The 71,152-nt window shown below is 50.2% G+C and overlaps 3 protein-coding genes across 7 annotated transcripts; 1 reads left to right on the top strand and 2 right to left on the bottom strand.

Annotated features, from left to right (window-relative positions):
* The first annotated feature begins 13,235 nt into the window (after positions 1-13,235).
* On the top strand, positions 13,236-17,905 carry LOC144485927 (proteasome subunit beta type-5-like). Its single transcript, XM_078204000.1, has 3 exons — positions 13,236-13,488; positions 14,198-14,504; positions 16,957-17,905. The coding sequence occupies exons 1-3, from the start codon at positions 13,297-13,299 to the stop codon at positions 17,241-17,243; spliced, it is 786 nt and encodes a 261-aa protein (XP_078060126.1). The 5' UTR covers positions 13,236-13,296; the 3' UTR covers positions 17,244-17,905.
* A 16,299-nt stretch (positions 17,906-34,204) lies between these two features.
* Positions 34,205-42,059, bottom strand: LOC144485928 (uncharacterized). The gene is made up of 2 exons (XM_078204001.1): positions 41,969-42,059; positions 34,205-36,770 (listed from the first exon to the last, which is right to left on the bottom strand). Exon 2 carries the CDS (start codon positions 36,758-36,760, stop codon positions 35,396-35,398), a length of 1,365 nt encoding a protein of 454 aa, XP_078060127.1. The 5' UTR covers positions 36,761-36,770; positions 41,969-42,059; the 3' UTR covers positions 34,205-35,395.
* A 12,243-nt stretch (positions 42,060-54,302) lies between these two features.
* Positions 54,303-66,641, bottom strand: LOC144485923 (uncharacterized). Of its 5 annotated transcripts, none has more exons than XM_078203986.1 (2): positions 66,541-66,641; positions 54,303-57,154 (listed from the first exon to the last, which is right to left on the bottom strand). In XM_078203986.1, exon 2 carries the CDS (start codon positions 57,142-57,144, stop codon positions 55,603-55,605), a length of 1,542 nt encoding a protein of 513 aa, XP_078060112.1. In that variant the 5' UTR covers positions 57,145-57,154; positions 66,541-66,641; the 3' UTR covers positions 54,303-55,602. The 5 variants fall into 5 exon arrangements, with proteins under 5 accessions (XP_078060112.1, XP_078060113.1, XP_078060116.1 ...); XM_078203987.1 differs by having other exon boundaries at positions 66,532-66,637; XM_078203990.1 differs by having other exon boundaries at positions 54,303-57,195; positions 66,532-66,624.
* Positions 66,642-71,152: the final 4,511 nt, after the last annotated feature.

Raw genomic sequence — 71,152 nt, 5'->3', positions numbered from 1 at the left:
TTGTTCTCCTGCTGGACTCAGGTGTACCAAATCGCCAGAAACTCAGGCCAAAGCACTTCACTTGACTGGCACCCCACCCCATTCAGCTGCTTAAATGATCACTCTCTCCACCACTGATGCACAGTGGCAGCGGTGTACCATCTAGAAGTGGCATTGCAGCAGCTCATCAGGCTTCTGCTACAGCGCCTTCCTTATCTATCCTCTTCCACACAGAGCAAGAGCAGCAGGTGCATAAAAGCAAAATACTGCGGATGCTGGATTCTGAGACAAAAACAGAAAATGCTGCAAAATCTCAGCAGGTCTGACAGCATCTGTGGAGGGAGAATAGAGCCAATGTTTCGAGTCTAGGTGACCCTTCATGACAGCAGGTGCAGAGTGGGTGACACCACCACCTGCAAATTCCCCTCCAAGTCACACATTATTTTGACTGGGAACTGTGTCTTTGTTCCTTCACTGTTGCTGGATCGAATTTGTGGAACTTCCTTTCGAGCAGCGCTGTGGAGTACTGACTCCGTGTGGATATGAGAACATAAGAACTAGAAGCAGGAGTAGGCAATTCAGCCCCTGGAGCTGCTCCTCCATTCAGTACAACCATGGCTGAGTGGAGGGCAGCTTCTCAACAATTTGGCTAAGACCAAGTGTGGACTGAGTTCCTGGCTTTGAACCAATGGCCCAAGGACATTTGAATTATCCTTTGATTGTTGATCTTCACGCTCGCTCAGACATGATGCCATGTCAGTGAAGCCTCGACATTCCCGAGTGGCCGGAACCAACACCGGGGTCCAAGCTCAGGGCTTCACAACACTGTCAGGGTGACAGAGAAGAAGATGGGAGAAGCTATGCTGGTGAACCAAACCTTCTTTGTGAAGAGAGCTTTTTTTTGACTGCGATGGATTTCAATACGCAGACATCTTCCGCCGGCAAGATTCCCCCAACAGGTTGGAAAATGGTCTTCGAGATGAATAACCACCTTTTTAAAGTAAAGTTTATTTATTAGTGTCACAAGTAAGGCTTACATTAACACTGCAATGAAGTCACTGTGAAATTCCCCGAGTTGCCACACTCCGGCACCTTTTTGGGTAACACTGAGGGAGAATTTAGCACGGCCAATGCACCTAACCGGCACATCTTTTGGACTATAGGAGGAAACCGGTGCACCCGGAGGAAACCCACGCAGACACGGGGAGAATGTGCAGACTTCGCACAGACAGTGACCCAAGCCGGGAATCGAACCAGGCACCCTGGCGCCGTGAGGCGGCAGTGTTAACCTCTGTGCCACCAGCCTTCAGCTCTCTGAAAGAAAATTCTTTAGATGTTAAATTAACAAAAACACATTTTCTTTGGATTTAAGTAAAGAATGTACCAACACAAGACCCACTTACTTCCATCTCCGTTGCAGAGTTCAGAGCTGTTCACTCCTCAGCGATCTGGCTCCAACTGCTCTCAAATTAGCTAAACTAAATCTTAAAAGCTTTTTACCTCATGAGGAGCTCCATTTGATAAGCAATACCATAAACCTCTGCTGGCCGTTTCATTTACTCTTCACGCCGTCGCTCTCTCTAAGCACAATAGAAACTCAGTTAGAACTTAACCAACCCCCACACATACAAACACCTTTATCCAGCATGAATCTAACCACAGGTCCCTTCCAGCCACAGAAACAGTAAATTAATCACACCTAAAACTACACCTTATTTCTAATGTTTCCCAAAACAAATATAAATCCCTTAAAATTATCTTTATTCTGCTGACAGTGACTTTGACTGCATCATCGATGGGGCTGGACGGTCCGGGGGACCAATGGCAAACTAGACGCCGGGTCCAGAGTCCTGATGGAATCGGTAAAAGACACCAAGCGACACCAAGTCTTCAGCAACCCTGCAGCCGGGGCACCGTGTGGAGACACCGGGTCTTTTCCTCAGCAATTTGTTTTTGCTGCTGGTTTTTCACTGAGGGAATGAAAGGGGAATTCGCTCCATCAATACCCCCCTCCCCCCCGGGGTTTCTATTTTGCTGCTGGTTTTTCTGAAAGAGAATGAAGCTGGAATTGGTTTCATTAATCCCCCCTCCTCACTCTGGGTTTGCAGGCCTCCCCCTTTCCCCCTGAGGGTTATGAGTGATTTGGGAAGCGGCCTGGAGCAGCCCCTGAGGCCGCTCTGCAGACTGGCTGGAGGAGACTGAAGGAGCGGCCTCGCGAGCTCAGCCTTCAAACCCCAACGGCAAAAGCGCGAGCGGCCGCCAGAGGGAGCGCGGGAAAAAAGCTCCCGCTCTGATTGGAGGCTCAGGCAGCACGAGCGTGTGGGGGGAGGGGCTGGATGGAGCACGGGGGGAAGCGGCTCCCGCTCTGATTGGAGGCTCAGGCAGTCGGTCAGCGCGAGGGGAGGGGGCGGAGCTAGACTTTCAAATCTCCAACGGTCGAGGGCGCCGAGATTGGCTGCTCCGCCAGCGCGAGCTGGAGGGGGCGGGGCGATGAGCCGAGGATTTAAATCCCAACGGGCGGAGCGCGAGGGAGGGCGGGAAATTCGTGCAGATCTGTCCTTTCTCCCGGCTTCAACCATTGTAAACTTCACCAATCAGATCAGCACCGGTTCACAAAGAGAAAGAGATCAGAAATAACTGTGAAAAATTACAGCCCTGAAATGGACAATGTTTCCAACACACTGACTCCAGTCACTCTGGACCCACACAGCAGCGATCCTCTGTTGTTGACCATGTTGTCCTGGACATAACCGTCCCCATGGTTACAATTTAAGATGTAATGATCAGACCATTGTGAGAACTTGCTGCTTTTGAAAGATTACCTGGTTATTCAATAAAGAAATTTGACCTCAAAGCTCAATGTTGTAAAGACCATTGGAATATTTCCCTTGTGGAAGCTTCGATCACTGATTAATCTGACAGCATCTCCTGTTGTTAAAGGACCCTGTGTTTCACTGTATAATGACTTGGAATAAAGTGTTCAATTCTGGTCACCACACCACCAGAAGGATGTGGAGGCTTTGGAGAGGGTGCAGAAAAGATTTGATAGAATAGAAACCCTACAGTGCAGAAGGAGGCCATTCGGCCCATCGAGTCTGCACCGACCACAATCCCACCCAGGCCCTACCCCCACATATTTTACCTGCTAATCCCTCTTAACCTACACATCTCAGGGGCAATTTTTAACCTGGCCAATCAACCTAACCCGCACATCTTTGGACTGTGGGAGGAAACCGGAGCACCCGGAGGAAACCCACGCAGACACGAGGAGAATGTGCAAACTCCACACAGACAGTGACCCGAGCCGGGAATCGAACCCAGGACCCTGGAGCTGTGAAGCAGCAGTGCTAACCACTGTGCTACCGTGCCACCCGCAGGATGTTGCCTGGTATGGAGGGAATCAGCTATGAGGAGAGGTTGGAGAAACTTGGTTTGTTCTCACTGGAGCGACGGAGGTTGAGGGGAGACCTGATAGAAGTCTAAAAGATTATGAGGGGCATGAACAGAGTGGATAGTCAGAACCTTTTCCCACGGTGGAAGAGTCAATTACTGGGGGGCACAGGTTTAATGTGCGAGGGGTAAGGTTTGAGGAGATCATAGAAATCATGGAAACCCTACAGTACAGAAAGAGGGCATTCGGCCCATCGAGTCTGCACCAACCACAATCCCACCCAGGCCCTACCCCCACACCCCTACACATTTACCCACTAATCCCTCTAACTTATGCATCTCAGGACACTAAGGGGCAATTTTAGCGTGGCCAATCAACCTAACCCGCACATCTTTGGACTGTGGGAGGAAACCGGAGCACCCGGAGGAAACCCACGCAGACACGAGGAGAATGTGCAAACTCCACACAGACAGTGACCCAAGCCGGGAATCGAACCCAGGTCCCTGGAGCTGTGAAGCAGCAGTGCGAACCACTGTGCTACCGTGCCGCCTCAAAGATGTACGAGACAAGTTTTTTACACAGAGGGTGGTGGGTGCCTGGAACTCACTGCCAGGGGAGGGAGTGGAAGCGGATACGATAATGACTTTTAAGGGGCATCTGGACAAATACATGAATAGGATGTGAATAGAGGGATATGGTCCCTGGAAGGGGAGGGGGCTTTAGTTCCGTCAGGGCAGCATGGTCAGTGCAGACTTCGAGGGCCAAAGGGTCTGTTCCTGTGCTGTAATTTTCTTTGTTCTTTGACACTCAATATCACCAAGATTTTTATATGATTGGCAAAATCAAAATAAGTGAAGATTGGAGCTGCCCTGTGTGTCTGCATGATCTACATACCAAGATATTACTGTATCTGGTGTGTCAGAGAGTCAATTTCAGATTCAGTGATTTTCAGACCCGCTCCATCTACGATTCTGCCTCACTCCCACATTCTGACAGTGGCCAGGAGTTACGGCCATTAAAGCTCTGATATATTCTGAAGTTCCAGCCATTGGCCCGTGCTGCTTTCCTCCTGTGACTCTGCCCAGTAACCGGTTCATTGCACATCAGCATGATCCCACGGAGCTTAAACCCTTACACAGTCCAGCAGTCCCCACCAATCTCTGAAAACATCCAAGATAATTCCCTTGTTCAATGCAAGTGTCCTTCCTCCACGGACAACGCCAACATTTAGTCATAGAGCCATAGAGGTTTACAGCATAGAAACAGGCCCTTCGGCCCAACTTGTCCATGCCGCCCTTTTTTTTAAAACCCCAAAGCTAAACCCAATTGCCCGCGTTTGGCCCATATCCCTCTATACCCATCTTACCCATGTAACTATCTAAACGCTTTTAAAAAGACAAAATTGTACCCGCCTCTACTACTACCTCTGGCAGCTTGTTCCAGACACTCACCACCCTCTGTGTCAAAAAATTGCTCCTCTGGACACTTTTGTATCTCTCCCCTCTCACCTTAAACCTATGCCCTCTAGTTTTAGACTCCCCTCCCTTTGGGAAAAGATATTGACTATCTACCTTGTCTGTGCCCCTCATTATTTTATAGACCTCTATAAGATCACCCGACAGCTTTCCACGCTCCAGAGAAAAAAGTCCCAGCCTATTCAGCCTCTCCTTATAACTCAATCCGTCAAGTCCCGGTAGCATCCTAGTAAATCTTTTCTGCACTCTTTCTAGTTTAATAATATCCTTTCTATAACAGGGTGACCAGAATTGCACACAGTATTCCAAGTGTGGCCTTATCAATGTCTTGTACAACTTTAACAAGACGTCCCAACTCCTGTATTCAATGTTCTGACCGATGAAACCAAGCATGCCGAATGCCTTCTTCACCACTCTGTCCACCTGTGACTCCACTTTCAAGGAGCTATGAACATGTACCTCGAGGTCTCTTTGTTCTGTAACTCTCCCCATTGACCTACCATTAACTGAGTAAGTCCTGCCCTGGTTCAATCTACCAAAATGCATTACCTCGCATTTGTCTAAATTCAACTCCATCTGCCATTCGTCAGCCCACTGGCCCAATTGATCAAGATCCCACTGCAATTGGAGATAACCTTCCTCACTGTCCACCAAGCCACCAGTCTTGGTGTCATCTGCAACACAAAATGGTTGCCTGGCACACAAAATGGTAACCTGGGAAGAGACATTAAGCAGGCACTGGCTTGTGGCACAGACAGCAACTTAAAGTTAAAACATGCAGCACAGACAGTCACTTAAAGTTAAAACATGCAATAACCAAAATACTGCAGGAAGCTAGTCAGAGCTGGAGGCACTTTAAAGATAAGGACAGAGCCAGGACAATAAGGTCTGATAATAAGACCAGCCATAGATGGGAACATAAATACATCAATGCAGCAAAACCAATCACTGAGTGAATAGATCGAAACCAGTCATTGAAAGAGGAAATGTATCCATTCTATGAACAATGCGATGTTAAATGCCCATGTCTGTACCTGTCTGATTGTAACGATGTGTTAACTATCGACCACCATGATCTGTCTACTCAACTATAACGATGTGTTAAACGGCTAATGTCCGGACTATCTCTTGTCTGAAAGGTATAATAATGATCAATTGCTCTTGTATGATTGAGAAGGGAGCTGCCAAGTATTGCGGAGTTCCAGTCCTTTCTCCCCGAAGCTTCGTGTCCAAAATAAAACTGTGTTATTGAACCTCCAGTCTGACTCTGGTGGTAATTTCCCACAACAATAACCATGCCCACTATATTCTCATCCAAATCATTAATATAAATGATTATGACATTAATATAGATTTTCCCAGCTGTTTATCACTATTGTTTTACCTGTACCAGGAACATGTGGACAACTTTTTCATGATGAGAATAAAAACTTCTACGGTCAGGAAATTAAGGAGCAGAAATCCCTTCTTCCCAGAAGTAACTTTGACAATGCATTATTTTTCTTTCCTTTTCCTGTCAGTTGTCATCTCTTCGTCCAATGAAAATTCCAGCTGCTTCCAATGTCTGATTCCATGTATCCGTGTCTTTAAGAAGTTTCTCCAAAGTGACCATTTGTGGTTGAGCTGGGGTTGTGAGCGCTCTCAGACTAACTCACCTCCCTGAGACGGGAGGAATCATAGAATCCCTACAGTGCAGAAGGAGGCCATTCGACCCATTGAGCCCGCACCGACAACAATCCCACCCAGGCACTATTCACGTAACCTCACATATTTACCCTGCTAGTTCCCCTGACACTAAGGGGCAATTCAGCATGGCCAGTCCATCTAACCCGCAGATATTTGGACTGTGGGAGCAAATTGGAGCACCTGGAGGAAACCCATGCAGACACAAGGGGAATGTGCAAACTCCACACAGACAGTGACCCAAGGCTGGGTTTTGATTAAGTTGATTGGCAGAGTCATGTGCGTAAGGGTAGGAGGGAAAAGCAAGCAGTTACTGTCGGGTTCTGAAGGAAGCAAGATACATCTCACTCTCTCTCTCTGGAGGCTGCTGTTTGGGACCTACAAGGAGAAATAGTCTCTCTCTCTTTCTCTCCAGAGGCTCGAGGAATGGCAGCCCAAGTGCAAAGATACCAAGGATGGTAATGGCTAACACGAGGGGACATTGCTTTAAATTGAGGAGTGAGAGATATAGGACAGATGTTAGAGGTAGGTTCTTTACTCAGCGAGTGGTCAGGGCGTGGAATGCCCTGCCTGCAGCAGTAGTGGACTCATCAACATTAAGAGCATTCAAATGGTTATTGGATAAACATATGGATGATATTGGAATTGTGTCGGCACGGTAGCACAGTGGTTAGCACTGCTGCTTCACAGCTCCAGGGTCCCGGGGTTCGATTCCCGGCTCGGGTCACTGTCTGTGTGGAGTTTGCACATTCTTCTCATGTCTGCGTGGGTTTCCTCCGGGTGCTCCGGTTTCCTCCCACAGTCCAAAGATGTGCGGGTTAGGTTGATTGGCCAGGTTAAAAGTTGCCCCTTAGATGCGTAAGTGAGAGGGACTAGCGGGTAAATATGTGGGGGTAGGGCCTGGGTGGGATTGTGTTCGGTGCAGACTCGATGAGCCGAATGGCCTCCTTCTGCACTGTAGGATTTCTATGATTTCTATGTGTCGATCAGAGGGGCTTTAGATTGGTTTCACTGGTTGGCGCAACATCAAGGGCCGAAGGGCCTGTACTGCGCTGTAATGTTCTATGTTCTCTGTTAACAAGTACAAGCAAATAAGCCTGTGTATTGCTAATTGATTTTGAAGAGGGGCTTAAGTGTATAATAAGAATATTGCTTGAATTGGAACGAATAGACATAAGTTAACAGTTAAGAATTGTGTCTCGTCATGTTTAAGTATTTCAATTGGCAAAAGGTAAGCTAATTCATTTGTTATGTTAAACCTGCATTGTTAAATAAAGTTTGTTTTGATAAAAGCTACCTCATTTCAACAGAATCCCACCTGGAGTGAAACACCTCACCCTCACACTAAAGCTAAAATAGAAAGACTGTTGGGATCTAGTCAGGCTTCATAACAAACCCTGGGGTTTCTGATCCACACCTTAACACAGCTGATATCTCAAAATGAGAACTCACAAAGTTTGAGCCTGGAAAATGGACTCAGAGATGAATAACTGCTTTCAGTTCTCTGAAAGAAAATTCTGTTGTTGTAAAATTAACAAAAACATTTATTTTTGGCTTTAAGTAAAGAATTAAAGACCCATCTACTTCCATCTCCGTTGCAGAGTTCAGAGCTGTTCACTCCTCAGCGATCTGGCTCCAACTGCTCTCAAATTAGCTAAACTAAATCTTAAAAGCTTTTTACCTCATGAGGAGCTCCATTTAATAAGCAACACCATAAACCTCTGCTGGCCGCTTCATTTAATCTTCACGCCGTCGCTCTCTCTAAGCACAATAGAAACTCAGTTAGAACTGAACCAACCCCCACACATACAAACACTTTTGTCCAGCATGAATCTAACCACAGGTCCCTTCCAGACACAGAAACAGTAAATTAATCACACCTAAAACTACACCTTATTTCTCATGTTTCCCAATACAAATATAAATCCCTTAAAATTATCTTTATTCTGCTAACAGTGACTTTGACTGCATCATCGATGTGGCTGGATGGTCCGGCGGGACCGACGGCAAACTGGACGCCGGGTCCAGAGTCCTGATGGAATCGGTAAAAGACACCAAGCGACACCAAGTCTTCAGCAACCCTGCAGCCGGGGCACCGCGTGGAGACACCGGGTCTTTTCCTCAGCAATTTGTGTGTTTTTGCTGCTGGTTTTTCACTGAGGGAATGAAAGGGGAATTCGCTCCATCAATACCCCCCTCCCCCCGGGGTTTCTGGGAGGGTTTCTACTTTGCTGCTGGTTTTTTCTGAAAGAGAATGAAGCTGGAATTGGTTTCATTAATCCCCCCTCCTCACTCTGGGTTTGCAGGCCTCCCCCTGAGGGTTATGAGTGATTTGGGAAGCGGCCTGGAGCAGCCCCTGAGGCCGCTCTGCAGACTGACTGGAGGAGACTGAAGGAGCGGCCTCGCGAGCTCAGCCTTCAAACCCCAACGGCAAAAGCGCGAGCGGCCGCCAGAGGGAGCGCGGGAAAAAGCTCCCGCTCTGATTGGAGGCTCAGGCAGCACGAGCGTGTGGGGGGAGGGGCTGGATGGAGCACGGGGGGATGTAGCTCCCGCTCTGATTGGAGGCTCAGGCAGTCGGTCAGCGCGAGGGGAGGGGGCGGAGCGAGACTTTCAAATCCGCAACGGCCGAGGACGCGAGGGCGCCGAGACGCGATGTTCTGATTGGCTGCTCAGCCAGCGCGAGCTGGAGGGGGCGGGGCCATGAGCCGAGGATTTAAATCCCAACGGGCGGAGCGCGAGGGCGGGGATGTAAAAGCGCTGCTGCGATTGGCTGTCCCCGGGGGGCGGGGCGAGTATTTAAAGGGCAGGGGCGGCAGAGTGAGCGCGGTTGGTGCAGTGGATGTGGAAGTGGATTAGAAATCCAGAGGCTGCACTCAGCACACTGAACTCAGCAATCCCAGCAACTCTGACAATGTCCAGCTCAGCTCCCAAATCAGCACAACACCGCCCCCCCCCCCCCCCCCCCCACACACACACACAAACCTCAGCATCAGTAAAATGCAGGAAGGTCCCTTTGGGATGGGAAGTCAGTGGGAGCTCCAGCAGTTGGGAGTGAGAACAGCCAGAGTGACACACAGCCAGAGTGAGGGAGGACATTGGGCAATTTAGAGCAAAGTTGGCGATTCGGTGCAGAGCGGGAAGAGTTGCTCTTTTGCCCTTTGGCTTTCCAACTTTCTGGTCATCATTAAGACTCGCTGCCTGGTTTTTCTTTGGCACCGGGATTGTGGTCCTCTTCCTGAAGCAGATAGGGACCTCAGATCGGAGTAAGGAGAGGTTAAAGATGTCTGCGGATATCCCCGCCAGCTGGTTCACGCAGGATCTGAGTGCTCGTCCGGGTACCCCATCCGGGCCAGTCGCTTTCCATGGGTTGACTTTCGAGAAGGCTGATCTGATGTCTGCGATGGTGACCTCGATCACGGTTCAGCCGAGGCTTCAGGGGTGGAGGGCGCGCTCTCGCTGACATCTTGATCAAAACGGGCATCGAATACATTGAGCTCATTAGGGAGGGGTGCGTTAGTGCCGGCAATTCTATACGCCTTCACCTTGCAGCCTGTTCTGTCTTGCAGACATTGATGGGACTCAGTGTGGCTCGCCTGGGACTCTCGCTTGGTCTGGTACTGTCTATTGGCATCTTTGATGGTTCTCTGTAGATCGTATCTGGTTTTCTTGTATAGGTCAGGGTCGCCTGACTTGAACACTTCAGAACTGGACTTCAGCAAGCAGTGGACATCCCAGTTCATCCATGGATCCTGATTGGGAAACACACAGATTTGTTTCTTTGGCACACAGTCTTCTACGCATTCCCTATAACTGTTTGACCTCCCTAAACGCATGACCTTCTCTATGTTAAAACCCATCTGTCACTTTACCACCCATTCCACCAACCCATTGATATTGTTTTGTAGATTATAGCTATCCTCTTCACTATCTATTACTCGGCCAATCTTTGTGTCTTCTGCAAATTTGCCAACCGTGCCTCCCGTGTCTAAATCATTAATATATAACACAAACAGCAAGGGTCCCAACACCGAGCCCTGTGGAACTTACCCTGACTGAGTGAAGATCATTCATCTTCTTCCGCCACTGCTTCCTTGTCTTCTTCTGGAGTGCACTTGCACTCACCAGGGCTGCCACTGCATCCCAGGCAGTGATGGTGACTGTGCTGGAAGGTCGTTAGCTGGAGTGGGGGTAGAGTGTGTCCAACCTCTGCTCCACTCCACCCAGCATCCTGGTGAGGGCCCCCTCTGAACAGTGCGGTGCTGCCTTCTTGCCTGACATCCCCTGCAGTCGTTGTGTAACAAGTACTGGGGAGCTGTTTCAATGGGGTCTTTCATCTTCTGCATCTCTGTCTCTACCTCTCTCTGTCTGTGTCTGTCACTCTTTCTGTTTCCAGATGTCTATGTATGTCTTCTCTCGCTACTCCCTCTATGCCCTCTCCTTCTCACTCTCTTTCTGGCTATGTCTCTTTGGCCCATTTTCTCTGTTTATCTCTTTCCCACTCTCTGTCTCACTTGCCCTCTCACATTTCTCTCTGTCTGTCTCTTCCCCTCTCTGTTTCATTCTCCCTCTCTATTTTTCTCTGTTTCTCCAGCTGTCTGCCTCACCCACTCTCTCTCTTGCTGTGATTCTGACTCACACATGCACAGACTTAAACACATACACAGACTCTCTCACATGCGCACCCAGCAGAGAAACAAAGCGGGAGACCAGGAGGGGCAAAAGGAATGATAGATAGTCATAGAGTCGTTTTACAGCACAGAAAGACGGCCCATTGTGTCAGTGCCAACTCATTGAGCCCCTAACTATTCTAAACCCATTCTCCAGCACTCACTTTAGAGCCTTGTATCGCCACAGTGTTTCCAGTGTTCATCCAAACACTTCTCAATTGTTGTGAGAGATTCCTCCTGGCCTCTACCACCCTTTCAGGCACAGTAAGAAGTCTCACAACACTAGGTTAAAGTCCAACAGGTTTATTTGGTAGCACAAGCTTTCGAAGCACTGCTCCTTCATCAGGTGAGTGGGAGTTGGGTTCACAAACAGGGCATATAAAGACACAAACTCAATTACAAGATAATGGTTGGAATGCGAATCTTAACAGGTAATTAAGTCTTTACAGGTACAGACAATGTGAGTGGAGAGAGGGTTAAGCACAGGTTAAAGAGGTGTGTATTGTCGCAAGCCAGGACAGTTAGTGAGATTTTGCAAACCCAGGCAAATCGTGGGGGTTACAGATAGTGTGACATGAACCCAAGATCCTGGTTGAGGCCGTCCTCGTGCGTGCGAAGCTTGGCTATCAGTTTCTGCTCTGCGATTCTGCGCCGTCGTGTGCCTTGAAGGCTGCTTTGGAGAACGTTTACCCGAAGACTGGAGGCTGAAGTGTTCCCCGACAGGAAGCGAACACTCACTTTAGGCAGCGAGGGAGGAATGGAATGAGAGAGAAAAACAGACAGAGAGGGTTATTTTTTAAATTTAAATTCTCCCTCAGTGTAAATGAACAGGTGCCGGAGTGTGGCAACTAGGGGATTTTCACAGTAACTTCATTGCACTGTTAATGTACGCCTGCTTGTCACACTAATAAATAAACTTTAAACTGTAATTACAACGCTGTAAGAAAAATGGTGCAGAAGTTTTTATATCTTTGAATTGGAATTCAGTCGGCAGTTAGGAAGGCAAATGCAATGTTAGCATTCATGTCGAGAGGGCTAGAATACAAGAGCAGGGATGTACTTCTGAGGCTGTATAAGGCTCTGGTCAGACCCCATTTGCAGTATTGTGAGCAGTTTTGGGCCCCGGATCTAAGGAAGGAAGTGCTGCCTTGGAAAAGGTCCAGAGGAGGTCCACAAGAATGATCCCTGGAATGAAGAGCTTGTCGTATGAGGAACGATTGAGGACTCTGGGTCTGGACTCGTTGGAGTTTAGAAGGATGAGGGGGGATCTTATTGAAACTTACAGGATACTGCGAGGCCTGGATAGAGTGGACGTGGAGAGGATGTTTCCATGAGTAGGAAAAACTAGAATCAGAGGCACAACCTCAGGCTAAAGGGACGATCCTTTAAAACAGAGATGAGGAGGAATTTCTTCAGCCAGAGAGTGGTGAATCTGTGGGACTCTTTGCCGCAGAAGGCTGTGGAGGCCGGGTCATTGAGTGTCTTTAAGACAGAGGTAGAAAGGTTCTTGATTAATAAGGGGATCAGGGGTTATGGGGAGAAGGCAGGAGAATGGGGATGAGAAAAATATCAGCCGTGATTGAATGGCGGAGCAGACTCGATGGGCCGAGTGGCCTCATTCTGCTCCTATGTTTGATGGAATGACAGTAAGAAATCTGACACCAGGTTAAAGACCAACAGGTTTATTTGGTAACACGAGCTTTCAAATGTGTCAGTGTCAGGTGTATCCAATCCTGTTCTATTGCCGGTTTGATACAAGGTGACATTAATAAATAAACTTTAAGCTGCCCATTTCCAGCTCTCACTTTGCTCAATCCAGTCTCCCTGCACAGAGATGGCTGACAACAAAATGCGCCTGCGCACACCGCCATCTTGTGTTGGTAGGAGAGCTTCCGGTCCCTTCCGCCCGCCTGTGCCATTTCCGGTCTCTTCCTCCCGCCCGTGCCATTTCCGGTCTCTTCCGCCCGCCGGCGCTATTTCCGGTCCCTTAACCACTGGCGCAATTTCCGGTTCCGCCGCCAGTGACGTACCTTCCGGTCCGTTCACCGCCGGTGCAATTTCCGGCCCCTCCCCCACCCTCTGACGCTATTTCCGGTCTAAGATGGCGCTGGCCGATGTGCTGAGCTGTTCCTCGTTCTGCCGCCATCCCAAACCGAGCCCGGGGCTGGAGCCGGGACTGGGCCTCGGCCGGGCCCCGGGCCTGGATTTCCTCCTTGCCCCGGGGCAGCGGGACGCCGAGAGCGGCGGGGAGAGGATCGAGATTTTACACGGGACAACCACCCTGGGCTTCAAGGTGAGAGGCCAGAAAATCCCCGAGGGGAGAGGTAGGAGGGGGAGGGGAGGGGAGGGGAGAGGAGGGGAGAGGGGAGAGGTTGGGGAGGGGAGAGGTTGGGGAGGGGAGGTTGGGGAGGGGAGGGGAGGTTGGGGAGGGGAGGTTGGGGAGGGGAGGTTGGGGAGGGGAGGGGAGGTTGGGGAGGGGAGGTTGGGGAGGGGAGGTTGGGGAGGGGGCTGGTGTTACTCGGGGGGGCGGGGTTATGATGGGTTTGGAGCAAGGCAGGGTTTAGAGATGTTGGTTTGTGTCGAGCTGGGGGAGGGGGTGAAAGTTTATGTCACAAGGAGACGTCCCTTAACACTGCAATGAAGTTACTGTGAAAATCCCCCAGTCGCCACACTCCGGCGCCTGTTCGGGTTACACTGAGGGAGGATTTAGCACGGCCAATGCACCCTAAACAGCACGTCTTTGGACTGTGGGAGGAAACCGGAGGAAACCCATGCAGACACGGGGAGTGCGTGCAGACTCCACACAGACAGTGACCGAAGCTGGGAATCGAACCCTGGTGCCGTGATGCAGCATTGCCACCGTGAGGTGGTGAGGGTGATTGAGGGGAAGAGGGAGGATGGGTTTGAGGGAGAAGGAGAATGCGATGGTGGATGGGCTGAGGGAGGGGTTTTAGTCAACGTGCACACTGACACACCATCTCTCTTTTTCTCCCCCCACACAGTTTGACCATGGGGTGATCGTGGCAGTGGATTCCAGGGCTACCGCCGGCTCCTACGTGGCGTCCCAGACGGTGAAGAAAGTGATCGAGATCAACCCCTACCTCCTGGGCACTATGGCGGGCGGCGCAGCCGACTGCAGCTTCTGGGAGAGGCTCCTCGCTCGCCAGTGCCGTATCTATGAGCTGCGGAACAAGGAGAGGATCTCGGTGGCTGCCGCCTCCAAGCTGCTGGCCAACATGGTTTATCAGTACAAGGGCATGGGGCTTTCCATGGGCACCATGATCTGCGGCTGGGACAAGCGTGGGCCAGGTGAGCAAGTGAGAGAGGCCTGGGCTGGAGAGGGACCACTCCCCATCTCTGAGCTCGACTCAAGGGCTGGCTGTGAAAACCATGCTGCCTCCACACTCAAACAGCCAGCTGGGGTGACAACTGGCTCTGGGTGGTGGGCTTGGGATCCGCATGGAGATAATCGTGTTGTTCATTTGATTTCTGATTTTGATTTATTATTGTCACATAAGACTGTAAGGCATAGGAGCAGAATTAGTTTATTTATTAGTTATGTTGTAGGGAAAAATCCCTTGTACCAGTGCATTCAAGGAGGTCGAGTCGCAAGGCAAGGTTCAAAGCGTTTTTCTTTATTGTACAATTACTGGGATCCCAGGGAGAACCGCGTCGCCAGCCTAGAAACAGTGGCTTGGCCACGTTGATCTCAACAGTTACACATTCGCTCTGGATATTTATAGGATTCTAAATTCGAGCGGGAACATTTGCTCATACATTTTTACAATACCTAAAAAGTGGCCTATCTGGTCAGGAAGTTCCCTGAGAGACTTGTCAATTTGCATCTGTATGGTGTGTGTCCGTGTTAATGGGACTGCCTGTTCTTGCCCCGGTGTTTTAATGTGTTTCCCATTATCCTCTCGATGCCCCCCCTTATCTAAATCGACCTCTACTGTTTTGTGTCTGTATTCTATGTTTGCGAGATTAGGTGTTAATGTCATTTTGTCCTGTGTGTAGGGGGATTTAATCTAATCTTTTATTCTTTTTATCCTAGTTTATTAAGTTTCTTTGCCTGCCTTGGCCATTTTATTCCCATAATATTTTATTGACAGTCCGGTTATGCCATATAACCCACTCCAGGTCTTGACTCGCAGATATCCCGATCTTTTAGCCAAAGGCCGGTTTAAAATGCAGCTTCGTGCTGTTGCTGGGCAGAATAAGGATCTTTTGTCAGCTTTGAAATTAAAGGTCTCTCAGCTGTGCAGAGGGGGATTTAAACGAATGTCCATTCAGGTGTTCCCCTCTGCATTGTGGGCACGTTATGAATGGTGCCAATCAGTCCAATAAATGAATATGTTTAATGAGGTGAATATTGATGAGATAATAAAAATATGGCTTTTGGAAAATGGCCCACTTGTTACCAGTAGGGCTTACATTAACACTGCAATGAAGTTACTGTGGAATTCCCCTAGTCGCCACACTCTGGCGCCTGTTCAGGTCAGTGCACCCTAACCAGCATGTCTTTCAGACTGTGGGAGGAAACCGGAGCACCTGGAGGAAACCCACGCAGACACGGGGAGAACGCGTAAACTCCACACAGACAGTGACCCAGCCGGTAATCAAACCCGGGTCTCTGGTGCTATGAAGCAGCAGTGCTAACCACTGTGCCACCCCTAAGCCATTCAGCCCATCGAGTCTGCTCCGCCATTCAATCCTGGCTGATATTTTTCTCATCCCCATTTTCCTCTCTTTTCCCCGTAACCCCTGATCCCCTTATTAATCAAGAACCTATCTATCTCTGTCTTAAAGACACTCAATGACCCGGCCTCCACAGCCTTCTGCGGCAAAATGTTCCACAGATTCACCACTCTCTGGCTGAAGAAATTCCTCCTCATCTCTGTTTTAAAGGATCGTCCCTTTAGCCTGAGGTTGTGCCCCCTGGTTCTAGTTTTTCCTACTAGTGGATTCACATGGACTGGAATACAGTGAAACGTATTGTTTCTTGCATGCTATACAGACAAAGCATACCATTCATAGAGAAGGAAAGGAGAGGGTGCAGAATGTAGTGTTACAGTCATAGCTAGGGTTTAGAGAAAGATCAACTTAATGCAGGTTGGTCCATTCAAAAGTCTGACAGCAGCAGGGAAGAAGCTGTTCCTGAGTCGGTTGGTACATGACCTCAGACTTTTGTACCTTTTTCCCGACGGAAGAAAGTGGAAGAGAGAATGTCCGGGGTGCATGGGATCCTTAATTATGCTGGCTGCTTTTCCCCGAGGTAGCGGGAGGTGTAGACCGAGCCAATGGATGGGAGGCTGGTTTGCGTGATGGATTGGGCTACATTCATGACCGTTTGTAGTTTCTTGCAGTCTTGAGCAGAGCAGGAGCCCATACCGAGCTGTGATACAACCAGAAAGAATGCTTTCTATGGTGCATCTGTAAAAATTGGTGAGAGTCGTAGCTGACATGCCAAATTTCCTTAGTCCCCTGAGAAAGTAGAGGTGTTGGTGGGGCTTTCTTAACTATAGTGTCGGCATGGGGGGGACCAGGACAGGTTGTTGGTGATCTGGACACCTAAAAACCTGAAGCTCTCGACCCTTTCTACTTCGTCCCCGTTGATGTAGACAGGGCATGTTCTCCTTTACGCTTCCTGAAGTCGATGACTAACCCCTTCATTTTACTGAGATTGAGGGAGAGATTATTGTTGTGATTAGCGATGTGCTCTAACCTGTCTCTCCCCTCTCTCTCTCTACCTTCCCCTCAGGCCTCTATTACGTAGACAGCGAGGGTAACCGAGTCTCTGGGCAGGTTTTCTCGGTGGGTTCGGGTTCAGTCTACGCATACGGCGTGTTGGACCGGGGCTACCGAAGCGACATGAGCCCCAGCGATGCCTACGAGCTGGCCAAGCAGGCCATCTACCACGCCACCTACCGCGATGCCTACTCTGGAGGAATAGTCAGCCTGTACCACGTCAAGGAGAGCGGCTGGGTGCGCATTTGCCGCGATGATGTCATGGACCTCCATGAGAAGTACAAGAAGGGGTGTGCCTAGTCTGCGGGGGGGGTTGTGTGAGGAGTGGGTTTGGGGTGGGGGCGGGGTTGTATCAGCCCAGGGTGCAGCAGTAGCATCGAGGGGGGGGAATTGTGTATCTGGCAGTGATGGGTCTCTGGAATCGCTCTCCAATCTCCTGGGTTTGTATTTGGAAACATTGGACTGTGGGAGGGTGACTGATGATCCCCCCACTCCCTCAGCTGGAGCTGTTTGACGCAGGGAGTAATGCTCTCTCTCTCGGCTATTTCCGAAACACTCAAGCAGGACAGGGACCGAGAGCCTCTTGTGCCCTTCCCCCACCCTCCCCGAGCTCACAGCTATTCAGCTGGGGCAGGCGAGGTGGAAGGATGGAATGCCTTGGTCAGTTTGCTCAGAGTGGGAGTCAGGAATTGGTGTGGCGGGCGGGGGGAGAACACGGATTCTCGTGTCTCATTGTACCCGTGCTGTGACCCAACTTCTGCTGAAATGTGGGAACTGGAGTTTGGGTTGTGAAGATTGATGGGGGGGGTGTTTCGCGAATGTACCTTCTTGGAAAGAGGCATGAGATCCATTAAAACAAACCAAGACTTGGGTGTTTTACAGTCGCACCTCCGCAAGTTATATTTGACCCGCTGTAGTTGTATTTTCTTATTTGCAATGCCAATAAACTGTTAGATTTAAAACTGTGTGTGTGCAGGTTATATTGGACCGTGCAGTTGATATTGTCTACATGGACTTTAGCAAGGCCTTTGACAAGGTACCGCATGGTAGGTTGTTGCAGAAGGTTAAATCTCACGAGATCCAGGGTGAGGTAGCCAAATGGATACAAAACTGGCTTCTTGACAGAAGCCAGAGGGTGGTTGTAGAGAGTTGTTTTTCAAACTGGAGGCCTGTGACCAGCGGTGTGCCTCGGGGATCAGTGCTGGGTCCACTGTTATTTGTCATTTATATTAATGATTTGGATGAGAATATAGGAGGCATGGTTAGTAAGTTTGCAGATGTCACCAAGATAGGTGGCATAGTGAAGAAGGTTATCTAGGATTGCAACAGGATCTTGATCAATTGGGCCAGTGGGTTGATGAATGGCAGATGGAGTTTAATTTAGATAAATGTTAGGTGATGCATTTTGTAGATTGAACCAGGGCAGGACTTACTCAGTTAATGGCAGGGCGTTGGGGAGAGTTACAGAACAAAGAGATCTAGGGGTACAGGTTCATAGCTCCTTGAAAGTGGAGTCACAGGTGGACAGAGTGGTGAAGAAGGCATTTGGCATGCTTGGTTTCATCGGTCAGGACATTGAATACAGGAGTTGGGACGTCTTGTTGAAGTTGTACAAGACATTGGTAAGACCACACTTGGAATACTGTGTGCAGTTCTGGTCACCCTATTATAGAAAGGATATTATTAAACTGGAAAGAGTGTAGAAAAGATTGACTAGGATGCTACCGGGACTTGATGGTTTGAGTTATAAGGAGAGGCTGGATAGACTGGGACTTTTTTCTCTGGAGCGTAGGAGGCTGAGGGGTGATCTTATAGAGGTCCATAAAATAATGAGGGGCACAGATCAGCTAGATAGTCAATATCTAGGCGGGTACAATTTTGTCTGTTTAAAAAGCGTTTAGACAATTACATGGGTACGATGGATATAGAGGGATATGGGCCAAATGCGGGCAATTGGGACTAGCTTAGGGGTCAAAAGCTGGGCGGCATGGACAAGTTGGGCCGAAGGGCCTGTTTCCATGCTGTAAACCTCAATGACCTTTATGAAATCTGTACCTGCCCTTGCAGCCTCTTGTATTTATTTCAGAGCTTCCGCAATGCAATGCAAATCTCCCCCAGGTGCAGTAAGTCACAAATAATTTAGGCGCTGAGCTACAGAAAGAGATGTTGGCGACAGGCAACTAAGACTTCAGATGCAGTGGTGGGCTGAGCAAGGACGGGGGGAGAGAGAGACAGGTTCGGGGAGAGAAACCTACCCCTAAGGACCCAGGCAGCCGGACGCACAGACACCGATGGTGGAGTAAGGTTCAAATCGGCTAAAGGGCCGGATTTGAGGAGGAGCCGTGACCTTGGAAGTCTTGTGGGGCTGGAGGGGGTGAGGGAGACGGGGAGGGTTGGGCTGGACGGGGTGAGGGAGACGGGGAGGGTTGTTGAGCTGGGGGAGGTGAGGGAGAAGGGGAGGGTTGGGCTGGACGGGGTGAGGGAGACGGGGAGGGTTGGGCTGGACGGGGTGAGGGAGACGGGGAGGGTTGTTGGGCTGGGGGAGGTGAGGGAGACGAGGAGGGTTGTTGGGCTGGGGGAGGTGAGGGAGAAGGGGAGGGTTGTTGGGCTGGGGGAGGTGAGGGAGAAGGGGAGGGTTGGGCTGGACGGGGTGAGGGAGACGGGGAGGGTTGGGCTGGACGGGGTGAGGGAGACGGGGAGGGTTGTTGGGCTGGGGGAGGTGAGGGAGACGGGGAGGGTTGGGCTGGACGGGGTGAGGGAGACGGGGAGGGTTGTGGGGCTGGGGGAGGTGAGGGAGACGGGGAGGGTTGGGCTGGACGGGGTGAGGGAGACGGGGAGGGTTGGGCTGGATGGGGTGAGGGAGACGGGGAGGGTTGGGCTGAACGGGGTGAGGGAGACGGGGAGGGTTGGGCTGGACGGGGTGAGGGAGACGGGGAGGGTTCGGCTGGACGGGGTGAGGGTTGTTGGGCTGGGGGAGGTGAGGGAGACGGGGAGGGTTGTGGGGCTGGGGGAGGTGAGGGAGACGGGGAGGGTTGTGGGGCTGGGGGAGGTGAGGGAGACGGGGAGGGTTGGGCTGGAGGAGGTTTATGGGTCCTGTATTCCATATTCCACACAATACTATTCTCTACAAAATTACACAGGTACGGTAACACTCAGTAATATACACGGGCTACTTGCTTTAATATAACCAGGAACTGCTATTCTCTATAATATACACAGGGGCTGCTATTCTCTATAATATACACAGAGACTGCTATTCTCTATAATATACACGGGCTGCTATTCTCTATAATATACACAGGGACTGCTATTCTCTATAATATACACAGGGGCTGCTATTCTCTATAATATACACAGGGACTGCTATTCTCTATAATATACACAGGGACTGCTATTCTCTATAATATACACAGGGACTGCTATTCTCTATAATATACACAGGGACTGCTATTCTCTATAATATACACAGGGGCTGCTATTCTCTATAATATACACAGGGGCTGCTATTCTCTATAATATACACAGGGGCTGCTATTCTCTATAATATACACAGGGACTGCTATTCTCTATAATATACACAGGGACTGCTATTCTCTATAATATACACAGGGACTGCTATTCTCTATAATATACACAGGGACTGCTATTCTCTATAATATACACAGGGACTGCTATTCTCTATAATATACACAGGGACTGCTATTCTCTATAATATACACAGGGACTGCTATTCTCTATAATATACAGAGGGGCTGCTATTCTCTATAATATACACAGGGACTGCTATTCTCTATAATATACACAGGGGCTGCTATTCTCTATAATATACACAGGGGCTGCTATTCTCTATAATATACACAGGGGCTGCTATTCTCTATAATATACACAGGGGCTGCTATTCTCTATAATATACACAGGGGCTGCTATTCTCTATAATATACACAGGGGCTGCTATTCTCTATAATATACACAGGAACTGCTATTCTCTATAATATACACAGGGGCTGCTATTCTCTATAATATACACAGGGGCTGCTGCTATTCTCTATAATATACACAGGGACTGCTATTCTCTATAATATACACAGGGGCTGCTGCTATTCTCTATAATATACACAGGGACTGCTATTCTTTATAATATACACAGGGACTGCTATTCTCTATAATATACACAGGGACTGCTATTCTCTATAATATACACGGGGGCTGCTATTCTCTATAATATACACAGGGACAGCTATTCTCTATAATATACACAGGAACTGCTATTCTCTATAATATACACAGGGGCTGCTATTCTCTATAATATACACGGGCTGCTATTCTCTATAATATACACAGGGGCTGCTATTCTCTATAATATACACGGGCTGCTATTCTCTATAATATACACAGCGACTGCTATTCTCTATAATATACATGGGGGCTGCTGCTATTCTCTATAATATACACAGGGACTGCTATTCTCTATAATATACACGGGGGCTGCTGCTATTCTCTATAATATACACAGGGGCTGCTATTCTCTATAATATACACAGCGACTGCTATTCTCTATAATATACATGGGGGCTGCTGCTATTCTCTATAATATACACAGGGACTGCTATTCTCTATAATATACACGGGGGCTGCTGCTATTCTCTATAATATACACAGGGGCTGCTATTCTCTATAATATACACAGGGACTGCTATTCTCTATAATATACATGGGCTACTATTCTCTATAATATACACAGGGGCTGCTATTCTCTATAATATACACGGGCTGCTATTCTCTATAATATACACAGCGACTGCTATTCTCTATAATATACACGGGGGCTGCTGCTATTCTCTATAATATACACAGGGACTGCTATTCTCTATAATATACACAGGGGCTGCTATTCTCTATAATATACACAGGGACTGCTATTCTCTATATTATACATGGGCTGCTATTCTCTATAATATACACGGGCTGCTGCTATTCTCTATAATATACACAGGAACTGCTATTCTCTATAATATACACGGGCTGTTGCTATTCTCTATAATATACACAGGGACTGCTATTCTCTATAATATACACTGGGGCTGCTATTCTCTACAATATACACAGGGACTGCTATTCTCTATAATATACACGGGCTGCTATTCTCTATAATATACAAGGGCTGCTATTCTCTATAATATACACAGGGGCTGCTATTCTCTATAATATACACAGGGACTGCTATTCTCTATAATATACACAGGGACTGCTATTCTCTATAATATACACAGGGACTGCTATTCTCTATAATATACACAGGGACTGCTATTCACTATAATATACACAGGGACTGCTATTCTCTATAATATACATAGGGACTGCTATTCTCTATAATATACACAGGGACTGCTATTCTCTATAATATACACAGGGACTGCTATTCTCTATAATATACACAGGGGCTGCTATTCTCTATAATATACACAGGGACTGCTATTCTCTATAATATACACAGGGGCTGCTATTCTCTATAATATACACAGGGACTGCTATTCACTATAATATACACAGGGACTGCTATTCTCTATAATATACATAGGGACTGCTATTCTCTATAATATACACAGGGACTGCTATTCTCTATAATATACACAGGGACTGCTATTCTCTATAATATACACAGGGACTGCTATTCACTATAATATACACAGGGACTGCTATTCTCTATAATATACACAGGGACTGCTATTCTCTATAATATACACAGGGACTGCTATTCTCTATAATATACACAGGGGCTGCTATTCTCTCTAATATACACAGTGACTGCTGTCCTCTATAATATACACAGGGACTGCTATTCTCTATAATATACACAGGGGCTGCTATTCTCTATAATATACACAGGGTCTTCTATTCTCTATAATATACACAGGGGCTGCTATTCTCTCTAATATACACAGTGACTGCTGTCCTCTGTAATATTCACAGGGGCTGCTATTGTATATATCTTACAGGGGGCAGGTATTCTGTATAATTTACACAAAGACTGCACTGAAATCCTCTCGTTATGAAGGCCAACATCCCATTTGCCTTCTTTACTGCCTGCTGCACCTTCACGCTTACCTTCAGTAACTGGTGTCCGAGGACACTTGGGTCTTGTTGGACATTCCCCTCTCCTAATCTATAGCCAGTCAGATAGTCATCTGCCTTCCTGATTTTCGTACTGAAGTGGATGACCTCATTTTTTTCAAATTATACTGCATCTGCCATGCATTTGCCCACTCACTCAGCCTGTCCAAATCATGCTGAAACATCTCTGCATCCTCCTCACAGCTCACCCTCCCACTCAACTTTGTGTCATCTGCAAATTTGGAGATATTACATTTAATTCCCTCATCTAAATCGTTAATATATATTGTGTATAGTTGGGGTCCTCGCACCGATCCCACTGGTCACTGCTGCCATTCGGAAAGTGACCCGTTTATTCCTACTCTTTGTTTCCTGTCTGCCAACCAGTTTTCTATCCATCGCAATACCATCCCAATCCCTTCTGCTTTAATTTCACATGCTAATCCCTTCTGTGGAAATTTGCCGAATATCTTTCCGAAAGTACAAATACACCACATCCACTGGCTCCCCCTAACCCAGTCTACTAATTATATCCTCAAAGAATTCCATTGTAGCCTTTGTCCAAATATGGACAAATGGGCTGAAGTCCAGAGCTGAGAGTGACTGCCCCTTGACATCGAGGCAGCTTTTAACTGAGTGTGGCATCAAGGAGCCCGAGCAAAACTGGAGTCAATGGGAATCGGGCGGGGGGTGGGTGCTCTCTGTTGGTTGGAGTCATACCTGGCACATAGGAAGATGGTTGTGGTTGTTGGAAGTTAATCATCTCAGCTCCAGGACATCACTGCAGGAGTTAACCTCAGAGTTAGTGTCCTAGGGCCCAACAATCTTCAGCTGCTTCATCCATAAGAAGAAGTCTCACATCACCAGGTTAAAGTCCAACAGGTTTATTTGGTAGCACGAGCTTTCGGAGCACTGCTCCTTCATTGCATCATCCATAAGACATCGGAGCAGAATTAGGCCACTCGGCCCATTGAGTCTGCTCCGCCATTCAATCATGGCTGATATTTTTCTCATCCCCATTCTCCTGCCTTTTCCCCATAACCCCTGATCCCCTTATTAATCAAGAACCTATCTATCTCTGTCTTAAAGACACTCAATGACCCAGCCTCCACAGCCTTCTGCGGCAAAGACTTCCACAGATTCACCACTCTCTGGCTGAAGAAATTCCTCCTCATCTCTGTTTTAAAGGATCGTCCCTTTAGCCTGAGGTTGTGGCCTTCCCTCTGTCATAAGGTCAGAAGTGGGGATGTTTGCTGATGATTGCACAATGGTCAGCACTATTTGCAACTCCTCAGATACTGAAGCAGTCCCTGTTCAAATGCAGCAAGATCCGGACAATATCCGGGATCGGGCTAACAAGTGGCAAGTAACATTCACGCCACACAAATGCCAGGCAATGATCACCTACAATAAGAGTGAATCTTACCATCGTCCATTGACATTCAATGGCATTGCTGAATCTCCCACTATTGACATCCTGGGGGGTTAGTTACTATTGACCAGAAGCTGAATGGGAACCCAGCCATATAAATACCGGTTTGATCTGATTTGATTTGATTTATTATTGTCACATGTATAAGTATGCAGTGAAAAGTATTGTTTCTTTCACGCTATACAGACAAAGCATACTGTTCATAAGAACATAAGAAATAGGAGCAGGAATAGGCCATCTAGCCCCTCGAGCCTGCCCCGCCATTCAACAAGATCATGGCTGATCTGAAGCGAATCAGTTCCACTTACCCGCCCGCTCCCCATATCCCCTAATTCCCTTATCGATCAGAAAACTATCTACCCGTGATTTAAACATATTCAACGAGGAAGCCTCCACCACTTCCTTCATAGAGAAGGAAAGGAGAGAGTGCAGAATGTAGTGTTACTGTCATAGCTAGGGTGCAGAGAAAGGTCAACTTAGTGCGAGGTAGGTCCATTCAAAAGTCTGACAGCAGCAGGGAAGAAGCTGTTCTTGAGTCGGTCGGTACGTGACCTCAGACTTTTGTATCTTTTTCCCGACGGAAGAAGGTGGAAGAGAGAATGTCCGGGGTGTGGCTACCAGAGCAGGTCAGAGGCTGCGAATCCTGCGGAGAGTAACTCACCTCCTGATTCCCCTCACAAAGCCTGTCCACCATTTACAAGGACACAAGTCAGAAGTGTGATGGGAATACTCCCCGCTTGCCGGATCAGTGCAGAGTATTATTGAAACGGTGACAGATTGACATCCAGGTGTCTCAGAAGGGATTATACTTACCGTAGGCGGAGTGCAGCGAAGGTTTACCAGGATGACAAGATTTTCATATGAGGAGTTTGGCTTGACTGTGTTCTGTATTCACTGGAATTCAGAAGATTGAGAGAATTGAAAGATATAAAATTCTGACAGACTGGTTGCAGGGATGTCATTTCCCTCTGGCTGGGAGGGGGCGGGGTCTGAAACAAGGGCTCAGAGTCTCGGGATACCGGGTAAATCATTTAGGACTGAGGAGACATTTCTTTACTTTCTGTTGTAATACACACCTGGAATGGCTTGATGGGCAGCTTTTCTGCCTCTGAGCCACAAGGTCCTGGGTTCAAATCCCACGACAGGGTTTATTGGTCTCTGAAGAATCCTGCAGTGTTACACACAAACTGCCACATTAGAGGGAGAGAAACATTAGAGAGAGGATATAAGGAGCACAGAAACACACCTGGACTTCAGGGGTTAGGTTATGAGGAGAGGTTATAGAAATTAGACCTTTCTCCAGAGTATTTGTGTTATTATTGTCACATGTATTAACATAGTGAAAAGTATTGTTTCTTGTGCTATACAAAGCATACCGTTCATAGGAAAGGAAAGAGTGCAGAATGCAGTGTTACATTCATAGCTAGGGTGTAGAGAAAGATCAACTTAGTGCGAGGTAGGTCCATTCAAAAGTCTGACAGCAGCAGGGAAGAAGCTGTTCTTGAATTAGTTGTTATGTGCCCTCAGACTTTTGTATCTTTTTCCTGACAGAAGAAGGTGGAAGAGAGAATGTCTGGAGTGCGTGGGGTCCTTAATTATGCCGGCTGCTTTGTCGAGGCAGCGGGAAGTGTAGACAGTGTCAATGGATGGGAGGCTGGTTTGCGTGATGGATTGGGCTACATTCACGACCTTTTGTAGCTCCTTGCGGTCTTGGGCAGAGCAGGAGCCCCATACCAAGCTGTGATACAACCAGAAAGAATGCTTTCTATGGTGCATCTGTGAAGGTTGGTGAGAGTCGTAGCTGACGTGCCAAATTTCCTTCGTCTTCTGAGAAAGTAGAGGCTCACAAGTAGAGGCTAGTGTGGTAGATTTCAGGTCTGATTGAGTGGAGGACATGCATCCATTTCCCAGGTTACAGATACGTTACTATCGCTTCTGGGAGCTAATGATTTATCAAGATGTTCAGTGCCGTCTAGTCTTTTGGAACTAATTTATATTCTGGCCTTAGTCCCAAAGGGTATCTCCAAGGAAACATTGATTGTATAGACACATTAACAACAGCAAAGGAGGATTTATTTTTCTTTTATTCATTCGTGGGACATGCGTGCCAGCATTTATTGCCCATCCCTAGTTGCTCTTGTTCAGAGGGCAGTTGAGAGTCATCCACATTGCTGTGGCTCTGGAGTCACATGTGGACCAGACCAGGTAAGGACGGCAGATTTCCTTCCCTAAAGGACATTAGTGAACCAGATGGGGATTTTCCGACAATCGACAATGGTTTCATGGTCATCAGTCGATTCTCAATTCCAGATATTTTTTATTGAATTAAGATCTCACCACTTGCTGTGGTGGGATTTGAACCCGGGTCTCTAGAACATTAGCTGAGTTTCTGGATTAATAGTCTAGCGATAATACCACTAGGCCATCGCCACCCCCAATCTGTGATGTCTGATCAGCCTGGACCTACTGCGCACCAAGTTGGTCTTTCTCTACACTCTAGCTATGACTGTAACACTACATTCTGCATTCTCTCCTTCCTTTTTCTATGAGAGCAGGGATATATTGTTGCAACTATACAGGGCCTTGGTGAGGCCACACCTAGAGTATTGTGTGCAGTTTGGGTCTCCTTTTCTGAGGAAGGATGTTCTTGCTCTCGAGGGAGTTGCAGTGAAGGTTTCCCAGGCTGATTCCGGGGATGGCGGGACTGATGTACGAGGAGAGATTGACCAGGTTAGGATTGTTTTCCCTGGAGTTCAGACGAATGAGGGGGGGATCTCATAGAGATTTATCAAATTCTAACAGGACTAGACAGGGTAGATGCAGGGAGGATGTTCCCGATGGTGGGGGGAGTCCAGAACCAGGGGGTCACAGTCTGAGGATTCGGGGTAGACCATTTAGGACGGAGGTGAGGAGACATTTCTTCACCCAGAGAGCGGTGAGCCTGTGGAATTCATTACCACAGGAAGTAGTTGATGCCAAAACATTGAATGTATTCAAGAGGCGGCTGGATAGGGCACTGGGGGGTGAATGGGATCAAAGGTTATGGGGGGAAAGCAGGATTAGGCTATTGAGTTGGATGATCAGCCATGATGGTGATGAATGGCAGAGCAGGCTCGAAGGGCCGAATGGCCTCCTCCTGCTCCTATCTTCTATGTTTCTATAAACAGTATGCTTTGCCTGTATAGTGCGCAAGAAATAATACTTTTCACTATGCAAATACATGTGACAATAATAAATCAAATCAAAGTGTTCCCTGGGGACTTGTTGACCATCCCTAATTGCCCTTGAACTGGGTGGCTTGCTCGGCAGAGCACAGTTAGGGGTCAGCCAGATTGCTGTGGGTCTGAAGTCACATGCAGGCCAACTCGGGTAAGGACGGCAGATTTCCTCCCCGAAAGGGAACCAGATGGGTCTTTATGTTTCACAATAATTATTACAGATTTACATTCCAGACTTTTCTTTAATTTATTAAATTCAAATTCTATTAGCTGCAATGGTGGGATTTGAACCCGTGCCCTCCGAGCATTAACCTAGGATTACTAGTCCAGTGACATTACTATGCCATCATCTCCTCTCTACTCCATCAAGGTCTGTCATAATTTTGTGGACCCCAATCAAGTAGCACGGCGGCACAGTGGGTTAGCACTGCTGCCTCATAGCTCCAGGGACCCGGGTTCGATTCCCAGCTTGGGTCACTGTCTGTGTGGAGTCTGCACATTCTACCTGTGGGTTTCCTCCGGGTGCTCTGGTTCCCTCCCACAGTCCAAAGATGTGCAGGTTAGGTGGATTGGCTATGCTAAATTGCCCCTTAGTGTTTAAAGATGTGTAGGTTAAGGGGATTGGCCATGCTAAATTGCCTTAGTGTCCAAAGATGTGCGGGTTAGGTGGATTAGCCATGCTAAATTGCCCCATAGTGTCCAAAGATGTGCAGGTTAGGTGGACTGTCCATGTTAAATTGCCCCTTAGTGTCCAAAGATTTGTGGGTTAGATGGATTGGCCATGTTAAATTGCCCCTTAATGTTCAAAGATGTGCAGGTTAGGTGGACTGTCCATGTTAAATTGCCCCTTAGTGTCCAAAGATGTGCGGGTTCGGTGGATTGGCCATGCTAAATTGCCCCTTAATGTTCAAAGATGTGCAGGTTAGGTGGATTGGCCATGCTAAATTGCCCCTTAGTGTCCAAAGATGTACGGATTAGGTGGATTGGCCATGGTAAATTGCCCCTTAGTGTCCAAAGATTTGTGGGTTAGATGGATTGGCCATGTTAAATTGCCCCTTAGTGTCCAAAGATGTGCGGGTTCGGTGGATTGGCCATGCTAAATTGCCCCTTAATGTTCAAAGATGTGCAGGTTAGGTGGATTGGCCATGCTAAATTGCCCCTTAGTGTCCAAAGATGTGCGGGTTAGGTGCATTGGCCATGGTAAATTGCCCCTTAGTGTCCCGAGATGTGTAAGTTGGAGGGAATGAGGGGGTAAATATGGGTTACGGGAATAGAGCCGAGGTGGGATTGTTGCCAGTGCAGGCTCGGTGGGCCGAATGGCCGCCTCCTGCTCTATAGGGATTCTATATCTATATCTAAGTCACCTCTCGGCCTCCTCTGTTCGAAGCTGGACAATCCAAGCCTCTCCAATCTTTGCTGATGGATGTCAGTTAGAGGAAACAGCCCATCAACAGTTTCTTCAAATCCTGAAGGAAAGATCTTCAAGTCCAAGTGATGAAACCATACCAAACATATAACAAGGATACCAGCTTACATGATCTACTGAAACATGCACTGAAGGACTCTGCATTCGGCTGGGAGATTGACTTACATGACAACGGTATCTCCAGTTTGATCAGAACTGTGCGCAAGAATAAGCAATTTCTTTGTTTAACAACCACAAGAAAGAATGTAAACCCAAGTTCAAGTGTAAACTTGAATTATTAATCCTGAACTGGAATTATGTCACCATTATCGTCGCTGGGTCAAAATCCTGGACCTCCCTCCCAGACGGCACAGTGGACGAAGCTGCTCCACATTCAATGTCATGCTTCAAGATGTCCAAAGATGCGTGGGTTAGGTTGACTGGCCGTGCTAAATTGACCCTTAGTGTCAGGGGATTAGCAGGGTAAATGGGTGGGGTTACGGGAGTCGGGCCTGGGTGGGATTGTGGTTGGTACAGACTCAATGGGCTGAATGGCCTCCTTGTGTACTGCAGGGATTCTATGAAGAAGGCCACCAACTGTCCTTTATTCACTCAGGGGATGCAAGCATTGCTGGCCCAGCTTTATTTGCCCGTCCCTGACAGCCTCTGAACTGACTGACTTGTTAGAGCCATTTTAGGGGGCATTTAATAGTGAATTAGGAGTCGCATGTCGGTCAGACCAGGTAAGGACAGCAGATTTCCTTCCCTATAGGGCATTAGTGAACCAGATAGTTTTTTTTTTAAACACAGCAATTCGACAATGGTTTCATGGTCATAATTAAGACTTACTCATTTCAGAATTTTTTATTGAATTCAAATTTCGCCATCTGCTGTGGTGGGATTTGAACCCGTGTTCCCCAGAGCATTACCCCCAGTCACTAGATAGCTGGTCCACTGACAATACCACTACACTATCACCTCCCTAGGTTGCTCATGGGGGATGGGAAAGAAATGCAGGTCCTTCCAATGATAGTGAATCTCACGAACAAAGACAAAACATTTTGTGAGTCATTTGCAGTTTTACATTGAATTTTGTTTGCTGGATTATTTATACATTGTAAGAAAATTAGATCACTTACAAAGGAAGCCAAAGTACCCCATACATATAAATCTCTCCAGTTCTCTTCCTATTATGATTGTAAGGGGGGCAGGAACAGGCCATTAGGCCCCTCGAGTCTACTCCACTCTCCTGCCTGTCCAATCCTGTATCCCTGGATTCCTCTGATGATCAAGATCTGTCAATCCGGCCTTGAATTATATTCAAGGACCCAGTCTCCACTGCTCGCTGCGGGGAGGGGGAGATCTCCACAGACTTACTGCCCTCTGAAATGGGAAATTCCTCCTCATCTCCATCTACCCTGCCAACACTCTTCAAAAAGTTTATTTATTAGTCACAAGTAAAGCTTACATTAACACTGCAATGAAGTTACTGTGAAATTCCCCTCGTTGCTACAGTCCGGCGCCTGTTCGGGTCAATACACCTAACCAGCACGTCTTTCAGACTGTGGGAGGAAACAGGAGCACCCGGAGGAAACCCACGCAGACACGGAGACAATGTGCAAACTCCACACAGACAGTGACCCAAGCTGGGAATCGAACCCAGGTCCCTGGCGCTGTTAGGTAGCAGTGCTAACCCACTGTTCCACCGTGCCACCCCTATATATAGTATATATATATATATATATATAGAACCATATTTTTTCATTAGATCACCTCTCATTCTTTTAAACTCCAGTGGGTATGTACCCTCCAACTGCTCAATCTTTCCCCATTAGACAACTCCCATCATCCCATGAATCAGACCTCAGGGATCAGTGCTGGGTCCACTATTATTTGTCATTTATATTAATGATTTGGATGGGAATACAGGAGGCATGGTTAGTAAGTTTGCAGATGACACCAAGATTGGTGGCATAGTGGACAGTGAAGAAGGTTATCTCCAATTGCAGCGGGATCTTGATCAATTGGGCCAGTGGGCTGACGAATGGCAGATGGAGTTTAATTTAGATAAATACAAGGTGATGCATTTTGGTAGATTGAACCGGGGCAGGACTTACTCAGTTAATGGTAGGGCGTTGGGGAGAGATATAGAACAAAGAGATCTCTGGGTACAGGTTCATAGCTCCTTGAAAGTGGAGTCACAGGTGGACAGAGTGGTGAAGAAGGCATTCGGCATGCTTGGTTTCAGCAGTCAGAACATTGAATACAGGAGTTGGGACGTCTTGTTGAAGTTGGACAAGACATTGGTGAGGCCACACTTGGAATACTGTGTGCAATTCTGGTCACCCTATTATAGAAAGGATATTATTAAACTAGAAAATGTGCAGAAAAGATTTACTAGGATGCTACCGGGACTTGATGGTTTGAGTTATAAGGAAAGGCTGGATAGACTGGGACTATTTTCCTCTAGTGTAGAAGGCTTAGAGGTGATCTTATAGAGGTCTATAAAATAATGAGCATAGATCAGCTAGTGGGGTGGCACGGTAGCACAGTGGTTAGCACTGCTGCTTCACAGCTCCAGGGACCTGGGTTCGATTCCCGGCTTGGGTCACTGTCTGTGTGGAGTTTGCACATTCTCCTCGTGTCCACGTGGGTTTCCTCTGGGTGCTCTGGTTTCCTCCCACAGTCCAAAGGTGTGCGGGTTAGGTTGATTGGCCATGCTAAATTGCCCCTGTGTCCCGGGATGCGTAGATTAGAGGGATTAGTAGGTAAATATGAGGGTTAGCAGGTAAATATGTAGGGATACGGGGGTAGGGCCTGGGTGGGATTGTTGTCGGTGCAGACTCGATGGGCCGAATGGCTTCTTTCTGCACTGTAGGGTTTCTATGGTTCAAATGGTCAATATCTTTTCCCAAAGGTAAAGGAGTCTAAAACTAGAGGGCACAGGTTTAAGGTGAGAGGGGAGAGATACAAAAGTGTCCAGAGGGGCAATTTTTTCATACAGAGGGTGGTGAGTGTCTGGAACGAGCTGCCAGAGGTAGTAGTAGAGGCGGATACAATTTTGCCTTTTAAAAAGCATTTAGACAGTTACATGGATAAGATGGGTACATAAGGATTTGGGCCAAATGCAGGCAATTGGGACTAGCTTAGGAGTTAAAAAAAGGGGTGGCATGGACAAGTTGGGCCAAAGGGACTGTTTCCATGCTGTAAACCTCTGACTCTTTCTCTGAACAGCTTCCAATGTAATTACAACCTCCTTTCAGTAAGGAGATGACAACAGCACACAGGATTCCCAGGTGTGGGCTCACCAATGCCCCGTACAGTTGCAGTAATACCTCCATATATTTTCACTCCATTCCTCCCGCAACAAAGGCTAAGATTCCATTCTCTTCCCAAATAATTTGCCGAACTGCTGCAAAGAGACACAGTAACTTCATTGCGGTGTTCATGTAAGCCTTACTTGTGACGAATAAATAAACTTCCACTTTATTAGCCCAGTCCAGCTTGATCAAGGGTTGTGCAATCGTGGAATCATATCTAATCTCAGACACCCATGTCCTGAGTTTTGGAAGCAGGAGCTGGTTCAGTGTGTTGCGAACAGATGAAGTGCTGCATGATATGATCCCTCAGGCTGACATAGCTGATCACACCAGGACCAAACTTCAGATACCACCGTTATTCATTAGGTTAGAGGGCACAAGATCTTTTCAGCTTGATGGCAGCACCTTGTTAGTGGAGAACACCACAGTCCAAACATCATAGAATCAGACAGTGCAGAAGGAGGACATTCGGCCCATTAAACCTTGCGCCGATTACAATCCCACCCAGGCCCTATCCCCATGTATTTATCCTAGCTAGTCCCCCTGACACTAAGGGACAATTTAGCACGGCCAATCCACCTAACCCGCAGATCTTTGTACTGTGGGAGGAAACCGGAGCACCCGGAGGAAACCCACACAGATACAGGGAGAACGTGCAAACTCCACGTGAGGTAATGCATTTTGGAAGGTCTAATATAGAGAGGAAATATACAGTAAATGGCAGAACACTTAAGAGTATTGATAGGCAGAGTGATCTGGGTGTACAGGTATACAGGTCACTGACAGTGGCAACGCAGGTGGAGAAGGTAGTCAAGAAGGCATACGGCATGCTTGCCTTCATCGGCCGGGGCATTGAGTTTAAAAATTGGCAAGTCATGTTGCAGCTTTCTAGAACTTTAGTGAGGCCGCACTTGGAATATAGTGTTCAATTCTGGTCGCCACACTACCAGAAGGATGTGGAGGCTTTGGAGAGGGTACAGAAAAGATTTACCAGGATGTTGCCCGGTATGGAGGGCATTAGCTTTGAGGAGAGGTTGGAGAAACTTGGTTTGTTCTCACTGGAATGACGGAGGTTGAGGGGAGACCTGATAGAAGTCTACAAGATTATGAGGGGCATGGACAGAGTGGACAGTCAGAAGCTTTTTCAAACGGGTGGAAGAGTCAATTACTAGGGGGGCACAGGTTTAAGGTGCGAGGGGCAAGGTTTAAAGGAGATGTACGAGGCAAGTTTTTTACACAGAGAGTGGTGGGTGCCTGGAACTCGCTGCCGGGGGGAGGGAGTGGAAGCGGATACGATAGTGACTTTTAAGGGGGTGTCTTGACAAGTACATGAATAGGATGGGAATGGAGGGATATGGTCCCCGGAAGGGTAGGGGGTTTTAGTTCAGTCGGACAGCATGGTCGGTGCAGGCTTGGAGGGCCGAAGGGCCTGTTCCTGTGCTGTAATTTTCTTTGTTCTTTGTCCACACAGTCACCCGAGGCCGGAATTGAACCTGAGACCCTGGTGCTGTGAGGCAGCAGTGCTAACCCACTGTGCCCACCCTGCCGCCCTTTTTAAACTGAGCATCCTTAACCTTGCAGAACAAAGCGAATTAAATATTTGGCCAAAGCTGGAATTATAACTTCATTCCACACATCAAACAACATCAATCTCACCTGCTCAACTAATTAAAGCCTTGAACACTTACTAGTTCCTTCCTCTGCACCAAATTCCCAACTTATAGCACTTGTACACACTCTTGGGGCCCCGTCACAGTCCCACCTCCACACTCTGCCTCGTAAATAAAGATTTATTTATTTTCCCTAACCTTCAATAACCCGAAAATGTCATCGTTAAATCACAGGAACCCAGGCTTGAACTTTAGCAATCCAAACATTATGCCCCTCTGTTACGTCCATTCCGATAGGTCCCCAGTGCGTCTCACTCCCGGTTATTTCCAGAAGAATCTGGTCTTCTCCTTGGTTACTCAATTGAACTGTTTCTTCAAGCAGAAGTCAGAGAAAAAGAGCGTGAATGTGGAGCGGGCTGCCACAGGGAGTCAGTCGAGGCGTGGATATATTTAAAGGAACACTGGATAAACAAACGTGGGGGAAACTAATAGAAGGCGATGGTGATGGGATGAGATGGAAGAGGTGGTGGGAGGAGGCGCGTGTGGACCAGCACACACCAGGTGGGCCGAATGGCCCGGTCCTCTGCTCCAGACTTGACATAAAGCAGCAGGTCATTAAGAAGGCAAATGGGATTTTGTCCTTCATTGCTCGAGGGATGGAGTTTAAAAACAGCGAGGTTATGTTGCAGCTGTATAAGGTGCTGGTGAGGCCACACCTGGAGTACTGTGCACAGTTTTGGTCTCCTTACTTGAGAAAGGAGATACTGGCACTGGAGGGGGTGCAGAGGAGATTCACTAGGTTGATTCCGGAGTTGAGAGGGTTGGCTTATGAGGAGAGACTGAGTAGACTGGGGCTATACTCATTGGAATTCAGAAGAATGAGGGGAGATCTTATAGAAACATATAAGATTATGAAGGGAATAGATAAGATAGAAGCAGGGAGGTTGTTTCCACTGGCGGGTGAAACTAGAACTAGGGGGCATGGCCTCAAAATAAGGGGGAGCAGATTTAGGACTGAGTTGAGGAGGAACTTCTTCATACAAAGGGTTGTGAATCTGTGGAATTCCCTGCCCAGTTGAGGCTCCCTCATTGAATGTTTTTAAGGCAAGGATAGATAGATTTTTGAACAGTAAAGGAATTAAGGGTTATGGTGAGTGGGCGGGTAAGTGGAGCTGAGTCCATGAAAAGATCAGCCATGATCTTATTGAATGGCAGAGCAGGCTCGAGGGGCCAGATGGCCTATTCCTGCTCCTAGTTCTTATGTTCTTAAAGGCCGGGAGAAGTTGAACGAAGGGCACCAAGGGGATGAGACGTCACACACAGCGTCACAGAAATGTCTGACTCATCATCCCGGCGTTACGGGACGGGGTGAATCTGCCGGTGCCTCACCAGGTGGGAGGTGCGAATGAAGCCCTTGCCACACACGGAGCAGGTGTACGGCCGCTCGTCCGTGTGTACGCGCTGGTGCCTCAGGAGGTGGGAGGAGTCGGTGAATCCCTTCCCACACACGGTGCAGGCAAAGGGCCGGGTGGCGGAGTGATAGCGCTGGTGGACCATCAGGCTGCCGGCGCTCTTGAAGCATTTCCCGCAGGTGGAGCAGGGGAAGGGCCTCTCGTCGGTGTGGACCTGCTGATGGGTCAGCAGCTTGGAGGAGCGGATGAACCCCTTGCCGCACACCGCGCAGGTGAAGGGCCGCTCACCGGTGTGGATGCGCTGATGGGTCAGCAGGTTGGAGGACTGGGTGAACCCCTTGCCGCACACCGCGCAGGTGAAGGGTCTCTCCCCGGTGTGCACCCGCTGGTGTGTCAGCAGGGCGGAGGAGCGGGCGAACCCCTTCCCGCACACCGAACAGGAGAAGGGTCTCTCCCCGGTGTGAACCCGCTGGTGGGTTTCCAGGTTTGAAGCCTGGGCGAATTCCTTCCCGCACACCGAACAGGAGAAGGGTCTCTCCCCGGTGTGGACCCGCTGGTGGGTCAGCAGGTTGGAGGAGCGGGCGAACCCCTTCCCGCACACCGGGCAGCTGAAGGGCCTCCCTCCGCCTTCTTCCAGCTGGTGCCTCCTCAGCTCCTGCTCACACTTAAAGCTCCTGCCGCACTCGGGACATCTGAACGGTCTGACATCGGCGTGGAACCGCTGGTGCCTCAGGAGGGCGGACGATCGAGTAAAGCCCTTCCCGCAGTGGGGACAGGCCAGAAGCCGCCGAATGGCGTGTCCTCTCTGGTGCCGCCGCAGGTCGGATAACTGAGTGAAGCCCTTGGCACAGACGGAGCAGGCGAACGGCTTGTCGCCGGTGTGCAGCCGACGGTGTCGCTTCAGCTCCTGCCTGCTTTTAAAACTCTTCCGGCAGTCGGAGCACTCCCACGGCCGCTCGTCACAGTGAACCCGCTGGTGAGCGTGCAGGTGGGACGGGTACGCAAACCCCTTCCCACACACGGAGCAGACGAAGCGGCCCTCCAGGCCGGCAGCAGTGCGATGAGGCTCCAACACGTCCTGGGATCCAGGTCCCTCCCTGCCTTCACCCTGCTCCCCCTGGCCGTGACAGCGCACGAGTCTCTCCGGCTCGGGCGACGGGCCGAGGGCGAGTCCGCACACGGAACGAGCGTGCGGATTGTCCACGTGGCGATCGCTGCTTTCTCCCTCCATGTCCAAAGGCCGGTGAGATTCAGCTCCTGAAGAATTGGCTGACTGGCTCAGATCCGGTCTGACCTGCGATCCCTCCATTTCTAAAACCCTGTAAAAGGAGCGCAGGAGGTGTAAAAGGAAGCAGTATTCACTGGCTCTGCCCCAGAGAACAGTATATATTATTTATCCATGGGATCACTGGCTGGACCAGCATTTATTGCCCATTCCTAATTGCCCTTGAACTGAGTGGCTCACGAGACCATATCCGAGTCACCCATGTGGCTGTGGGAAAGCGGCGCTCCCTCGGCACTGACCCTCCCACAGTGCGGCGCTCCCTCAGCACTGACCCTCCCGCAGTGCAGCGCTCCCTTAGCACTGACCCTCCCACAGTGCGGCGCTCCCTCAGCACTGTCCCTCCCACAGTGCGGCACTCCCTCAGCACTGTTCCTCCCACAGTGCGGCACTCCCTCAGCACTGTCCCTCCCACAGTGCAGCGCTCCCTTAGCACTGACCCTCCCACAGTGCGGCGCTCCCTCAGCACTGTCCCTCCCACAGTGCGGCACTCCCTCAGCACTGTTCCTCCCACAGTGCGGCACTCCCTCAGCACTGTCCCTCCCACAGTGCGGCGCTCCCTCAGCACTGACCCTCCCACAGTGTGGCGCTCCCTCAGCACTGACCCTCCCACAGTGCGGCGCCCCCTCAGCACTGATCCTCCAACAGTGCGTCTCTGCCTCAGTAGTGACCCTCCCACAGTGCGGCGCTCCCTCAGCACTGACCCTCCCACAGTGCGGCGCTCCCTCAGCACTGACCCTCCCACAGTGCGGCGCCCCCTCAGCACTGATCCTCCAACAGTGCGTCTCTGCCTCAGTACTGACCCTCCCACAGTGCGGCGCTCCCTCAGCACTGACCCTCCCACAGTACGGCGCTCCCTCAGCACTGATCCTCCCACAGTGCGGTGCTCCCTCAGCACCGACCCTCCCACAGTGCGGCGCTCCCTCAGCACTGACCCTCCCACAGTGCGTCTCTGCCTCAGCACTGACCCTCCCACAGTGCGGGCTCCCTCAGCACTGATCCTCCCACAGTGCGGTGCTCCCTCAGCACCGACCCTCCCACAGTGCGGTGCTCCCTCAGCACTGACCCTCCCACAGTGCGGCGCTCCCTCAGCACTGACCCTCCCACAGTGCGGCGCTCCCTCAGCACTGACCCTCCCACAGTGCGGCGCTCCCTCAGCACTGACCCTCCCACAGTGCGGCGCTCCCTCAGCACTTACCCTCCCACAGTGCGGCGCTCCCTCAGCACTGACTGTCCCACAGTGCGGCGCTTCCTCAGCACCGACCCTCCCACAGTGCGGCGCTCCCTCAGCACTGACCCTCCCACAGTGCGGCGCTCCCTCAGCACTGACCCTCCCACAGTGCGGCGCTCCCTCAGCACTGACCCTCCCACAGTGCGGCGCTCCCTCAGCACTGTCCCTCCCACAGTGCGGCGCTCCCTCAGCACTTACCCTCCCACAGTGCGGCGCTCCCTCAGCACTGACTGTCCCACAGTGCGGCGCTCCCTCAGCACTGACCCTCCCACAGTGCGGCGCTCCCTCAGCACTGACCCTCCCACAGTGCGGCGCTCCCTCAGCACTGACCCTCCCACAGTGCGGCGCTCCCTCAGCACTGTCCCTCCCACAGTGCGGCGCTCCCTCAGCACTGACCCTCCCGCAGTGCAGCGCTCCCTTAGCACTGACCCTCCCACAGTACGGCGCTCCCTCAGCACTGACCCTCCCACAGTGCAGCGCTCCCTCAGCACTGACCCTCCCACAGTGCGGCGCTCCCTCAGCACTGACCCTCCCACAGTGCGGCGCTCCCTCAGCACTGTCCCTCCCACAGTGCGGCACTCCCTCAGCACTGTTCCTCCCACAGTGCGGCACTCCCTCAGCACTGTCCCTCCCACAGTGCGGCGCTCCCTCAGCACTGACCCTCCCACAGTGCGGCGCTCCCTCAGCACTGACCCTCCCACAGTGCGGCGCCCCCTCAGCACTGATCCTCCAACAGTGCGTCTCTGCCTCAGTACTGACCCTCCCACAGTGCGGCGCTCCCTCAGCACTGACCCTCCCACAGTGCGGCGCTCCCTCAGCACTGATCCTCCCACAGTGCGGCGCTCCCTCAGCACTGACCCTCCCACAGTGCGGTGCTCCCTCAGCACCGACCCTCCCACAGTGCGGTGCTCCCTCAGCACTGACCCTCCCACAGTGCGGTGCTCCCTCAGCACTGACCCTCCCACAGTGCGGTGCTCCCTCAGCACTGACCCTCCCACAGTGCGTCTCTGCCTCAGTACTGAGCCTCTGACAGCACCGTACTCCCTCAGTAATCACCCTCTGACAGCATGGGGCTCCCTCAGCACTGACCCTTTGATAGGGAAAATGGTAGTTGTGGTAACATCACTGGACTGGTATTCCAGGAACCAGGCAAATACTAATGGGGATATGGGTTCAAATCTCACCAAGGCAGCTGGCAGCAGTTCTAAAAATAAAAATGACAGGAATTGCAATCTAATCTATGTACTAGTTTGGCAGGGGTGTGGGATCCAAGGCAGAGGTAAACTAACTGAAGGGGAACCGGAGTAGGCTCAGGTAGACTCAGAGAAAGAGCAGGCAGGGTGAGGTTGCTGATTATTGAGGGTCTGGTGGAGTGAAGTGCATTCATTTCAATGCAAGAAGTGTAACAGGTAAAGCAGATAAACTTAGAGCTTGGATTAGTACTTGGAACTATGATGTTGTTGCTGTTACAGAGACTTGGTTAAGGGTAGGACAGAACTGGCAGCTTAACATTCCAGGATACAGGTGTTTCAAGCGGGATAGAGGGGGATGTAAAAGGGGAGTTGCACTACTGGAGAATATCACAGCTGTACTACAGGAGGAAACCTTGGAGGGCTCGTACAGCGAGGCAATATGTGTAGAGCTCAGGAATAGGAAGGGTGTAGGCACAATGTTGGGAGTTTACTATAGGCCGCCCCACAGCCAGCGAGAGATAGAGGAACAGATATGTAGGCAGATTTTGGCAAGGTGTAAAAGTAAAGGGTAATTGTGGTGGGAGATTTTAACTTCCCCTTTCTTGACTGGAACTCACTCAGTTCTAGGTCCGTGGATGGGGCAGAGTTTGAAAAGAGCATCCAGGAGGGCTTCTTGAAGCAGTATGTAGATAGTCCAACTACCAGAAGGATGTGGAGGCTTTGGAGAGGGTACAGAAAAGATTTACCAGGATGTTTGCCTGGTATGGAGGGCATTAGCTATGAGGAGAGGTTGGAGAAACTCGGTTTGTTCTCACTGGAACGACAGAGGTTGAGGGGCGACCTGATAGAAGTCTACAAGATTATGAGGGGCATGGACAGGGTGGATCATCAGAAGCCTTTCCCCAGGGTGGAAGAGTCAATTACTAGGGGGCACAGATTTAAGGTGTGAGGGGCAAGGTTTAAAGGAGATGTACGAGGCAAGTTTTTTTACACAGAGGGTGGTGGGTGCCTGGAACTCACTGCCGGGGGAGGGAGTGGAAGCGGATACGATAAGTGACTTTTAAGGGGCTTTAGCTCAGTCGGGCAGCATGGTCGGTGCAGGCTTGGAGGGCCGAAGGGCCTGTTCCTGTGGTGTAACTTTCTTTGTTCTTTGTAATGGTGACCATGACACATGTTGTAATAAACTCATTTGGTTCACTAATATCCCTTTAGGGAAAGACATCTGCTGTCCTTACCCGGTCTGGACTACATGTGACTCCAAGTCCACAGCAACATGGTTGACTTTTAAATGTCCTCTGAATGGCCTCGCAAACCATTCAGTTCTTGGCAATTAGGGATGGGCCATAACTGCTGGCCCAGCCAGTGATGCCCACAACCCCTGAAAAAAAAATCTGGTTGCCAGGAGTTGATTTTTCTGCATATTAAAGAGAACAGAGTAGCTAGTGTGGAGAAATTACCTCTGCTGGTTGGAGACTCAGGGCTAAGGAAGACAATACAAACATAAGAGCCAAACTTTGATATCAGGGATAGCAGATGGCAGTGTCTAGAATTGAACCCGGGACCCTGGCGCTGTGAGGCAGCAGTGCTAACCATGGCAGTGTCTAGAATTGAATCTGGGACCCTGGCGCTGTGAGGCAACAGTGCTAACCATGGCAATGGCTGGAATTGAATCTGGGACCCTGGCGCTGTGAGGCAGCAGTGCTAACCATGGCAATGGCTGGAATTGAATCTGGGACCCTGGCGCTGTGAGGCAGCAGTGCTAACCATGGCAGTGTCTAGAATTGAATCTGGGACCCTGGCGCTGTGAGGCAGCAGTGCTAACCATGGCAGTGTCTAGAATTGAATCTGGGACCCTGGCGCTGTGAGGCAGCAGTGCTAACCATGGCAATGGCTGGAATTGAATCTGGGACCCTGGCGCTGTGAGGCAGCAGTGCTAACCATGGCAATGGCTGGAATTGAATCTGGGACCCTGGCGCTGTGAGGCAACAGTGCTAACCATGGCAATGGCTGGAATTGAATCTGGGACCCTGGCGCTGTGAGGCAGCAGTGCTAACCATGGCAGTGGCTGGAATTGAACCCGGGACCCTGGCGCTGTGAGGCAGCAGTGCTAACGGGCGGCACGGTAGCACAGTGGTTAGCACTGCTGCTTTACAGCTCCAGGGACCAGGGTTCGATCCCCGGCTTGGGTCACTGTCTGTGTGGAGTTTGCACATTCTCCTCGTGTTTGCGTGGGTTTCCTCCGGGTGCTCCGGTTTCCTCCCACAGTCCGATAGACGTGCGGGTTAGGTTGATTGGCCAGGTTAAAAATTGCCCCTTAGAGTCCTGAGATGTGTAGGTTAGAGGGATTAGCGGGTAAATATGTGGGGGTAGGGCCTGGGTGGGATTGTGGTCGGTGCAGACTCGATGGGCCGAATGGCCTCCTTCTGTACTGTAGGGATTCTATGATTCTAACCTTGGCAGGGGCTGGAATTGAACCCGGGTCTCTGGCGCTGTGAGGCAGCAGTGCTAACCATAGCGATGTCTGGAATTGAACCCAGGCCACTGGCGCTGCGAGGCAGCAGTGCTAACCTTGGCAGTGTTAACCATGGCAGTGTTTGGGCCAATTGCAAGCAGCCCTACCCAGAATCCCCAGCGGGTGAGAAACCGCCCTATCTGCCGGACGGCGGCCACTGACGCGCCTGCGCAAGGCGGGGATCGGGCACCCAGGAAACCCCGTGGAGAGCCCTCCGGTACCTCCGGCGGAAAGGGAATTTCCGGAGGGTTTCATTTATCAGCGGGGTGGGGGGGGGATGAATCAAATAAAATACGAACCGGGAATGCTTCTCCCGCCTTTTCAGCAGCGGCACGGAACGGAGCGGCCGTCACTTCAACAACCGCACAGCGTCGTCCGTAATGGCCGCCGTCGCGGCGGTGATTGACAGGCGCCCCGACCAATGGGGAGAGAGAACCGAGCCTGGAGGACTCCTCGCGGCACCTGGTCCTCCAGCCAATGGGGAGCGCGGAGAGCAGTCGGAGGATTGACGCAGGCGCTGGGTCCTCCAGCCAATGGGGAGCGCGGAGAGCAGTCGGAGGACCGAGGCTCTGGGTCCTCCAGCCAATGGGGAGCGCGGAGAGCAGTCGGAGGACCGAGGCAGGGCGCTGGGTCCTCCAGAGGGGCGGAGCTTCGGCTGCCTCCTCTTTGCAGTTGCTCAGTCAGCGCTTCTGTGTTCAGAGTTCACAGGTTGTTCACTCCTGGGGGGAAGCAGGAGGGGCCATTCGGCCCATCGTGTCTGTACTGGCTCCCCAAATTAGCATCATGACTTAGTGCCCATTCCCCTGAACATTGTTTCCATTAGTCATAGAGAGATTTACAGCATGGAAACACGCCCTTCGGCCCAACTTGTCCATGCCGCCCCTTTTTTTTAAACCCCTAAGCTAATCCCAATTGCCCGCGTTTAGCCCATATCCCTCTATACCCATCTTACCCATGTAACTGTCTAAACGCTTTTTAAAAGACAAAATTGTACCCGCCTCTACTACTATTTCTGGCAGCTTATTCCAGACAGGCGCCCGACCAATGGGGAGAGAGAACCGAGCCTGGAGGACTCCACGCGGCACCTGGTCCTCCAGCCAATGTGGAGAGTGGAGAGCAGTCGGAGGACCGAGGCAGGGCGCTGGGTCCTCCAGCCAATGGGGAGAGCGGAGAGCAGTCGGAGGACCGAGGCAGGGCGCTGGGTCCTCCAGCCAATGGGGAGAGCGGAGAGCAGTCGGAGGACCGAGGCAGGGCGCTGGGTCCTCCAGCCAATGGGGAGCGCGGAGAGCAGTCGGAGGACCGAGGCAGGGCGCTGGGTCCTCCAGCCAATGGGGAGAGCGGAGAGCAGTCGGAGGACCGAGGCAGGGCGCTGGGTCCTCCAGCCAATGGGGAGAGCGGAGAGCAGTCGGAGGACCGAGGCAGGGCGCTGGGTCCTCCAGCCAATGGGGAGAGCGGAGAGCAGTCGGAGGACCGAGGCAGGGCGCTGGGTCCTCCGACTGCTCTCCGCGCTCCCCATTGGCTGGAGGACCCAGCGCCCTGTCTCGGTCATTACTGATAATGTGACATAAATCCAACATCCCGGTCGAAGCAGTCCTCATGTGTGCGGAACTTGGCTATCAGTTTCTGCTCAGCGACTCTGCGCTGTCGTGTGTCGTGAAGGCTGCCTTTTGATCAGTAACCCCCACAGCTTGCCTCCTGGACTTGCAGAATCTCACTGGCTGTCCTGTCTGGAGACAATACACATCTCTCTAACCTGTGCTTAATGCTCCCTCCACTCACATTGTCTGTATCTTTAAGACCTGGTTGAGTGTAGAGATTCGCATTCTAATCAGTATTCTGTAACTTGATTTTGTGTCTCTGTGCCCTGTTTGAGAGCACATTTCCACTCCATCTGACGAAGGAGCAGCGCTCTGAAAGCTAATTGTATTTGCTACCAAATAAACCTGTTGGACTTTAACCTGGTGTTGTTAAAACTCTTACTGTGTTCACCCCAGTCCAACGCCGGCATCTCCACATCACTTCTTTAGAGCACCATCGAAAGCATTCTTTCTGGTTGTATCACAGCTCGGTATGGGGCTCCTGCTCTGCCCAAGACCGCAAGGAACTACAAAAGGTCATGAATGTAGCCCAATCCATCACACAAACCAGCCTCCCATCCATTGACTCTGTCTACACTTCCCGCTGCCTCGGGGAAAAGCAGCCAGCATAATTAAGGACCTCACGCACCCCGGACATTCTCTCTTCCACCTTCTTCCGTCGTGAAAAAGATACAAAAGTCTGAGGTCACGTACCGACCGACTCAAGAACATTCTTCCCTGCTGCTGTCAGACTTTTGAATGGACCTACCTCGCATTAAGTTGATCTTTCTCTGCACCCGAGCTATGACTGTAACACTGCATTTTGCATCCTCTCCTTTCCTTCTCTATGAACGGTATGCTTTGTCTGTATAGCGTGCAAGAAACAATACTTTTCACTGTATCCCAATACATGTGACAATAATAAATCAAATCAAAATCTAGCTCTGACTGTAACACTACATTCTGCACACTTTTCCTTCTCTATGAACAGTATGCTTTGTCTGTATAGCGCGCAAGAAACAATACTTATCACTGTATCCCAATACATGTGACAATAATAAATCAAATCAAATCAAAAGAAGTGTCTCTTGCTTTCCGAGCTATAAAGAAATGGTTAACAGTGAGGACCAAGGCTTCAGATTGAAGGAAGATTACGCAATTTGTAAGGAGGACATGACCTGGAGACGTGTGAAAGGGCAGTTTCTTCCCATAACACAATGGCTGACACGTTGGTTGTTAATTCTGTGTTTGGTATCACCTGGCGAGGCTTGGTATCTCCACTCTCGTGTGGCAGCCTCTGTCGTACCCACTGCAGACGACACAAGTCTCCAATCCCTCTTAGATCGGGCCATGGTGCCGGAGGCTGGTTAATATTACACCAAAGATAAATAGATTAATCTTTGCTCAGTGTTTGTACAAGGCCTTTTGCTCTCGGAATACAACACAGACTGTTTCTAAATTCAGTTTATTGTTTGAATTTTAGGTTTCAGACATCCGAGGTATAGGTGACATTACTGTGTCCGAGAGTTCCATTCACTGACGATCGCACTGCAGGGAGCGACTGCGTAACTGAAAAGTCATCATAGAATCCCTACAGTGCAGGAGGAGGCCATTCAGCCCATCGAGTCTGCACCAACAACAATCCCACCCAGGCCCTATCCCCGTCATCCCACATATTTACCCCACTAATCCCTCTAACCTACGCATACCGGGACACTAAGGGGCAATTTAGCATGGCCAATGCACCTAACCTGCACATCTTTGGACTGTAGGAGGAAACCAGAGCACCCGGAGGAAACTGACACAGACACGAGGAGAATGTGCAAACTCCACAGAGAGTGACCCGAGCCGGGAATCGAACCCAGGTCCCTGGAGCTGTGAGGCAACAGCGCTGACCAGTGTGCCACCGTGCGCCCCCCCCCCGCCCCCCCCCCAGTCAGTTGATCAGGCCACTGCTTCCGTCTTATCTTTGCTTTTCTTGCCATCAAAGGCAAGGGCACGCACTGATCATTCTCGTCCTTTCTACCTTCAATTGGGGGTGGGGAGGTGCTGCTGGAAAGTTCCTTTCGAGCAAGATGAGTACTGGTAAATCAAATGTGAGGTGGTACACTTTGGAAGGAGTAATTTGACAAGGAAGTACTCAATGAATGGTCGGACACGAGGAAATTCTGTGGAACAAAGGGACCTTGGCGTGTTTGTCCACAGATCTCTGAAAGCGGAAGGGCATGTTAGTAGGGTGGTGAAAAAGGCATATGGGCCTTCATCAATCGAGGCATAGATTACAAAAACAGGAAAGTCATGTTGGGGTTGTATGAGGCCACAGCTGGAGTACTGTGTTCAGTTCTGATCGCCACATTATAGAAGGGATGGGATCGCACTGGAGAGGGTGCAGAGGAGATTCACCAGGATGCTGCCTGGGAATGGAACATTTAAGTTATGAAGAGGGGTCGGCTTGGGTTGTTTTCGCTGGAGCAGAGAAGACTGAGGGGGCGACCTGGATTGAGGTGTACAAGATTATGAGGGGCATGGACGTGGTGGTTAAGGAGCAGCTGTTCCCCTTAGTTGAAGAGTCATAGAAGTTTACAGCATGGAAACAGGCCCTTCGGCCCAACTTGTCCATGCCGCCCTTTTTTTTGTAAACCCCAAAGCTAGTCCCAATCGCCCACATTTGGCCCATATCCCTCTGTACACATCTGTCAGTCACGAAGGGACATGGGTCCAAGGTGAGGGGCAGGAGGTTGAGGGGCCTCTTCTGCGCTACATGATTCTATGCAATGCAAATTATCTACTTGTTTCGAAATACCAGCCACGTCTGTTTTCACAGTAACTTCATTGCAGCTTACTTGTGACATTAATAAAGAAACGTCCTTTTCTGGTTTGCAGTCCTGTTGATTTGGCATGCTGAGTATTCACCCCCACCCTCCCCAAGTCTCACTGATGTATTACAAGGCAGACATAAAGGGTGGGATTCTTCGGCCGCGCTTGCCTCTGTGTCGGTGTACCTTTAAGAAAGGTTTTTATTTAAAATCCTGTTGTAAGCAGACCCTTTTTCAGTTCGGTTTTATTGCTGCCGTAGATTTCAGACACTGGAGGGATATTTATATTCATTCATGGGACACGGGCGTCGCTGGCTGGGCCAGCATTTATTGCCCATCCCTAGTTGCCCCTTGAGAAGGTGGTGGTGAGCTGCCTTCTTGAATCGCTGCAGTCCACGTGCTGTGGGTTGACCCACAATGCCTCTCGGGAGGGAATTCCAGGATTTTGACCCAGTGACTGTGAAGGAACAGCCGATATATTTCCAAGTCGGGACGGTGAGTGGTTTGGAGGGGAACTTGCAGGTGGTGGTGTCCCCATGTATCTGCTGCCTTTGTCCTTCTAGATGGAAGTGGTGGTGGTTTGGAAGGTGCTGTCCAAGGATCTTTGGTGAATTGCTGCAGTGCATCTTGTAGATGGTACACACTGCTGCTACTGAGCATCGGTGGTGGAGGGAGTGGGTGTTTGTAGATGTGGTGCCAACCAAGCGGGGCTGCTTTGTCCTGGATGGTGTCGAGCTTCTTGAGTGTTGTTGAAGCTGCACCCATCCAGGCAAGTGGGGAGTATTCCATCTCACTCCTGACTTGTGCCTGGTAGATGGTGGACAGGCTCTGGGGAGTCAGGAGGTGAGTTACTCGCCACAGGATTCCTAGCTGACATTACTGTGTCCAAGAGTTCCATTCACTGACGATCGCACTGCAGGGAGCTACTGCGTAACTGAAAAGTCATCATAGAATCCCTACAGTGCAGAAGGAGGCCATTCAGCCTATCGAGTCTGCACCAACAACAATCCCACCTCGGCCCCATCCCCGTCACCCCACATATTTACCCCGCTAATCCCTCAAATCTACGTGTCCTGGGACACAAAGGAGCAATTTAGCACGGCCAATGTACCTAACCCGCACATCTTTGGACTGTGGGAGGAAACCGGAGCATCTGGAGGAAACCCATGCAGACACGGGGATAACGTGCAAGTCTCCTACGAGGGCTCCTTTTATTGCTACTTCAATAGCTTAAATGGGGTCTGGCTATTTTTACTCTGGGTGTTTTACGCTCCTGCATTGTTCGGAGGACGGTCATGTGTGTTTTTGGAGTTTCTTTGTTTCCTTTCCCATGAGTTTAAGGTTTCATTTTCTGTTTAGCTGCAGTTAAGAGTGGAGTTTTAGAAGGGACAGCAGGCTGAAAAGAAGTCTCCCTCTCTCTCCCTAGTTTTGGAAATTCTGCAGGTTAGCCGAAAGCCTTCCTGAAGTAGAAAATCTGCTGTTGGTGGCTTGACCTGAGTCTGCCTGGGGTTCTGGGAAGATGTTCTGACTTCAAACTGTTCTGGGTGCATCCCGAGAACTTCAACCGAAGGACTCAATTCCAGTATCACGAGAGCATTAGTCTTTGCTGTGTTGAACTTGTTGAAAGGGTTTTGTCCATGGCAAGGGTTTTGTTTGATTGGAACATCTTAGATATATTTGTTAAGGGTTATACGTTATTGTAACTGATAAAAGTTATTGCTAAATTTTCTTTCCATACATGTTAACTATATTCTGAAATAAACTGTTTGATAAAAGCTCCCTAGTGGGTCATTTGAATCATACATGAAGTGAAGCCTATCATGCTTATCCAAGCCAAATTCAAAGCGCAAAACTTATGATCCAGGTGGGCTCCATAAAACACTTTGGAGTTTCCAACCTGAACCATAACACCTCAAAAGCGGACAGTCCCACCTGAGGTTAATGGACCTTTACATGGTCCGTCTGCCACCCACCACGATTCCTGGGGCAGGCAGGATGGGAGAAATCCGGCCAACAATTTTGCTTCTCAGCAGTTTAATCTTGTGGGTGAACACACATTGCTGATCACCAGCCTGACTGACTTCACTTCCGTATGTTACATCCTCGCTTTGGGGGCGAACGGGATCAAAGGTTATGGGGAGAAAGCAGGATGAGGCTCTTGAGTTGGACAATCAGCCATGATGGCGATGAATGGTGGAGCAGGCTCGAAGGGCCGAATGGCCTCCTCCTGCTCCTATCTCCTATGATTCTGATGGCAGACCTGCTCGCTGGGTCTGCTGGGTCTGCTGGATCTACTGGTCAAAGCCTGCCCGGATTCGATTGGTCAGAGAGTAATCGCAAGTCTTGGCGAGCCGGATCTCACCGCAGCTGCATCTTTATAAATGTTTAAACAAAGCAGCCTGCTTCACGAGTCGAGTGCTAAGTCGGGAATTCCACATGCAAGTGTTGCTCCAGCTGTAATTTAGCCCAACAGCCAGACTTTGACTTAGAATTTTAAAATTGCAAGTGAGTTAACAGAAACTGCCTGGCAGTGGCAGCCGTCAGCCAGCTGAAAGCCTGTGTAGTTACTGTGGTAAGAACAAAGAAAATTACAGCACAGGAACAGGCCCTTCGGCCCTCCAAGCCTGCACCGACCGTGCTGCCCCGACTGAACTAAAACCCCCGACCCTTCCGGGGACCATATCCCTCTATTCCCATCCTATTCATGTATTTGTCCAGACGCCCCTTAAAACTCACTATCGTATCTGCTTCCACTCCCTCCCCCGGCAGCGAGTTCCAGGCACCCACCACCCTCTGTGTAAAAAATTTGTCTCGTACATCTCCTTTAAACCTTGCCCCTCGCACCTTAAACCTGTGCCCCCCTAGTAATTGACTCTTCCACCCTGGGGAAAAAGCTTCTGACTATCCACTCTGTCCATGCCCCTCATAATCTTGTAGACTTCTATCAGGTCTCCCCTCAACCTCCGTCGCTCCAGTGAGAACAAACCAAGTTTCTCCAACCTCTCCTCATAGTTAATGCCCTCCATACCAGGCAACATCCTGGTAAATCTTTTCTGCACCCTCTCCAAAGCCTCCACATCCTTCTGGTAGTGGGGCGACCAGAATTGAACACTATATTCCAAGTGCGGCCTAACTAAGGTTCTATAAAGCTGCAACATGACTTGCCAAGGAAGCCGGCTTAACGGTTGTAACTTGGGTGCGAGTCACCAGCTCTCTATAAAAGTCGACAGGTTTTGCTACTGCAGGGACGCATAGGGTAAAGAGTGCTTGGTGAACTGAGGGCAAAAATCAGGAATTTGGTTAAGTGGGAACTCAGTGAGGGGGGGGGGAAGGGGTGTGGTTTTTTATTCTATTCTATTTCCAGTAGTTATACATTTTTCTTTACAAGTTTGGCAACTGTAACTTGCTATTATGTTAAGCTAACTAAATTAGTAACTATTTGACTCATTAACTCAATACAATCAGACAGACAATGCAGGATGTGCCCAGGCTGTGTAGTATGTACGAATCTGTGGACTGCACTGCAGTCCTGGTCAACCATATCAGCGGTAGCACCTGTGGCTTGAGCAACTTTGCTTCAGAATTGCTGAGTGAGCGTCTGAACTGCAAACATTGAGGGGCATCAGGGATGGAGAGGAGCTAGCGCTGCTGCCTCACAGCGCCAGGGACCCGGGTTCGATTCCCGGCTTGGGTCACTGTCTGTGCAGAGTGTGCACGTTCTCCCCGTGTCTGCGTGGGTTTCCTCCGGGCGCTCCGGTTTCCTCCCACAGTCCGAAAAACGTGCTGGTTAGGGTGCATTGGGCAGTGCTAAGTTCTCCCTCAGTGTAACCCGAACAGGCACCAGAGTGTGGCGACTCAGGGGATTTTCACAGTAACTTCATTGCAGTGTTAATGTCAGCCTAATTGTGACACTAGTAAATAAATTTTAAACTAGGAAGCAACCAGTCCCGAGGTTAGGTAGAAGTTTATAATTAATCAGCAGACATGAGAAGTGACTGGGTGGCACGGTGGTTAGCACTGCTACCTCACAGCGCCAGGGACCCGGGTTCAATTCCAGCCTTGAGCGACTGTCTGTGTGGCTTTGCACATTCACCCGTCTGCGTGGGTTTCCTCCGGGTGCTCTGGTTTCCTCCCACAGTCCAAAGATGTGCAGGTTAGGTGGATTGGCCATGATAAATTGCCCCTTAGTGTCCAAAGATGCATGGGTTAGGTGGATTGGCCATGCTAAATTGCCCCTTAGTGCTCCAAGATGTGTAGATTAGGGGGATTAGTGGGGTGAATATGTGGGGTTATGGGGATAGGGCCCCGATTAAGATGCTCTGTCGGAGAGGTGGTGCAGACACAATGTGCCAAATGGTTTCCTTCTGCACTGTAGTGATTCTATGAAAACCTAGGGTTCCATCACATAGTGATGGAGGAGCCTCAGGCCTTGACTTTAACTAACAGGTACATGTTGCTTGTGTGGATGAGAACCAGGACTGCAGTGTTAATGATCAAACTCACCTTTGTGACATGGTGCAGTGTGGGAGGAGTGAAAAGGAATCTGGTTACGATAGAGGACGTGAAAGCCAGGGGGATACAGACTGTTCTCTGCAGCTGCAACTGGGAACTCCAAAGGTTGTGTTGCCGGCTGGGTGTCAGGTTCAAGGACATCTCCTCGTGGCTGGAGACGGATGGGAAGCGGGATCCAGTTGCCAAGGTCCAAGTGGGAACCAACGGCATTGGCCGGACTAGGAATGATGTTCTGCTGAGTTTGAGGAATTAGGGTTCAAATTAAAACGCAAGACGTCTAGTTTAGAGGGCGGCACGGTGGCACAGTGGGTTAGCACTGCTCCCTCACAGTGCCAGGGACCCGGGGCGGCACGGTGGCACAGTGGGTTCGCACTGCTGTCTCACAGCGCCAGGGACCCGGGGCAGCATGGTGGCACAGTGGGTTAGCGCTGCTGCCTCACAGCGCCAGGGACCCGGGGCGGCACGGTGGCACAGTGGGTTCGCACTGCTGTCTCACAGCGCCAGGGACCCGGGGCAGCATGGTGGCACAGTGGGTTAGCGCTGCTGCCTCACAGCGCCAGGGACCCGGGGCAGCACGGTGGCACAGTGGGTTAGCACTGCTGCCTCACAGCGCCAGGGACCCGGGGCAGCACGGTGACACAGTGGGTTAGCACTGCTGTCTCACAGTGACAGGGACCCGGGTTTGATTCCCGGCTTGGGTCACTGTCTGTGCGGAGTCTGCACATTCTCCCCGTGTCTGCGTGGGTTTCCTCCGGGTGCTCCGGTTTCCTCCCACATTCTGAAAGACGTGCTGGTTAGGGTGCATTGGCCCGAACAGGCACCGGACTGTGGCGACTAGGGGAATTTCACAGTAACTTCATTGCAGTGTTAATGTAAGCCTTACTTGTGACTGATAAATAAACTTTTACTTTAATTTATTTATTAGCACGTCTTTCGGACTGTGGGAGGAAACCGGAGCACCCAGAGGAAACCCACGCAGACACGGGGAGAATGTGCAGACTCCGCACAGACAGTGACCCAAGCCGGGAATCGAACCCGGGTCCCTGGCGTTGTGAGGCAGCAGTGCTAATCCACTGTGCTACCGTGCTGCCCTCCGCTTCCTCCTAACCCTGAGCAAAGGTGGACTATCCGATTTAATTTACCACATGTCTGCGATTTCATTCCACTTTGGGTCAACATTATATTTTCCCTTTAAAACAGAGGAGTTGAAAACTTTAAAAAGAGGGATTGACCCCCCCCCCGCGATTGGGGGACGATGCTGAGAGATCGGAAATGAAACCCTGGGCGGACGGAGTTAGATTTTGTGAATTGTAGAATGGACTGGAGGGACTGAATGGCCTCCTCTTCCCATTTCAACCTCCCAATGGAATCAAATCACGGCTGCCACGATGTGGCCACTCCGGTGCGTGGGAGGCGCGTGGAAAATCCCTTCCCCCTCCCAGAGGCCGACTGACCTCGAGTCTTGGGGGAGGGTTGTGGATAGCAACTAATTGAGCTCACAAGAACACGGTGGTTGGTGGGGTTGTGGATAGTCTGGAGGGATGTCAGAAGTTACAGAGGGACATAGATAGGATGCAAGACTGGGCGGAGAAGTGGTAGATGGACTTCAACCCAGATAAATGCGTAGTGGTCCATTTTGGCAGGTCAAATGGGATGAAGGAGTACAATATAAAGGGAAAGACTCTTAGTACTGTAGAGGATCAGAAGGACCTTGGGGTCCGGGTCCACAGGACTCTAAAATCGGCCCCGCAGGTGGAGGAGGTGGTTAAGAAGGCGTATGGTGTGCTGGCCTTTATCAATCGAGGGATTGAGTTTAGGAGTCCGGGGATAATGATGCAGCTATATAAGACCCTCGTCAGACCCCACTTGGAGTACTGTGCTCAGTTCTGGTCACCTCAATATAGGAAGGATGTGGAAAAGATTGAAAGGGTGCAGAGGAGATTTACAAGGATCTTGCCTGGATTGAGTGGCATGCCTTATGAGGATAGGCTGAGGGAGCTCGGTCTTTTCTCCTTGGAGAGACGAAGGATGAGGGGAGACCTAAGAGAGGTGTATAAGATGTTGAGAGGCATAGATCGGGTGGACACTCAGAGGCTTTTTCCCAGGGTGGAAATGGCTGCTACGAGAGGACACAGGTTTAAGGTGCTGGGGGGTAGGTACAGCGGAAATGTTAGGGGGAAGTTTTTCACACAGAGGGTGGTGGGCGAGTGGAATCGGCTGCCGTCAGTGGTCGTGAAGGCAAACTCAATAGGGTCTTTTAAGAGACTCCTGGATGAGTACATGGGACTTAATAGGATGGAGGGTTATAGGTAGGTCTAGAAGGTAGGGATATGTTCGGCACAACTTGTGGGCCGAAGGGCCTGTTTGTGCTGTAGTTTTCTATGTTTCTAAAGTGTCTCCTCAGGGTTTATCAGCAGCATCGCACAGCACAGATTGGATCATCATTTCCTCAACCTCGGGGATAGCAGCAGGGAGGATTTGCAAGCGGTCTCCCCGAGTCTGTTCCAGCTGGACTGGGGTTTTAATGTCCTTTTTCTGCTCCACAAGCTTGGTTCGCCCCTCAGCAAGTGGACGCTGTTTTGACAACCTGTCTGTTGACTAACCTCCTAAACTCCTATAGAGAGAATCTCATCCCTCTGTGCCAGATTGGAACCATAGGCCTGTCTAGTTATCGCCAGCTCCCCCTTGACAGTCTGTGAGGGTTATTATTAGACTCTCACATCAATGTCACTGGTCTAGTAATCCAGAGATCCAGGGGAATCTCTGGAGATCCGGGCTCGAGTACCACCACGATAGATGGTGAAATTTGAATGTGACAGAAACCTGTAAATCTGTTCTTCGATAGTCAATATCTTTTCCCAAAGGTAGAGGAGTCTAAAACTAGAGGGCATTGGTTTAAGGTGAGAGGGGAGAGATACAAAAGTGTCCAGAGGGGCAATTTTTTCACACAGAGGGTGGTGAGTGTCTGGAACGAGCTGCCAGAGACAGGAGTAGAGGCGGGTACAATTTTGTCTTTTAAAAAGCATTTAGACAGTTACATGGGTAAGATGGGTATCGAGGGATATGGGCCAAATGCGGACAATTGGGACTAGCTTAGGGGTTTACAAAAAGGGGCGGCATGGACAAGTTGGGCCGAAGGGCCTGTTTCCATGCTGTAAACCTCTATGACTCTATGTAAAGTTAAAATTTATTTATTAGTCATAAGTAGGTTCACATTAACACTGCAATGAAGTTACTGTGAAAATCCCCTCGTTGCCACATTCCGGCGCCTGTTCGGGTACACAGAGGGAGAATTTAATCATGGCCAATCCATCTAACCTGCGCATCTTTGGACTGTGGGAGGAAACCGGAGCACCCGGAGGAAACCCACGCAGACATGGGGAGAATGTGCAGACTCCGCACAGACAGTGACCCAAGCCGGGAATCGAATCCGGGTCCCTGGCGCTGTGAGTCAGCAGTGCTAACCATTGTGCTACCGTGCTTGCTGGAATTAATCTGGAATTAAGAGTCTAATGACGGCCATGAAATCATTGTACATTGCTATCATCTGGTTCACTAATGTCCATTAGGGAAGGAAATCTGCCGTCCTTACCTGGTCTGGCCTACATGTGACTCTCGATCCAAATGGGCAAGACTCTCTGAAATGGCCGAGCAGCCACTCCATTCAATAAGCTCTGGACCAGCCAGCGACTCCCACATCCCCTCAACAAATAAAAAAAGGGGTCTGATTCTGTGTTGCACATTGTATTTTTTCAAAAATTAATTTACGGTTTGTGCAATTGCCCCTTGAACTGCTGCAGTCCCGTGTGCTGTAGGCACACCCACGGCGCTGTTAGGGAGGGACTTCCAGGATTTTGACCCCAGCGACAGTGAATGGCCGATATATTCCCAAGTCGGGAATGGCGAGCGACTCAGTGGGGACCTCCAGGTGGAGGTGTTCCCCAAGTATCTGCTACCCTTGTCCTCCGAGATGGTAGAGGTGATGGGTTTGGAAGGTGCTTTTGAAGGAGCCTCGGCGGGTCGCTGCGGTGCATCTTGTAGAGGGTACACACGGCTGCCGCTGTGCGTCGGTGGTGGAGGGAATGAATGTTTGTGGATGGGCTGCCAAACAAGCTTAGTCCTGGAAGTATTGAGTTTCTCGAGTTGGAGCCGCACCCATCCAGGCAAGTGGAGGATATTCCATCACACTCCTGACTTGTGTCCTTGTAGATGGTGGACAGGCTTTGGGGGAGAGTCAGGAGGTGAGTTACTCGCCACAGGATTCGCAGCCTCTAGGCTGCTCTGGTAGCCACAGTATTTATATGGCTGGGTCCCCGCTCAGTTTCTGGTCAATGGTAACCCCCAGGATGTTGACAGTGAGGGGAGTCAGTGATGGTTACACCATTGAATGCCAATGGACGATGGTAAGATTCGCTCTTTTCAGAGGTGATCATTGTCTGGACACTTGTGTGGTGGGTACATTAGTTGCCACTTGTCAGTCGGAACCTGGATATTGTCCAGATCTTGCTGCATTTGAACACGAACTGCCTCAGTATCTGACGAGTTCTGACCTCATGATGGAGGGAAGGTTATTGATGAAGCAGCTGAAGATTGTTGGGCCGAGGACACTAACCCTGAGGGACTCCTGCAGAGATGTCCTGGAGCTGAGATGACTGACTCTCCACAACCACAACCATCTTCCTGTGTGCCAGGTCTGGCTTCAACCAGGGGAGAGTTTTCCCCCTCATTCCCATTGATTCCAGTTTCTCTCGGGCTCCTTGAAGCCACACCCGGTCGAATGCGGCCTTGATGTCAAGAGGCAGTCACTCTCACCCTGACCTCTGGAATCCAGCTCTTTTGTCCATGTTACAGTGTTTATATGGCTGGGTCCCAGTTCAGATTCTGGTCAGCGGTAATTCGCAGGATGCTGATAAGTGGCCGATTCGGCCCCAAAATAGTCAAATCGCGGGGGCTCACTTTGAAAGGTGAAATCACAGTTTGAAAATGGATGCTCCCGTTCTCACCCCACCGCAGGGCCGCGCGCGCGCGCTACGGCGCACTGTGAACTCGCTGGTGTTTCAACAGATGGGACGAGCGAGTGAATCCCTTCCCGCAGAGGGAGCAGGAGTACGGCCGCTCCCCGGTGTGGATTTGCTGGTGGGTCAGCAGGTTGAAGGAGCGCGTGAATCGCTTCCCGCACGCCGTGCAGATGAAGGGCCGCGGCCCGGTGTGGAGGCGCTGGTGCTTGCGCAGGGCGAGCGACTCGCTGAATCCCTTCCCGCAGCGGGAGCAGGCGTAGGGGCTGTTGGAGGCGTGGACCCGCTGGTGCGCCACCAGGCCGGACCAGCGGGTGAAGCGCTTGTCGCAGCGGGAGCAGGCCGAGAGCCTCTCGCCCGTGTGCAGGCGCTGGTGTCGGGTCAGGTCCCTCTGGGTCTTGAAGCTTTTGCCGCAGTCGGGGCAGGGAAAGGGCCTGTCGTCTGTGTGCACCAGCTGGTGGGCCAGCAGGTTGGAGGAGCGAGTGAATCGCTTCCCGCACTCCGAGCAGGCGAAGGGCCGCCTCGAGGTCCCCTCCGGACACCGGCCCTGCGGCTCCTGGCTGCTCTTGTCGCTGTCGGCAATCCCCTGGGCGTGGACGGGCTGGTGTCGGAGCAGATGGGAAACCTGAGCAAAGCCCTTGCCGCAGACGGGACAGCTGAACGGCCTCACGCCGGTGTGGACCTGCTGGTGCCGGAGCAGGTGGGAGGAGCGGGTGAACTGTATCCCGCACTCGGGGCAGGTGAAGAGGTTCTCCCCGGTGTGCAGCCTCTGGTGCCGCCTCAGCTCCTGGTAGAGTTTGTAGCACTTGCCGCAGGCGGAGCAGATGAAGGGCCTCTCGTCGCTGTGGACCTGCTGGTGGCTCAGCAGGTTGGAGGAGCGGGCAAATCCTTTGCCGCACACCGGGCAGGCGAAGGGCCGCTCGCCCGAGTGGAGGAGCCGGTGGGCCAGGAGGTTGGAGGAGCGGCTGAAGGTCTTGCCGCAGACGGCGCAGACGAACGGCCTCACCCCGGTGTGCACCCGCAGGTGCTCCCGCAGGTTCTGCGACCGCTTGAAGCTCTTGCCGCAGTCGGAGCAGCCGAAGGGTCGCTCCTCGGTGTGGACCAGCCGGTGCGCACTCAGGTCCCGGGGGCTTTTGAACCTCTTGCCGCAGTCGGGGCACCGACAGGGCCTTTCCTCGGTGTGGACCAGTCGGTGCGTCTGCAGGTGGGAAACGCACACAAACCCCTTCCCGCACGCGGCGCAGGTGAAGCGGCTCTCCCCGGCGTGAGGGTGGCGGTACACGTCTGGTACAGTCGGAGAGGTGAAACCCATCTCGCAATCCCCACCTGGAGCCCGGCTCTCCTCCCCCTGGCAGCGTGTGTGCCTCTCCAGCTCCGGCAAGCAGCCGAATGGGAGACCGCGCACGGGGCAGCTGTACAGTCTGTCCGTGTGCCGGACGCTGCCTTCCCCTTCGATTGGTAAAGGCCAGAAATAGTCGGGTCCAAACGAACTGAGCGACTCTGATAGGCCCGGATGCGATGTCTGCTCGGAGCTCCCTGTCTGGAACGGATCCATTCCCACAGCCCTGGAAAATGACCACAGGAAAGGGAGACGATATTGAAAGATCTATGAGGGGCACCAATTTGTTAGACAAGTTAAAAAAGTTAACGTTTATTTATCAGTCACAAGTAAAGCTTACATTAACACTGCAATGAAGTTACTGTGAAATTCCCCTAGTCGCTGCAGCCCGGCACCTGTTCGGGTCAATGCACCCTAACCAGCACGGCTATCGGCCTGTGGGAGGAAACCGGAGCACCCGGAGGAAACCCACGCAGACACGGGGAGAATGTGCAGACTCCACACAGACAGTGACCCAAGCCGGGAATCGAACCCGGGTCCCTGGCGCTGTGAGGCAGCAGTGCTAACCACTGTACCAGCATGCCACCCTCACATTGTCTACACTCATTTCAGAGCAAGGGTATCCTTCCTCAGAGAAGGAGACCCAAACTGCACACAATACTCTTGGTGTGGCCTCACCAAGGCTCTGTATAATTGCATCACGACATCCCTGTTTCTCTACTCAAAACCTCTCACAATGAAGGCCAACATACCATTTGCCTTCTTTACCCCCTGCTGCACCTGCATGCTTACCTTCAGCGACTGGTACACAAGGACACCCAGGTCCCTCTGCACACTCCCCTCTCCCAATTTACAGCCACTTAATAATCTACTTTCCTATTTTTCTGCTCATCTCATAATAAGAAAAAGTACTGCCACACTATGTGCGGTTGGCATGGTGGCACAGTGGTTAGCAATGCTGCCTCACAGCGCCAGGTTTCGATTCCCAGCTTGGGTCACTGTCTGTGCGGAGTCTGCACATTCTCCCCGTGTCTGCGTGGGTTTCCTCCGGGTGCTCCGGTTTCCTCCCACAGTCTGAAAGATGTGCTGGTTAGGGTGCATTGGGCCGTGCTAAATTCTCCCTCACTGTAACCCGAACAGACGCCGGAGTGTGGCGACTAGGGGATTCTCACAGTAACTTCATTGCAGTGTTAATGTAAGCCGACTTGTGACACTAATAAATAAACTTTCAAACGTTAACTGGAGAGCAGTAGGAACAAGGGGTTACTGAATATTCACAGACAGAGGGACAGAGATTCTTGATGAACAAGGTTATCGGGAGAGGTGGGATGCGGAATTGTGTCCACAGTCAGATCTGTCGTGATCTTATTTAATGGCAGAACAGAAGGAGGGGCTGAATGGCCTCATCCTGCTCCTAATTTGTATGTTCGCGATGTCTACGCAGTGACGGTCAGTCAGAATCAACCCTTCCGTGTTCCTCGACACAATCTCTTCATCAAACTGAGGGCCTCCTTTGGCAGATTATCACACAGAAGGAGGGGTCCCAGTGGCAGCCACCTCGATACAAATCCACGAGCATGCCAGCGATAGCCCTGCGCCAGTGCCGTGCAAACCCCCCCTCTGCCACCCCCTGCCCCTCACTGCTCCGACCACAGAGGCCACTGTCTGCTCTCAAACACAGTAACAACTCGAACAACAACAGGTGAAAGTCCAACAGCTTTATTTATAAATGAACCTGTTGGACTTTAACCTGGTGTTGTGAGACTTCTTACTGTGTTCACCCCAGTCCAACGCCGGCATCTCCACATCACGCTCTGAAATAGCCAAGGTTTGCCTTGCACCAGACGCCAAACGTGGCTTTGGGGAAGAACGGACACATCTATCAGTGTCACTGACTGTATCTGTACTGGTGTTAATCCAGCTCCCTCACACTGTCACTCAGTAACCCCTCTCTCCCCCAGCACCCTGTGTTACTGACTGTATCTGTACTGACGTTAATCCAGCTCCCACACACTGTCACTCAGTAACCCCTCTCTCCCCCAGCACCCTGTGTTACTGACTGTATCTGTACTGGTGTTAATCCAGCTCCCTCACACTGTCACTCAGTAACCCCTCTCCCCCAGCACCCTGTGTTACTGACTGTATCTGTACTGGTGTTAATCCAGCTCCCTCACACTGTCACTCAGTAACCCCTCTCCCCCAGCACCCTGTGTTACTGACTGTATCTGTACTGATGTTAATCCAGCTCCCTCACACTGTCACTCAGTAACCCCTCTCCCCCCCAGCACCCTGTGTTACTGACTGTATCTGTACTGATGTTAATCCAGCTCCCTCACACTGTCACTCAGTAACCCCTCTCCCCCAGCACCCTGTGTTACTGACTGTATCTCTACTGGTGTTAATCCAGCTCCCTCACACTGTCACTCAGTAACCCCTCTCCCCCAGCACCCTGTGTTACTGACTGTATCTGTACTGATGTTAATCCAGCTCCCTCACACTGTCACTCAGTAACCCCTCTCCCCCAGCACCCTGTGTTACTGACTGTATCTGTACTGATGTTAATCCAGCTCCCTCACACTGTCACTCAGTAACCCCTCTCCCCCAGCACCCTGTGTTACTGACTGTATCTGTACTGATGTTAATCCAGCTCCCTCACACTGTCACTCAGTAACCCCTCTCCCCCAGCACCCTGTGTTACTGACTGTATCTGTACTGATGTTAATCCAGCTCCCTCACACTGTCACTCAGTAACCCCTCTCCCCCAGCACCCTGTGTTACTGACTGTATCTGTACTGATGTTAATCCAGCTCCCTCACACTGTCACTCAGTAACCCCTCTCCCCCCAGCACCCTGTGTTACTGACTGTATCTGTACTGATGTTAATCCAGCTCCCTCACACTGTCACTCAGTAACCCCTCTCCCCCAGCACCCTGTGTTACTGACTGTATCTGTACTGATGTTAATCCAGCTCCCACACACTGTCACTCAGTAACCCCTCTCCCCCAGCACCCTGTGTTACTGACTGTATCTGTACTGATGTTAATCCAGCTCCCTCACACTGTCACTCATAAACCCCTCTCCCCCCCAGCACCCTGTGTTACTGATGTATCTGTACTGATGTTAATCCAGCTCCCTCACACTGTCACTCAGTAACCCCTCTCCCCCCCAGCACCCTGTGTTACTGACTGTATCTGTACTGATGTTAATCCAGCTCCCTCACACTGTCACTCAGTAACCCCTCTCCCCCAGCACCCTGTGTTACTGACTGTATCTGTACTGATGTTAATCCAGCTCCCTCACACTGTCACTCAGTAACCCCTCTCCCCCAGCACCCTGTGTTACTGACTGTATCTGTACTGGTGTTAATCCAGCTCCCTCACACTGTCACTCAGTAACCCCTCTTCCCCAGCACCCTGTGTTACTGACTGTATCTGTACTGATGTTAATCCAGCTCCCTCACACTGTCACTCAGTAACCCCTCTCCCCCAGCACCCTGTGTTACTGACTGTATCTGTACTGATGTTAATCCAGCTCCCTCACACTGTCACTCAGTAACCCCTCTCCCCCCAGCACCCTGTGTTACTGACTGTATCTGTACTGATGTTAATCCAGCTCCCTCACACTGTCACTCAGTAACCCCTCTCCCCCAGCACCCTGTGTTACTGACTGTATCTGTACTGATGTTAATCCAGCTCCCTCACACTGTCACTCAGTAACCCCTGTCCCCCAGCACCCTGTGTTACTGACAGTATCTGTACTGATGTTAATCCAGCTCCCTCACACTGTCACTCAGTAACCCCTCTCCCCCAGCACCCTGTGTTACTGACTGTATCTCTACTGATGTTAATCCAGCTCCCTCACACTGTCACTCAGTAACCCCTCTCCCCCAGCACCCTGTGTTACTGACTGTATCTCTCCTGATGTTAATCCAGCTCCCACACACTGTCACTCAGTAACCCCTCTCCCCCCAGCACCCTGTGTTACTGACTGTATCTGTACTGATGTTAATCCAGCTCCCTCACACTGTCACTCAGTAACCCCTCTCCCCCCAGCACCCTGTGTTACTGACTGTATCTGAACTGATGTTAATCCAGCTCCCTCACACTGTCACTCAGTAACCCCTCTTCCCCCAGCACCCTGTGTTACTGACTGTATCTGTACTGATGTTAATCCAGCTCCTCACACTGTCACTCAGTAACCCCTCTCCCCCAGCACCCTGTGTTACTGACTGTATCTGTACTGATGTTAATCCAGCTCCCTCACACTGTCACTCAGTAACCCCTCTCCCCCCCAGCACCCTGTGTTACTGACTGTATCTGTACTGGTGTTAATCCAGCTCCCTCACACTGACACTCAGTAACCCCTCTCCCCGAGCACCCTGTGTTACTGACTGTATCTGTACTGATGTTAATCCAGCTCCCTCACACTGTCACTCAGTAACCCCTCTCCCCCCCCAGCACCCTGTGTTACTGACTGTATCTGTACTGATGTTAATCCAGCTCCCACACATTGTCACTCAGTAACACCTCTCTCCCCCAGAACCCTGTGTTACTGACTGTATCTGTACTGATGTTAATCCAGCTCCCTCACACTGTCACTCAGTAACCCCTCTCCCCCCCAGCACCCTGTGTTACTGACTGTATCTGTACTGATGTTAATCCAGCTCCCTCACACTGTCACTCAGTAACCCCTCTCCCCCAGCACCCTGTGTTGATGACTGTATCTGTACTGATGTTAATCCAGCTCCCTCACACTGTCACTCAGTAACCCCTCTCCCCCAGCACCGTGTTACTGACTGTATCTGTACTGATGTTAATCCAGCTCCCTCACACTGTCACTCAGTAACCCCTCTCCCCGAGCACCCTGTGTTACTGACTGTATCTGTACTGATGTTAATCCAGCTCCCTCACACTGTCACTCAGTAACCCCTCTCCCCCAGCACCCTGTGTTACTGACTGTATCTGTACTGATGTTAATCCAGCTCCCTCACACTGTCACTCAGTAACCCCTCTCCCCCAGCCCCGTGTTACTGACTGTATCTCTACTGGTGTTAATCCAGCTCCCTCACACTGTCACTCAGTAACCCCTCTCCCCCCAGCACCCTGTGTTACTGACTGTATCTGTACTGATGTTAATCCAGCTCCCACACACTGTCACTCAGTAACCTCTCTCCCCCCAGCACCCTGTATTACTGACTGTATCTGTACTGATGTTAATCCAGCTCCCTCACACTGTCACTCAGTAACCCGTCTTCCCCCAGCACCCTGTGTTACTGACTGTATCTGTACTGATGTTAATCCAACTCCCTCACACTGTCACTCAGTAACCCCTCTCCCCCAGCCCCGTGTTACTGACTGTATATGTACTGATGTTAATCCAGCTCCCTCACACTGTCACTCAGTAACCCCTCTCCCCCAGCCCCGTGTTACTGACTGTATCTGTACTGATGTTAATCCAGCTCCCACACACTGTCACTCAGTAACCCCTCTCCCCCAGCACCCTGTGTTACTGACTGTATCTGTACTGATGTTAATCCAGCTCCCACACACTGTCACTCAGTAACCCTCTCCCCCAGCACCCTGTGTCACTGACTGTATCTGTACTGATGTTAATCCAGCTCCCACACACTGTCACTCAGTAACCCCTCTCCCCCAGCACCCTGTGTTACTGACTGTATCTGTACTGGTGTTAATCCAGCTCCCACACACTGTCACTCAGTAACCCCTCTCTCCCCCAGCACCCTGTGTTACTGACTGTATCTGTACTGATGTTAATCCAGCTCCCTCACACTGTCACTCAGTAACCCCTCTCCCCCAGCACCCTGTGTTACTGACTGTATCTGTACTGATGTTAATCCAACTCCCTCACACTGTCACTCAGTAACCCCTCTCCCCCAGCCCCGTGTTACTGACTGTATATGTACTGATGTTAATCCAGCTCCCACACACTGTCACTCAGTAACCCCTCTCTCCCCCAGCACCCTGTGTTACTGACTGTATCTGTACTGATGTTAATCCAGCTCCCTCACACTGTCACTCAGTAACCCCTCTCCCCCAGCACCCTGTGTTACTGACTGTATCTGTACTGGTGTTAATCCAGCTCCCACACACTGTCACTCAGTAACCCCTCTCTCCCCCAGCACCCTGTGTTACTGACTGTATCTGTACTGATGTTAATCCAGCTCCCTCACACTGTCACTCAGTAACCCCTCTCTCCCCCAGCACCCTGTGTTACTGACTGTATCTGTACTGATGTCAATCCAGCTCCCTCACACTGTCACTCAGTAACCCCTCTCCCCCAGCACCCTGTGTTACTGACTGTATCTGTACTGATGTTAATCCAACTCCCTCACACTGTCACTCAGTAACCCCTCTCCCCCAGCCCCGTGTTACTGACTGTATCTGTACTGATGTTAATCCAACTCCCTCACGCTGTCACTCAGTAACCCCTCCCCCCCAGCACCCTGTGTTACTGACTGTATCTGTACTGATGTTAATCCAACTCCCTCACGCTGGGCCCAGCCAGCGACACCCACATCTCACGAACAAAAAATAATCTTCCTCTCCTTATTTACGTGCAGTACAGTGGTTAGCACTGCCGCCTCACAACCCCAGGGACCCGAGTTCGAGTCCGGCCTTGGCAGACTGTCTCTGTGGAGTATGCACATTCTCCCCGTGTCTGCATGGGTATGCTCCGGGTGCTCTGGTTTCCACCTACACTCCAGAAATGTGCGGGTTCGGCAGATTAGCAAGGCTAAATTGCCCCTTAGTGTCCAAAGATGTGTAGAAAGGATCCTTTTTGGATGGAACACAGCTTGGTGTCGCTCCTGCTCTGCCCAAGACCGCAAGGAACTACAAAAGGTCGTGAATGTAGCCCAATCCATCACGCAAACCAACCTCCCACCCATTGACTCTGTCTACACTTCCCGCTGCCTCGGGGAAAAGCAGCCAGCATAATTAAGGACCCCACGCACCCCAGACATTCTCTCTTCCATCTTCTTTCTTTGGGAAAAGATGCAAAGGTCTGAGGTCACGTACCAACCAGCTCAAGAACAGCTGCTTCCCTGCTGCCGTCAGGCTTTAGAATGGACCTACCTGACAGTAAGTTGACCTTTCTCTACACCCTAGCTATGACTGTAACACTACATTCTGCACCCTCTCCTTTCCTTCTCTATGAATGGTATGCTTTCATAGAATCTGTAGAATCCCTACAGTACAGGAGGCGGCCATTCCATTGAGTCTGTACCGACCACAATCCCACCAGGCCCTATTCCCATAACCCCACATATTTACTCTGCTAATCCCCCGACACTAGAGTCTGGGTGAGTCGCTCCTTAAGACAGTTGGTTAGGATTCGATTGGCGGCCTTCAGCACTGTAGGAATGTTTTTAAGAGGCTGTCGAATTCTTACCTCTTAGAACAAGCTTTTAGTCTTCAGTTCAGTGTCCCATTCCACGGCTTGGTGTCAAATCTAGCTTTACAGCGCTGTTAGGTGGTTTTCCCAAATGAAAGACCATAAGACATAGGAGCAGAATTAGGCCACTCAGCCCATCGAGTCTGCTCCGCCATTCAATCATAGAAACATGAAATCATAGAAATGGTCTGCTTTCATAGAATCCCTACAGTACAGAAAGAGGCCATTCGGCCCATCGAGTCTGCACCGACCACAATCCCACCCAGGCCCTACCCCCATATCCCTACATACTTTACCCACTAATCCCTCTAATCTACGCATCCCAGGACACTAAGGGGCAATTTTATCCTGGCCAATCAACCTAACCCGCACATCTTTGGACTGTGGGAGGAAACCGGAGCACCCGGAGGAAACCCACGCAGACACGAGGAGAATGTGCAAACTCCACACAGACAGTGACCCAAGCCAGGAATCGAACCCAGGTCCCTGGAGCTGTGAAGCAGCAGTGCTAACCACTGTGCTACCGTGCCGCCTCATTTTCCTCATCCCCATTCTCCTGCCTTTGCCCCATAACCCCTGATCCCCTTAATCAATTAAGACCCGATCGATCTCTGTTTTAAAGACACTCAATGACCAGGCCTCCACAGCCTTCTGTGGCAAAGAGTTCCACAGATTCACCACTCTCTGGCTGAAGAATTTCCTCCTCATCTCTGTTTTAAAGGATCGTCCCTTTAGCCTGAGGTTGTGCCCTCTGGTTCTAGTTTTTCCGTCTAGTGGAAACATCCTCTCCACGTCCGCTCTATCCAGGCCTCGCAGTATCCTGTAGGTTTCAATAAGATCCCCCCCTCATCCTTCTAAACTCCAACGAGTACAGACCCAGAGTCCTCAACCGTTCCTCATACGACAAGCTCTTCATTCCGGGGATCATTCTTGTGAACCTCCTCTGGACCCTTTCCAAGGCCGGCACATCCTTCCTTAGATACGGGGCCCAAAACTGCTCACAATACTCCAAATGGGGTCTGACCAGAGCCTTATACAGCCTCAGAAGTCCATCCCTGCTCTTGTATTCTGGCCCTCTCATCATGAATGCTAACATTACATTTGCCTTCCTGACTGCTGAAAGGTGCTACACAGATGCAAGTTGGATTCAAGATTGTGCCGGAATGTGGCGATTTCTTGCAAACTGTCCTCAGCATACCCTCTGATTCTATCTTTTACTCTCATTCAATCTAATTCTTAGAAACTCTCTAACAATGTTCTGTTTCAATCTCTAAAAGAATTGGCGATCCTTAGGCTTCGTGCCCACCCGCTATTCAGCTGATCTTTCTCTACACCCTAGCTATGATGGTAACACTTCTTTTCCTCCTCGCCTCTGTACTCTATGAACGGTATGCCTTCGTCTGTTTAGCGTACAAAACAATACTTTTCATTGTATACGAACACATGTGACAATAATAAATCATTTTTTCACCCCTCCACACTCTAAGAATGGTATGTTTTCAGAGAAACCCTACAGTGCAGAAAGAAGCCATTCGGCCCATCGAGTCTGCACTGACAACAATCCCACCCAGGGCCCGAACCCCATGTATTTACCCTACTAATCCCTCTGACACTATGGGGCAATTTAGCACGGCCAGTGCACCTAACCAGCACGTCTTTCGGACTGTGGGAGGAAACCGGAGCACCCGGAGGAAACCCACGCAGACACGGGGGAGAACGTGCAAACACAGACAGTGACCCCGAGGCTGGAATTGAACCCTGGTTCCTGGTGCTGTGAGACACAAGTGTTAACCACTGTGGCACCGTGCCGCCCCTCTTTTGTCTGTAAACAATACTTTTCACTCTATCCCAATACATGTGACAATAATAAATCAAAGTTGTTGTTGTTGTCTGGGCAGCTGGCCCTGGAAGCCCCGCCCCTCCCGCGCTCCCATTGGTTGGAGGACCAGGCACCTTCCTCGGTCCTCCGAGCTCCGTCCGCTGCTGCGATTGGCCGAAGCCCCTGTCAATCACCGCCGCGGTTCTGATCACGTGTTCGCAGCAGCCCGGCTGCCAACGGACCCCGGGCGCTGCTTTCGCCCGGTGGGGGAGGGGAGGGGTCCGCCTGTCGGGCCGCTCCGGTCGGTATTCCCTCCGATTCATCCCACTCCTCCCGCGCCTTTTCCGCCCTCCGGTTATCAAACCTCTCACCGAACTCACTTTCCGCCGGCGGCCTCCCAACGGTTTGAGCCCCTGGCCCGCCCCCCCCTCTGAAAGGGCGGCGATGGCGCGCAGGCGCGTTAGCGGCCCGCTGTTGGGCTGGCCGGGCATGCGCAGTGGCGGAGCGGCGCATGCGCTGTATTCAGGGCAGATAGGGCCGCTTCCCGCGCGCCAGGGATTGTGGGTAGGGCGTCCACCATTGGAGCCAGTTCTGCCATAATGGTGGATGGCACCACACGAAGTAATCCAGATCCCCTGTCTGTTGAAAAAAAATGTCTGTCCTTGGCCTCCTCCAATGCCCAGTAAGAAGTCTCAGAACACCAGGTTAAAGTCCAACAGGTTTATTTGGTAGCAAATACCATAAGCTTTCGGAGCGCTGCTCCTTCGTCAGATGGAGTGGATATCTGTTCTCCAACAGTGCACAGACACAGAAATCAAGTTACAGAATACTAATTAGAATGCAAATCTCTACAGCCAGCCATGCAATGTTCCAGTGAAGCTCAACGCAAACTGGAAGAACAGCATCTCATCTTCCAGCTAGGTGCTTTACAGACTTCTGGTCTCAACATCGAATTCAACAACTTCAGATGATTTGCTCGATCCCACCTCGACCCCTTTGTTTTCATTTTATTTTATGTTTTACTGTTCTCTACTTTTTATTCCTTTATTGTCTTTCTTCATTTTTCAACCCCCCCCCCCCCACTCTTTCCCCTACTTTATCCCCCTTTCCTTACCTTTTCTCCCCGTTTGCTTCCCCTTTTCAACATTCCCCCCCTCCCCCAACATCTTCATCTGTCACAACTTACCCTCTGATTTCAGCTTCTCTACCGTTTGGCCATTCACACCCTTTATTCTCTCTGTGGACAGCCATTAGAAATCTTTTCCGCTGGTTTCTGTGGCTATGACTCATCTTTCATTCCCTCACTCTGCAGTATAAATATCTCCCACTTTCTATGCCTTTAAGCTTTGACAAAGGGTCGTCTGGACTCGAAACGTCAGCTCTTTTCTCTCCTTACAGATGCTGCCGGACTTGCTGAGATTTTCCAGCATTTTCTCTTTTGGTTTGCCCTGGCTGTTGCTCTGGTCACACGTTCACATTTCACCAGGGCATTTGGTTTGATTTATTTATTGTCACATGTGTTGGTCAACCGTGAAAAGTATTGTTTCTTGCGCGAGACAGACAAGGTATACCGTTCATAGAGCACATAGGGAAGAAGGAAAGAAGGAGGTGCAGAATATAGTGCTACTGTCATAGCTAGGGCGCAGAGAAAGATCAACTTAATGTGTGATAGGACTGTTCAAAAGTCTGATGGCAGCAGGGAAGAAGCTGTTCTTGAGTCGGTTGGTATGTGATATCAGACTTTGCACCTTTTTCCCGATGGAAAAAGGCGAAATAAAGTATATCCCGGGTGTGTGGAGTCCTTGCTTATGCTGGCTGCTTTTCCGAGGCAGCGGGAAGTATAGACAGAGTCAGTGGAAGGGAGTTTTGTTAGCGTGATGGATTGGGCTATGTTGACAAACTTTTATAGTTTAATGCGGCCTTGGGCAGAGCAGGAGCCCCATACCAAGCTGTGATACAACCAGAAAGGATGCTTTCTATGGTGTATCTGTACAAATTGGTGAGAGTCATAGAGGACACTCCGGATTTCCTTAGGCTCCTGAGAAAGTAGAGGTATTAGTGGGCTTTCTTAATCAGAGTGTCAGTTTCGTGGGCCCAGGATAGATTTATGGTGGTCTGAACACCTAGAAACTTGAGGTTGTCGACCATCTACACTTCATCACCATTGATGTAGACAGGGACATGTCCTCCACTACGCTTCCTGAAGTCGATAACTATCTCCTTCATTTTACTGAGATTGAGGGAGAGATTATTGTCATCGCATCAATTCACCAGATTCTCGATCTCATTCCTGTATTCTGTCTCATCATTGTTTGAGACCGACCCAATACGGTGCTGTCATCAGCAAACTTGAAAATGGAGCTGCAGCAGAATTTGGCCGCACAGTGAAAGGTGTGTAAGGAGTATAGTCAGGGGCTGAGGACACAGCCTTGTGGGGCATCGGTGTTGAGGATAATTCTGGAGCAAATGTTGTTGCCGATCCTTACTGTCTATGGGTTAGGAAGTCTAGGATCCGGTCGCAGAGGGAGGAGCCGAGCGCGAGGCCACGGAGTTCGGGGATGAGCAGCTGGTGAAATTTAAATTCAATTAATGTAATAGCGGCCGACAGTGCAGAAGGAGGCCATTTGACCCATCGAGTCTGCACTGAGTCTCTGACGGAATATCTTAACCAGGTCCTGTCCCCAGCCCTATTCCCGGGAACCCCACACACTTACCATGATTAATCTATTGGTTTGAACAATAAAAGAAAATGTATTAAACATGGAACATTTGGATTATAATACAATACTCCTTTACTGCCCCCTTAGCCAATTACACACAGATTTTAAGGTTACCTTGGATGGCAAAGTATAATCTTAACCTACAACGGTTCTCAGTAACACAGTGTCCCTATAAACACAGTAAGAAGTCTCACAACACCGGGTTAATGTCCAACAGGTTTATTTGGTAGCACAAGCTTTCGGAGTGTTGCCCTTCATCAGGTGAGTGCAGGATTAGACTTCTTACTGTGCCGACCCCAGTCCAACGCCGGTATCTCCACATCATGCTTATAAACACACAAGATAGCTGTGGTCTCTGTTCTGATCTTCAAGTGGACATCTGGATATCTCCTCAGAATCCCCCCGCCCTCAGATGATTGTCACACAAGAGCTGCCAAACTCCACTCCCAAAAGACATGCTTCACAATCTGACCATTATAGTTTCCATCAGTGATTTCTGAAATCCAGACCAGATTTTCCAAATGACTCTCTGAAACACAGCCTCGTGGGTTATAGGCTTTTGGATGTGATCTCTTTCTTGAAGGTCATTCTTCACAGTTCCTTGCACCCACTTTCTGTGTTGGCCTTAGCCTCTCCCATGTCTCGAGCTGCCGTAGCCATACACATTGATACTTTTTCACTTAACAGGAAAGACAGAGCAGGGAGAGGAAGTATTTTTCAAAAATATTGTTCCAGAAAAGCCTGGGCTTGTCTGCCCATCATTTGGGCACAGCTGCCAAGAGTGTTGGTTGTCGACACATTTTTATCTGATTTGAGCCAGACGCTGGCAGTGGTCTTATTCATGGGGGAGCAAACTTTGTGTGTCAATTAACTCCCTGAAAGCCCCTCTCCCATCTTCTAGCTTCACACTTCAGTCTTTCTATTGTGCAGAATTCAATATTTTGTGCCAGTGTTTGGTCTGGTTTTTAACTTGCATGACACGTTCGATTATCGTGTGTGGGAGTGAAGTTGTCCCGGCAATAGGAGGGGAGGATGTCAAGGGGTCTCCCCCACCGCCCGGGTCCCCCACCCTGCCCCCACTCCCTTCCTTGTAATTTGAAATAAAATGAGAAAATTCTGGAAACTCTGTGACTCAGTACTTCTTATCGTTTAATGAAATGGAGAATTGGAGTAAATGAATACTTCAGCACACTCTTCAACTGCATCCTGAACTTAGTCTGGGTGACAGCATAAATCCCAGTGTTGGTGCAGCAGCTCAGAAGCTGCAGCATGAAGGCCAGTTCCATCACAAAGCCTTCAAGAAAGAACACGTAGTATCCCAAACTGAACATACGTTTCCATATCGAATAAAACATTAACACTGACCATAACAGGATGAAATTGGCTGAGATAACAAAGAGTAAAATGATGGATTTCCTTCGACTTTCCATCTCTGCATCTTTGGGACTCTCCCCACTGCTGTGAGCCCGGAGTCTCCTGCGGGCTCTGCTGGTCACTAAAATGTACCTGACGGTGAGAACATTGAGCAGCAGAATCAGGACAAATGGGACACATGGAGTTAGAATGTTGTGGGCGAACTCGATTATGCTCCAGACTGGGGACCTCAGAACAGCAACTGTTATTTCACAAAACCAGGGGTCATTCAAGAGCACATACCCACCTGTTACCATAAAATACCAGAAAATATTCTTCAAACAGCTCAGCACACTCACTGTTCCCAGAACCACAGTCGCTGTTTTCTCGCTGCAATATTTATTTTTCAGCTTCTGGCAACAAATGGCCACAAATCGATCGAAGGTGAAAGTGACAGTGAACCAGACGGAACAGTCAGTGGCTGCGTAAAGCAGGACAGCGTGGGCATTACACATGCGGACATACCACAGGAAATTAAACTGTTCAGCAAAAACAATCGGGATGTGTCTCATTATCAGGTCGAGGATAATAACCAGTAGATCCGCCAGTGACATGGCCACCAGGTAACGAGTGACACAGCTGGAGAGACCACAGTTTTTGCGGATGAGAATCACAATGGTGAGTAAGTTCACTGTAAGGAAGGGAAATCAACAATGAAATCAGGCATCAGGCTGGGAAAAAATAAGTTTAAATGAGGTGTTGAGATTTTCTAATGTGTCAATGCATCCTTGGATGAATTGAACTCAATGGACCTGGAACAACCAATGGGATGGCTTATGAGACATAGGAAGGAGCCAATTAATTTGAATCAGAACAGGCTTTTCAATTTGAGCCAATCAGTTTCAACTAGGCACTTCGC

This window comes from Mustelus asterias, unplaced genomic scaffold, assembly GCF_964213995.1.
Source record: "Mustelus asterias unplaced genomic scaffold, sMusAst1.hap1.1 HAP1_SCAFFOLD_248, whole genome shotgun sequence".
NCBI lineage: Eukaryota > Metazoa > Chordata > Chondrichthyes > Carcharhiniformes > Triakidae > Mustelus > Mustelus asterias.
The sequence above is the reverse complement of the archived record's forward strand: the minus strand, read 5'-3'. Positions and strand labels throughout refer to the sequence as shown.

What these genes read in the sequence shown, in the direction of transcription:
- LOC144485928 (XM_078204001.1), bottom strand. Translation starts at nt 36,760, where the DNA reads ATGGAGGGATCGCAGGTCAGACCGGATCTGAGCCAGTCAGCCAATTCT.
- LOC144485923 (XM_078203986.1), bottom strand. Translation starts at nt 57,144, where the DNA reads ATGGATCCGTTCCAGACAGGGAGCTCCGAGCAGACATCGCATCCGGGC.
- LOC144485927 (XM_078204000.1), top strand. Translation starts at nt 13,297, where the DNA reads ATGGCGCTGGCCGATGTGCTGAGCTGTTCCTCGTTCTGCCGCCATCCC. An exon ending in CAACCACCCTGGGCTTCAAG is followed by an intron (nt 13,489 to 14,197) that starts GTGAGAGGCCAG and finishes CCCCCCACACAG; the next exon opens with TTTGACCATGGGGTGATCGT. An exon ending in CTGGGACAAGCGTGGGCCAG is followed by an intron (nt 14,505 to 16,956) that starts GTGAGCAAGTGA and finishes CCTTCCCCTCAG; the next exon opens with GCCTCTATTACGTAGACAGC.